Raw genomic sequence first — 72,089 nt, 5'->3', positions numbered from 1 at the left:
TAGACTAGTCAAAAGTTGTGGACAAGAATACGGGGCCTTCAGAAAATATTCATACCCTGTGATTTATTTCATATTTTGTCATGTTATAGTCTGAATTCAAACTGGATTAAATATTTTTTTTTTCTCACCCATCAACACACAGTACATCATAATGACAAAGTGAAAACATGTTTTAGAAATTCTTACAGATTTATTGTAAATGAAATACAGAAATATCTAATTCACACCCCTGAGTCAATACTTTGTAGAAGCACCTTTGGTGGCGATTACAGCTGTGAGTCTTTTTGGGTAAGTCTGTAAGAGCTCTGCACACCGGGATGGTACAATATTTCAGCTTGGTCTCATAGACTAGATGTAACATAGTAAATGTAAATCCGGGACACTCAAACTAATATGATATGTTACATTTAGTATGGTTACATTAGACAGATGGTTACTTAAGGTGAACGTCTAGCAACCCAAAGATTGCGACCTTTAGCATATTTGCTAATTAGCAACTTTTCAGCTACTTACTAATTTTTGGCTACTTTGCAACTACTTAGCATGTTAGCTAACCCTAACCCTAACCCTATCCTTAACCCTTTTAGCTAACCCTTCCCCAAACCCTAACCTTAACCCTTTTAGCTAACCCTTCCCCTAATCATAAAACTTCTTAGGGCTAGGCCCCTTTTCTCTCAATTTCCGCCTGAATGACATGCCCAAAGTAAACTGCCTGTTTCTCAGGCCCTGAAGCCAGGGTATGCATATAATTTGTACCATTGGAAAGAAAACTCTTTGAAGTTTGTAGAAATGTAAAAATAATGTAGGAGAATATAACACAATAGATATTGTAGGAGAAATCCATAGAAAAACCAACCAGAACTTGTTTTTGAGAGAGACCATGCTCTTACAATGGCAAGTATAAGGGCATACTCAATCCTAGCTCATAGGATGCAATTATTATGGCTTCCACAGGGTGTCAGCAGTCTATGTTCAAGGTTTCAGGCTTGTAACTTCCAAAACAAATAATAAATATCCGTTTTGGTACAGGAACACAGTCTTGGAAATTCGTGTTTGGGCGTGCCATGAAGACAAGACGCACCTGCTAAAATCGGTTTCTTATTGAACATACTTCTTTCTGTAAGAAATATTATAGTTTGATTGCATTTTAGGGTATCTGAGGAGTAAATAGAAATGTATTTTGATTGTTGAAACAAAGTTTAGGGGTAGATTTTCGGGTTCCTTTCTCTGCATGTTGAACGAGTGGTTTACTCAAATCGATGGCGCCAACTAAACAGACTTTTTGGGATATAAAGAAGGATTTTGTCTAACAAAACGACACTACATGTTATAGCTGGGACCCTTTGGATGACAAATCAGAAGAAGATTTTCAAAAAGTAAGTGAATATTGTTTTTATTTATTTATTTATTTTTAAATAAATTTTACCCCCTTTTCTCCCCAATTTTCATGGTATCCAATCGCTATCTTGTCTCATCGCTGCAACTCCCGTACGGGCTCGGGATAGGCGAAGGTCGAAAGCCATGCGTCCTCCGAAACACAACCCAACCAAGCCACACTGCTTCTTAACACAGCGTGCCTCCAACCCGGGAGCCAGCCGCACCAATATGTCGGAGGAAACACCGTGCACCTGGCCCCCTTGGTTAGCGCGGACTGCGCCCGGCCCGCCCCCTTGGAGCGCGATGAGACAAGGATATCCCTACCGGCCAAACCCTCCCTAACCCGGACGACGCTAGGCCAATTGTGCGTCGCCCCACGGACCTCCCGGTCACGGCCGGCTGCGACAGAGCCTGGGCGCGAACCCAGAGACTCTGGTGGCGCAGCTAGCGCTGCAATGCAGTGCCCTAGACCACTGCGTCACCCGGGAGGCCAAGTAAGTGAATATTTATTCGCTATTTGTGAATTTATGAAACCTGTGCCGGTGGAAAAATATTTTGATGTGGGGCACCATCCACAAACAATCGCATGGCATGCTTTCGATGCAATAGCTACTGTAAATTGGACACTGCAGTTTGATTAACAAGAATTTAAGCTTTCAACCGATATAAGACACTTGTATGTACCTAAATGTTTAATTTCCATAATTCTTATGATTATTTATTTGAATTGTGCGCCCTCCAGTTTCACCGGAAGTGGAAATCTCTTCGATAGTTTGTTTTGTTTCGATATGTTGCATTGAAAGTGGCTAATATAACTTTGATTAGATCACAATTACTACAGTAAAGGGAAATGCTGATAGTGTTCAACTCTAGCACAGTGGTCACCAAAGATCACTTTCTGACTCAAAATGCAAGCCGTGATCTACTTCTCAGATAATCTTTTTACATAAAAAAAGTTAAAAAAGGTAAGCCAATACAACTTTAACCAATTAAAAACAGTACCGTAACAATGGGGTTGTGCAGTAAGCTATAGGCTCAACACATTATCACCGCATATTGGCTTTGCTTGAATTGCCCTGCCAATGCATTGTCGTTCGGGCCATTTTTTTTAATTTTCTTACCCTTTGATTGGGTGGACATGTCAGTTCATGCTGCAAGAGCTCTGATAGGTTTGAGGACATCCTCCGAAAGTTGTTATAATTACTGTGTAAGTTTACGGAAGGGGGTGAGAACCATGAGCCTCAGAACCATGAGCCTCCTAGGTCTTGTATTGAAGTCAATGTACCCAGAGGAGGACGGAAGCTAGCTGTCCTCCGGCTACACCATGGTGCTACCCTACAGAGTGCTGTTGAGGCTACTGTAGACCTTTATTGCAAAACAATATATTTTCATCAATTATTTGGTGACGTGAATATATTTAGTATAGGTTTATTTAAAAACCTTTACAATTTAGATTTTTATTAAATTCACTGAGGTGGATGTTCATCCCCTTCCTCCTCTGAGGAGGCGTTACGGCTTATAAAAGTGTTGAATACAAAATGTTGACAGTGCTGAGTGAGAACTTAAACATGAACTCACTCATATAAAAAGCAGCTCTTTGCTGTATTCATTGACAGTCTCTCTCTAGTCATGATTTTAAACGTTTTGAAATCTCACAGTATCGACTTTGCTGTAGCTTTCTTTTATGCCTGCTAAATTACTGCAGACACGGTAATCTGAGCCATCCAATCGGCCAGCCGTAGGCTTATAGTATACTTGATTTGCTCTTCAGTCCTGCCAAGAAGCCAGAGTTTGGACGCCATGTACAGTATTATAATAGCCCATTATAGCAGGATAATATACCTTTACCAACACCTCTCTGTATTTTGATACTTTGTGCTTCAAATCCTATTGCTTCTAACTTCAATATGCTCTTTAAATAAATAAGACCTACACCACTTTTAACAGCACATTACTCCCCCCCGCCAATAATTACATGTAGAGGTTTGGAGGATTCTAATTTAAAACCAAAAGCCACCTAGTGGGTCTCCCGGTGGCAGCCGGCACGGGTATCGAACCTGCATCTGTAGGTTACGTAGCGTTGCTACAGATGCAGGTTCAATACGCATGCCGGCCGCCACCGGGAGACCCATGAGGCAGCTTTTGGTTTTAATTTAGAATCCTCCAATCCTCTATACGTAATTATCGGCAGAGAGTCACGTCATATTTTTCGATATACCGTAGGCCTACCGTAGGCGACATGAGTCTCACTAGTGTTGAGCAATGTGCTGTGGTGTAAGTCTTATTTATTTAAAGAGAATATTGAAGTTAGAAGCAATATGGTTTGAAGCCATAGCCTACAACTATTTCAGCATCGTTTCGCGCTGCTCTGGGACAAGCATTGTTGCTCTGGGACTGGTCTTGATAAATCAATGAGATTGTTATTTTCACTGAATCTCCATTTGGGTATTGGTTAGACTACAATTAGGGTGTAGAAATGTTATGCTCTTAGTGTAACCTTTATTTAACTGGGCAAGGCAGTTAAGAACAAATTCTTATTTACAAGAACATCCTCGGGGAATTGAACCCCGGTCTCCCGCGTGCCCGCACAACACGGGATTCTTTAGCAAAACAGCCCAGTACTGTAGCCTACTCCCGACCATCACGTTGTACAGCACCATATTTTTCATTCCATCCTAACGTTGTATTAATATTCATCTAATTAAGCAACATTTCTTAAAATCAGTCCCATATACTATGTTCTTACAAAAAGGTTTTAAATTCTCTAGTACAGCCATTATTGAAGGCTATTAAATGCTTCTCAAATATGCCCCTGGTGGTCAAACTAGCACTAACTAGCATTAATGGTACCAGTGGTTTGCACTTAAATAACGTGCCATAGAATTCTGCGGCACCATGCAAGCTGCACCGCAGTACACTGCAACTTTTAAAGGACGAACCATTGTACCTTCAGACACATTAAATGGTTCAAAATGGCAACAGTTCCTTATCCGGTGTGCTGGGAAGCTGAATAGGGTGCACCTGTTTGGCGATCGACAAGGAATGCCTTGGAGATCGACCAGTCAATTGCTATCGACTGGTTGGTGACCACTGCTCTAGAAAGTTGAGTGAAGTTCAATCTCGTGCTTCTCTCTGTGGGCTAATATTTCTTCTGCATGGCAGTCCCGGGGGAGTCCGCACGCACAGAGGGAATATTGTTCACTACTGTATGTCGCTCTGGATAAGAGCTTTTGCTAAATTAGTAAAATGTAAATGTAAGTGAATGAATAAGATATTTGGCTACAGAAGTGCCATTTCCTACCGAACTATACAGCTTTCTTCCAAAAACAAATCCTGAAAGAGTTACTGGCTAGCTACAAGTGGCTAGCTTAGCTAACGAACTAGCTACGACAGGCACGACTCGTCGAATGACACAGATGAACCACCAAAGCCACACCCCATTTCTGTTGGAAAATTGAGAAAGGAGGAGGAGTTGAACCGTTTTTCGTGCCCAAAGTCAACCGTTAAACTTAATTTCCTGCAATTTGACACATTTTGTTATCGCTTATGACATGTTCATATGCTATCTGGGGGGGCCCCTGGAGGTCAGAAATGATTGGGGAGGAAGGACGACGACAAATCGACCTGTTCTGAATATTTGGGGGACATGTCCCCTCCTCCCCCCTGGCAATTTCGCCTAGTTGTGTAGCCTGTCTGCAAGGAGCTATTGTGACATTTCATTGTGACATTTAATTTCATCATTATGCCAGTCCTATGTTCTCCAATTTGAGAGATACCATATTTATAGCTTCAAACCATTCAATTAGGCCAGGCAGTGATGCGGATGGAACAGTTTTATTTGCGTATTTAGTGTGTGTGTGTTGTTGAGACGTCTATGGGATAATTAGAAGATCAATATCTTTGTGTTTAATAAATAATATATACATTTTATCAGGAACCAGTCTAGACTGGGTGAGTCAGAAAGTAGGCGTGACAGGACATGGTGAAGAATTAAGAGATCTCTCTCATATATAACCTTAAGAGTTGGCTGGCAGGTGATGATGTGCTTGATAATGATGATTTTGTATCACTTTGCAAAGTTTCAGAAATAAACAAGAACTATTGATTGATGACTCCGCCTCTGCCCCTTGTTCCACAGACAAAACAGTAAACAGAACACGATTAATGTCATCACAACAAGACAAGCTTCTCAAAATGTATACTTTTATACAAGGCCGGTAGTTTACTTTGTCATATGCCCATTACATAGTTAATATGCATATCTTCATTATTCTGTTTTTACTAAACCAGCCTGTGGCTACATGATGTTTGGGCACCCCTTTAATCTTTAACGGAGCCCGTTTACCCCTCTAAGTCAACCCTTCTGTTAACCCCTCTAGGGCCAGAAATGAAGCAGACAGCCAGATGGCATCAGTACCAAATGGTGTCCTGCCCAGAAGGCAGCTTGGCAAACCAGGAGATTTGCCACGGTTAACCCTTTGGTTATATCCATGCCACCAGGGTATGAAGCCTATTCTTGGAGGTTCTACACACAGACATACTCTCACTAATATATATATATATATAAGAAAGAAAGAAAGAAAGAAAGAAAGAAAGAAAGAAAGGAGAGAGATGCTCCATTCTGTGAATGTGTGTATTTCTTGCTTGTAGTTGTGTTCTTGATTGCCTGAGATTAATCTGACCATTGATGTGTCATCTGCAAATTTGATGGTGTGACAGTCCAATGCATGGCTTGTACAGTCATTTGTGTACTGTATGTCATATGTCTGTACTGTATGTCTGTACTGCATGCAAAACTTACTCATATTGAGGTGGACATCTACTGGTGCAAGTCTTCCCTCAAGAAGAAAACAAACAAAGGAGCAAACAAAGGAGCAAACGCCAGCTAGCTCCAACATTGTTGCCTTGAGTGGCATCCGCCAGACAGACAGACGGGCAGACAGACGAATGTGCTGCAGAGATATACACATACAGTCTAACTCTGCCAGAGGCCACCTCCATCACCCACAATGACTAGCTCAAAAAGCCCAGTGGAGCTGCTGACAGATTGGGCCTGTTGAGAAATGTAAGCCAAAGTGTTGTCTTCGTCCCAAATGGCACACTATTCCCTATTTAGTTTACTAATTTTGACCAGGGACTATAGCGTTCTGGTCAAAAGTAGTGCACTGAATATAGAACAGGGTGCTATTTGTGATCGTAATGAAAGCAAATTTCTCATATTTGTTACATGAGGGGGCTCATCTCCTCTCTTCTATCTATGGTGGTTATTAGTAGTTAATGGGGTCAGCTTCCAAGACTTCAGAGTAACACATGAACACACTGTTACGTACGTCTCTTGGAGGAGGGAACGCAACTGCTACATCTCAACTCCCCGTGGAGTGAGAAAGTATGTGATCATAGGTGCGGGGAAGGACAGAGGCAGAGAAAAATACTGTTTACAGGGAATTTATTATTCCTTAACATGGTAATGTGGGGAAAAGGGGCTGGAGGGAACCAAAGAAAAGAAAGTCAAAATTAAAGACTCCCCTCTCCTACCTTACCTGCCTTCCCACTACTTACCTAACTTTTAGCACCACCTGGCGCGCTAACCAAAATACAGGGGGTGGTTCGCCCAGGTCTTAGCTAGTGTGCATAGACAGATTAAATACTACGAGTTACGCATTCCCGTAGGCCTCTTACCTCAACACTCCCAAGGTGCGTTCCCCTTCCCCCCCTGGGAACAAATGAAACAGAATAATTTACATGAACAATTTCAATTAACCAAAAACACTAAGTTCCATTGGCATACACATATCTCTGAAGGAGCGGCTACAAAATAACATTAACAAAACTTTCACTGACCAACAACCAACACAGGACATACAAAGTGCTCCTGGGGGAGGAACACTGGGTTTTATCAAGCTGGAGAAGGAGTTGGTAATTGAAGAGACAACCGTTTCCCCTGACGAGGGGGAGGGGTCAAAGCTCCAATCAGCGATGGGGCTGACCAATCAGCTGCTTTAGGATTCCTGGAAGCCATTTCCTGAAATACACACACATACAAACCCACAACAACACAGTAACTGGGGAACGTAACACAAACCCACACACAGACACAGGCACACATGCAGAAACATAGACACCCACACCCACACCAACAGACACACATGCACACACGCACACATATCCTTTTCAAAATATGACTCAATCCATCTTTGAAATGAAAAGAATCTCAGAAAGTCAGAACTTCAATTTTCCTATCACACTTTGTGCTATTTCAAATTATTCGGCTGACAGGCAGCATTCGATCTCCCTCTATCTAGTGCTGACTTGATATGCCTCTTGACATTATAAAGTATATCAAGTTTCTATAGAAGGAGGGCAACAGCCTTCGAAGTCAAAGTGTTGGCAGTGCTGTTAATTGGACTTCCAGACAGAGGGATAGAGGATAGGCGAAGGATATAAATAACTCCCACATCATTCAGTGGCAGTCGATGCCGTTTAAAATGAGGGAGGATGTTTTATTTTTTTTATGAACATGGCTTCATTTCTATTATAGCATATTTAATGCTTGTCATTCATATTCCATTCACCCAGTTCAATGTAACATCAATAGGTTAAGGCTACTATATGATACTCTAATTTTCCCTATACCCATCATGAGGTTGCTGCAACCTAGCCTATGAATGAAAGTTTGCAATGCGCACACAGGTAGAGAGAAAAATTTGAGGTGACAGACAGTGACACATGGACAGACAGTTACACATTCAATACCGCCTTGTACATTCGTCTCTGCATCTAGCTAATGTAGGGTGTAATCATTAGTCCAACAGTTGCAAACAAAAGTTTCTATTGGACAAATTCAGGTATTTTTATCCCTGTTTTGTTCCGTTTGCTTTCATTTAAGAAACGTTTAACAACAAAAATGGCAGAATGAATGCACCCCTGATCGCGTGTATACACCGTTCCTTCTTGCATCTATGCGCTCTCCTCCTCTCAACTTTTCCCTTTGTTTGTGGACTTCAATGCACAACATATCAGCTGTATGTTCCCCTGCTCGCCCAGTGTAGTAGTGAATACCGTACAGCACCCTGTCTCACCTATTACTCTTTTAACCCTATGATCACTCGGCTACACAGCTGATGCCCACTGGACTGTTTCAATAACACGGTACCTCATTTTGTTTACCTGTCGGCCCCAGCCTCGAACTCAGGTCCTGTATGTATCTAACCGACCCGCTCTGCCCTTTCTTCGCCATTTACCCGTTGTTGTCTTAGCTCCCCTGATCAATACCTGTGATTGCTTTATGCCTCACTCTAATGTCAATATGACTTGTTTCCTACTGTCTTGGCTAGTTTTTATTGCTTTATTTCACTGTAGAGCCCTCAGTCCCGCTCAAATTACTTAGATAGCTCTTTCGTCCCACCCCACACACATGCGTAGACCTCACCTACGTTAATTGATGCCTCCAGAGACGAAACCTCTCTCATCATCACGCAACGCGTAGGTTTACCTCCACTGTACTCACATCTTACCATACCCTTGTCTGTACATTATGCCTTGAATTTATTCTCCCACACCCAGAAATCTGCTCCTTTTATTCTCTGTCCCCAACGCACTAGACGACCAGTTCTTATAGCCTTTAGTCGTACCCTTATCCTACTCCTCTGTTCCTCTGGTGATGTAGAGGTTAACCCAGGCCTTGTAGCCCCCAGTTCCACACCTATTCCCCAGGCGCTATCATTTGTTGACTTCTGTAACCGTAAAAGCCTTGGTTTCATGCATGTTAACATCAGAAGCCTCCTTCATTTCTTTCCCCAACTATAACATTTTCCGCCAAGATAGAACTGCCAAAGGGGGTGGAGTTGCAATCTACTGCAGAGACAGCCTGCAGACTTGTCATGATATCCAGGTCTGTGCCCAAACAGTTCGAGCTTCTACTTTTAAAAATCCACCTTTCCAGAAATAATTCTCTCACTGTTGCCGCTTGTTTCAGATCCCCCTAAGACCCCAGCTGTGCCCTGGACACCATATGTGAATTAATTAACCCCATTTATCTTCAGAGTTTATACTGTTAGGTGACCTAAACTGGGATATGCTTAACACACCGGCCGTCCTACAATCTCAGCTAGATGCCCTCAATCTCACCCAAATGATCATGGAACCTACCAGGTACAACTCCAAATCCGTAAACTCAGGCACCTTCATAGATGTCATCCTAACTAACCTGCCCTCTAAATACACCTCTGCTGACTTCAACCAGGATCTCAGCAATCACTGCCTCATTGCCTGCGTCAATAATGGGTCCGCGGTCAAACGACCACCCCTCATCACAGTCAAACGCTCCCTAAAACACTTCAGAGAGCAGGCCTTTCTAATCGGCCTGGCCCGGGTATCCTGGAAGATATTGACCTCATTCCGTCAGTAGAGGATGCCTGGTTATTCTTACAAGTGCTTTCCTCACCATCTTAAATAAGCATGCCCCATTCATAAAATGTAGAACCAGGAACAGATGTAGCCCTTTGTTCACTCCAGACTTGGCTGCCCTTGACCAGCACAAAAACATCCTGTGGCGCACTGCAGTAGCATCAAATAGCCCCCGCGGTATGCAACTTTTCAGGGAAGTTAGGAAGGGCAAAGGCTAGCTTTTTCAAACAGAAATTTGCATCCTGTTGTACAAAATCCCCAAAGTTCTGTGACACTCTAAAGTCCATGGAGAATAAGAGCACCTCCTCCCAAATGCCCACTGCACTGAGGCTAAGAAACACTGTCACCACCGATAAATATACGATAATTGAGAATTTCAATAAGCATTTTTCTACGGCTGGCCATGCTTTCCACCTGGCTACCCCTAGCCCGGTCAACAGCTCTGCACCCCCCCACAGCAATTTGCCTAAGCCTCCCCCATTTCTCCTTCACCCAAATCCAGAAAGATGATGTTCTGAAAGAGCTGCAAAATTTGGACCCCTACAAATCATCTGGGCTAGACAATCTATACCCTCTCTTTCTAATATGATCCACCGCAATTGTGGCAACCCCTATTACTAGCCTGTTCAACCTCTCTTTCGTATCGTCTGAGATCCCCAAAGATTGGAAAGGTGCCGCGGTCATCCCCCTCTTCAAAGGGGGAGACACTCTAGACCCAAACTGTTACAGACCTATATCTATCCTACCCTGTCTTTCTAAGGTCTTCAGAAGCCAAGTTAACAAACAGATGACCGACCATTTTGAATCCCACCGTACCTTCTGCGCTATGCAATCTGGTTTCCGAGCTGGTCATGGGTGCACCTCAGCCATGCTCAAGGTCCTAAATGATATCATAACCGCCATCGACAAAAGCCAATGCTGTGCAGCCGTATTCATCAACCTGACCCAGGCTTTCAACTTTGTCAATCACTGCATTCTTATCGACAGACTCAACAGCCTTGGTTTCTCAAATGACTGCCTCGCCTGGTTCACCAACTACTTCTCAGACAGAGTTCAGTGTGTCAAATCAGAGGGCGTGTTGTCTGGACCACTGGCAGTCTCTATGGGGGTGCCACAAGGTTCAATTCTCGGGCCGACTCTCTTCTCTGTATACATCAATGATGTCGCTCTTGCGGCTGGTGATTCTCTGATCCACCTCTACGCAGACGACACCATTCTGTATACTTTTGGCCCTTCTTTGGAGACTGTGTTAACTAACCTCCAGATGAGCTTCAATGCCATTCAACTCTCCTTCCGGGGCTTCCAATTGCTCTTAAATGCAAGTAAAACTAAATGCATGCTCTTCAACTGATCGTTGCCCGCACCTGCCTGCCCATTTAGCATCACTACTTTGAACGGTTCTGACTTAGAATATGTGGACAACTACAAATACCTAGATGTCTGGTTAGACTGTAAACTCTCCTTCCAGACTCATATTAAGCATCTCCAATCCAAAATTAAATCTAGAATCTGCTTCCTATTTCGCAACAAAGCATCCTTTACTCATACTACCAAACATACCCTCGTAAAACTGACTATCCTACTAATCCTTGACTTCGGCAATGTCATTTACAAAATAGCCTCCAACACTCTACTCAGCAAATTGGTGCAGTCTATCACAGTGCCATCTGTTTCGTCACCAAAGCCCCATATACTACTCACCACTGCGACCTGTATGCTCTCGTTGGCTGGGCTTTGCTTCATATTCGTCGCCAAACCCACTGGCTCCAGGTGATCTATAAGTCTTTGCTAGGTAAATTCCAGTCTTATCTCAGCTCCCTGGTCACCATAGCAGCACCCACCTGTAGCACGCGCTACAGCAGGTATATCTCACTGGTCACCCCCAAAGCCAATTCCTGCTTTGGCCGCCTTTCCTTCCAGTTCTCTGTTGCCAATGACTGGAACGAACTGCCAAAATCACTGAAGCTGGAGACTCATATCTCCCTCACTAACTTTAAGCATCAACTATCAGAGCAGCTTACTGATCATTGCACCTGTACATAGACCATCTGTAAATAGCCCATCCAACTACCTCATCCCCATATTGTTATTTATTTTATGTATATATTTGTTTTGCTCCTTTGCACCCCAGTATCTCTACTTGCACATTCATATTCTGCACATCTATCACTCCAGTGTTTATTTCCTAAATTGTAATTATTTCACCACTACGGCCTATTTATTGCCTTACCTCCCTAATCTTACTTCATTTGCACACAGTGTATATAGACTTTTCTATTGTTTTATTGACTGTACGTTTGTTTATTCCATGGGTAACTCTGTGTGGTTTATCTTGGCCAGGTTGCAGTTGTAAATGAGAACTTGTTCTCAACTGGCTTACCTGGTTAAATACAATAAAGGTGAAATAAAAAATAAAATAAAAATGTGATCAGGCGAAAAAACCTTTCCAAGCCAAACCATATCATAACCGCTACACACAGTCTACATCATTATCCCCATATTAGGTAAAGTAAATTCCTAGTCAACATAGCTAATATAACTAATGCGTTAGTAAACCTGCTACAATCATGCAGTAACGTTACAGTGTATAGTCAGTAAGCAGTCCATACCTACACGTACGCTATCGTCAAAAGACGCAAGCCTCCTTACTGTCCCTAGAATTTCTAAGCAAACAGTTGGAGGCAGGGCTTTCTCCTATAGAGCTCAATTTTTATGGAGTGGTCTGCCTATTCATGTGAGAGACGCAGACTCGGTCTCGACCTTGAAGTCTTTATTGAAGACTCATCTCTTCAGTAGGTCCTATGATTGAATGTAGTCCGGCACAGGAGTGTGAAGGTGAACGAAAAGGCACTGGAGCAACGAAAAGCCAACTGACATTTACTCCTGAGGTGCTGACTTGTTGCACCCTCAACAACTACTGTGATTATTATTATTTGACCATGCTGGTCATTTATGAACATTTGAACATCTTGGCCATGTTCTGTTATAATCTCCACCCGGCACAGCCAGAAGAGGACTGGCCACCCCTCATAGCCTGTTTCCTCTCTAGGTTTCTTCCTAGGTTCCGACCTTTCTACAGAGTTTTTCCAAGCCACCCTGCTTCTACACCTGCATTGCTTGCTGTTTGGGGTTTTAGGCTGGGTTCATGTACAGCACTTTGTGACATCAGCTGATGTAATAAGGGCTATATAAATACAATTGATTGATTGATTTAGCAGTTACACCGGTGGGCCCCGGTGGCAATAAATTACCTTGACTTGGAAGAGTTCCAGTGTTGTTTTAGATCATCATAGCCAGCTAGCTAATATAGCATCCCTCTCTTTGAGAAGGGTGTTTGAGTAGGCTAAACTAGCTAGCTGCATTTTCTAGCTAAGTAAGTGAAACTAAAAGTGAAAATAAGTACAAAATCTCTCTCCTGCTTCTCCTTCCTTTTTGAAGAAATGAATTTGTTGAAAACTGTTCAACTATTGTCTTTCTCTCTTTTTAAGTCAACTACTAACCACATTTTATGCACTATAGTGCTAGCTAGCTGTAGCTTATGCTTTTGGTACTAGATTCATTCTCTGACCCTTTGATTGGGTGAACATGTCAATTCATGCTGCATCAGCTCTGATAGGTTAGAAGACATCCTCCGAAGTTGTCATGATTACTGTGTAAGTCTATGGAAGGGGGTGAGAACCATGAGACTCCTAGGTTTTGTATCGAACTCAATGTACCCAGAGGAGGACGGAAGCTAGCTGGTGCTACCCTACAGAGTGTTGTTGAGGCTACTGCAGATCTTTATTGCAAAACAATCCATTTTAATCAATTATTAGGTAACGTGAAAATATTTAGTAGAGTTGTATCTAAAAAGGATAACTTTTTAAATGTTTGACAATATAGATTTTTATGAAATTCACTGAGGAGTATGGACTTCCCCTTCCTCCTCTAAGGAGCCTCCACTGATAACATCACAGATATTTTCATCAACAGCAAGATCAGAAACTGACCATGCCTCTAGGAGAAGCACACGTCTGTGGTAATAGTGGGGTGTCATTTCGAATCTTCTTTACCTTTTTCCCCCAATAAAGTGATATGTTGTATGATGTGAGGATCTCTACAGTATATCATTCTGTCAAACAATCCATGATTTTGTTAGCCTGGTCCCAGATCTGTTTGTGCTGTCTTGCCAACTCCTGTGGTCACTGTCACATTAATGTCATGTCAATGACCACAGAAGTTGGCAAGAAAGCACAAACTGATATTGGACCAGTCCATAGGCTAGCCTTGTATCTTTGTGCTTTCTTCTTTCCTGTTGGACTTCCCCTTCCCCTCCCCCTGTCTTCTGCCAGGCATCAGGAGAGCAGCATGGAGGGAGAGGGAGAGTATAGTGAACGCTTGGCTAGTAACAAGCTGAGGTGGAACCATATGCAGTTTTTTTCCTTCAGTTCTCGCCTCCCTTCTGTTCACAACCTTTTGGGTCCTCATGCCTTAAACACACGAGCGAGCACACACATGCACAAACAGATGCACAGACTCACATGGACACACGCACACACACACAGACACAATCACGAACAGCACGTGCATGCTCACAATATCAATCATGATCACACACACACAGCACTACATACACACACACACAAACTGCAGCCCCTCCTGCCTCACAACACTGTCTCCATCCCTAACCACAAATACTGTACGTCACATCAATTTGTGCTTCTTTCACCTCCTTCCCCCCCAAAAAATGGTCCGTCTGTAACGGCTGATTTCCTCCTCTTCGTCTGCAGGGATCGGACCAAGACGCAGAGTGGTAAGTGTCCATGTTTTAATATAATCCACTGAACACGACAAAAAATACAAAATAACAAAGTAACCTAACCGAAACAGTCCCGTGTGGCATGAACACAGACACAGGAAACAAACACCCACCAACCAACAGTGAAAACAGGCAACCTAAATATGGTTCCCAATCAGAGACAATGCAAAACACCTGTCTCTGATTGAGAACTATATCAGGCCAATTGACAAACCTAAACATAGAAACACAGAACATAGACTGCCCACCCCAACTCACGCCCTGACCATACTAAATAAAGACAAAACAAAGGAAATAAAGGTCAGAACGTGACACCGTCAACTGATTTTTCTTCCTGGTTTGGCAGAACTACTCCGCCATTCCTTTTTCTGGCAATCATCTCTCATCTTTACACCGTTCTCATATAAATATAGACAACCATTATTTGTGAGCAGCTGTAGGGTGATATATAGTACAAACAGTTATGGTGCAACAACAACATGTATTAGTCTTTCACACTGAAGTGTGTTTGAAAGAACTTTGCCATTTTCCTGAGTTTATTACTGCAGAGTCTGCCGTTGCCACAGTTACTACCATTTGATGGATGTTCCTTAACGAGCATGCAAAGCAATCGCTACGGTGTTCACACACACACACACACACACACACACACACACACACACACACACACACACACACACACACACACACACACACACACACACACACACACACACACACACACACACACACACACACACACACACACACACACACACACACACACACACAGACACTTACACACAATCGTTAGTCTTTGCTGCTGTTCATATCATATACCACCATAACTCTAGCAGTCATTTAATCCTGTTTAGTCCCTTACATCAAGGAATGAATGCCATTCTTGTCAGCCACAGTCATAGTAGAATGACGGCCAAGTAGAGAAGAGAAAGAGAGGTTAGGCAGGGAGAACGTTTTCTAAATTTAGGAAGAAAAACCAAGGTGGAAAAAGGATACAGTATATCACTGATTCAACAGAAAAGGTGCAATGTTAGATAACGGGCAGAAGAGAAGAATGAGGAGGACGGACAAAAGGTAGAAAAAACGCCAAGTAGAGAAGAGGCAGGGAGGAAAGAGAGAAAGGTAGAAAAGGAAGTATGACTGATTCTATTGAGCATCAGTGGAGTAGAACGGCTGTGATCACACAAGAGAGGGAAAGGTGAGTTAACGTCTTTCTGTAAATGCTGCTGTGTTCTGCCAGTCAGCCTGAGCCTGGTGCTATTTAACATCTTCTGATATGACACCGAACATGTTCTGCAGATTCACTGACCGTGCTGTGAAATGTACATTTAAAAAAAAAAAAAAAGACCTCAAGAATAAACATGCTAATTTCTAGCATCTAACGAGAGGAAATGGAGGGAGACAGAAAGAAAGAGAATAACTTCATTATGTTGCCAGCAGCAGCATTTCTCCTGGTTTTTGAAGCAGGGAAAATACCAAACCAAGGTCAGGGAAACCATATGGTTGGAGCTGATAGGGAACTATAGGAAAAGGAAGGCCGAACAGGCCCCCATTAACATCGACGAAGGCTGAAGTGGAGCGGGTCGAGAGTTTCAAGTTCCTTGGTGTCCACATCATCAACAAACTATCATGGTCCAAACACACAAAGACAGTTGTAGAGAGGGCATGACAACACATTTTCCCCCTCAGGAGACTGAAAAGATTTGGCATGGGTCCCCAGATCCTCAAAAAGTTCTACAGCTGCACCATCGAGAGCATCCTGACTGGTTGCATCACTGCCTGGCATAGCAACTGCTCGGCATCTGACCATAAGGCACGACAGAGCGTAGTGTGTACGACCCAGTACATCACTGGGGCCAAGCTTCCTGACATCCAGGACCTATATACTAGGTGTTATGTTTGTTCCTTAAATAATAACAAACCAGGGTGTAGGTTTAACTATTTTTAATGAACATATACTTCAGCTAGAAAACTCCCTGTTTAGCCATGCAAGGCATTCTTCAACCACCTGCACCGCCTAGCCTACTCGGTAACGTAGTCTAAATGTTATTAACACATAACAACACATCTTCCTTCCTTTAAAAGAAAACTACTTTTGTAACTACATGTCACATCACATTTGTTTACTCAAACTGCATAACGTGCAATTTTCAATAACACACATTTCTTTCCCCCCAATTTTTTTTTTTACATTTCTCTCATCACTTAAGAGGCAATACACATATTCTGATGTTTTTTCATTTATTTTTTTAACTAAATATAGTCTGTCCACAATACTCTATTGTGTCTCTATTTCTTTTCACATAAACAAAACATTCAGTCCAGGTGCCCCTTTTTTGTATATTTATTTTTTTAGCAATTCTCAATAAGCCTTTCAGGGGCTCTGACAGTCCGTTTTGGTCGTTCTGCTGAAGTGCTTCCTGAAACAGTTGGACAGTGTTCGTTGTCAGTCAGGGTGTTCTGACTGAATTGTCCATTTCTAAAGGCATTTGACGCTTCAGCAGTATCCTCCTGATGATCCTCAGTCCCTTGAGTGAATGGCTTCAGCCTTAGATCCACTCTGTTTCGTCTCAGTTGTGATCCATGCTCTGTTAGGATCTCATAGGATCGCGGTGCAACTTCTCTCTGCACACACCCTTGCTGTATCCAGGTTCCTGTAGTGATGTCTCGGAGTCGTACATGATCTCCAGGTTTCAGTTCAGGTAACTGTCTTGCACTTTTGTCGTGTCGCTGTTTTTTTTTGTCTTTCTGTTTTTCCTTCGCAAGTTTGACTTTGTGAGCACCTCTGGGTGTTAGCAAGTCCTCATGGATGGGTAGGTTGGTTCTGATGCGACGTCCCATCAACATTTGTGCAGGTGACAGTCCGTTCTGCAGCGGTGCACTGCGGTAGATCATCAGACATTTTAGGAAATCCTCCTTTCCATCGTGTGTCTTTTTCATCAGACCTTTGACAATTTTGACTGAACTCTCTGCTAAGCCGTTGGACCTTGGGTAGTTGGGGCTGGAGGTGTTGTGTCGGAATCGCCAGTCGTTAGCAAACGATCGGAATTCGGAACTTGAGAACTGCGGGCCATTGTCCGAGTACAGTTCAGGCGCAACCCCATGTCTTGCAAAGACTGATTTCAGGTAGGTGATTACAGCTTTGCAGGAGGTAGTTGGCAGTGTGGCTACTTCAGGGTAGTTTGAGTAGTAGTCGGTAACAACAATGTGACTTTTGCCATTCCAGTCAAAAATGTCAACTCCAACTTTGTAGTAGGGTCTGTTGGGTACTGAATGAGGCATTAGCGGCTCTGCTTGCTGCTTTGGCCCGTAGGTCAAACACAATTCACATGAAGCAGTGGTCTGGCTGATTTCCTGGTTCATTCTTGGCCAGTACATTACTTCACGTGCTCGTCGTTTGCATTTTTCCTCACCCAAGTGGCCCTTGTGTATTTTCTGTAGAATTTCTTTGAGTAGTGTCATGGGAATGTTAATCTTGTTGCCTTTGAACACTATGTCATCCACAACGGTGAGCTCTGATCTGCACATCCAGTAATCCTGTATTCTCTTTGGACAGTTGTTTTTCTGTGTGGGCCATCCAATCAGTGATGTTTCTTTCAACTGTCATTGTTTGGTCAGCTGCGGTCTCTCTTTTGATCTGCTCTATTCTCTCAGAAGACACAGGAAGTGATGCTACGATCATGTCGACGTAGCCTGAATCTCAGTGTTTTTCTGTGTGTCGAAGCTCTCTTTCTTGTCGACTGCTCGAGAAAGAGTGTCGGCGGCGAACATGAACTTTCCCTGGGTATAGATCATCTTCACATCATACTTTTGCAGTCTGATCAACATTCTCTGGATTCTCATTGGACAATCATTCAGTGGCTTAGACATGATTAACACCAATGGTTTGTGGTTGGTTTCTACTTTGAAGTCTCACCAATAGACGTATTGGTGAAACCTTTCGCATGCGTATGTGTACTTCTTCAGTAGTTCTTTCTCTATTTGTGCATACCTTGTCTCTGCGCCTGTCAAGGCTCTGGATGCATATGCGACGGGTTGCCATGTGTCGTCATGCTGTTGCAGAAGAACTGCTCCCAGGCCAAACTGTGACACGTCTGCAGAAATCCGTGTGCTTTCCTCTGGATCATAGAACCTGAGCACTGGCGCTTCTGTGATTGTCTTTAGGTTTTTGAAGCAGTTTTTCTGTTCATGGGACCATTCCCATTCATTTTTCTGTTCCAGAAGACATCTGAGTGGAGCGGACTGTGCTGACAGTTGAGGTATGAACTTTGCAAGGTAGGTGATCATGCCCATAAAGCGTCTCACATCGTTCTTGTTCTTCGGGCGCTCCATGTTGTTGGTGGCTGATGTTTTCCTCGGGTCTGGTTTGACTTCGTCCTCTGAAAGTACATTTCCCACGAAGGTAAGTGTTTTCACACCAAACTCGCATTTGTCCTTGTTTAGTTTTAGGTTGACTTTCCATGTCAGGTCCAGCACTTGTCTCACTCTCGCGTCGTGTTCTTCTTTTGTGGACCTCCAGATGATGATGTCATCCATCATGGTCTCCACTCCAGTAATGTGCTCGAAGATCATGTGGATTGTCTTGTGGTAGACCTCTGCCGCTGAGAGAATCCCATATGGTAGATAAAGAAATCTGTACCTGCCCTCAGGTGTGTTGAATGCGCATATCCTTGAGCTTGCATCGTCTAGCTTCATTTACCAGAATCCTGATGAGGCATCAAGCTTACTGAACCACTTTGCTCCAGCAAACTGCCACATTATCTCTTCTCTGGTTGGCAACTTGAAATGCTCTCTCTTGATTGCTTTGTTGAGATCTCTCGGGTCTAGACATATCCTGAGATCGCCGTTCTTTTTCACCACAATAACCAGTGAGCTTACCCAGTCTGTAGGTTCATCCATTTTTGTGATGACGTCCATCTTTTCCATGCGTCCGAGTTCCTCCTTGAGCTTTTTCCTCAGTGCAAATGGAACTTTTCTGCCTGCATGCACAACTGGAGTAATTTTGTCATCAGTAGATATTTTGTGTTCTTCTGGTAAACATCCAGACCCTCAAACATGTCCTCATACTCAGGAAGTAGCGATTCTTGGTCATTTTCAGTCTGTGATGTCACTACTTTTCCACAAATTGAGCTTTTCACATGCATTGATTCCTAGAATAGGCTGTACACTCTTTTCCACGATCAGCAGTTGTGCTCTGAACTGTTTTCCTTTGTGCTGTAAAGTTACTATGCAGCTTCCTTTGACTGGCACGTTCTCCCCTGTATAACCAGTAACCTTAATTTTCACCGGGTTTATTTTGCTCTTCGCCTTTGTTTTGTGTTTTGTAGTCATCCAGTGACAACGGTTTTACCTGTGCTCCAGTATCAAGCTTGAATGGTATTATAGTTTAATTCACAGTCAATGGCACAATCCATTCAGCATTACTGCATTGCATATTTCTACAGAATCAACAAAGAATTCTTCAATCTCCTCCTTGACTGTGTGAACCTTTTTCTTTGTAGCCTCAGCTTTGCAGTATTTTGAGAAATTATTATTTTCCCCACAGTTGTTACATGATTTGCCATATGCAGGGCAATTTTTGGGCTTGTGAATGAATCCACATCCATATGTAATGTTTTGATTTCTCTCTTTTGTTTGTTTTTGTTTTGTAAGGAATTGTGTGTGTTGCTCCTCTCTTTTTATTGCATACACTGACGTCTCATCCCTGCACAGCTCTTTAGCTTGTGCTCTGGTGGTTTCAGCTGCTCGACACATATTCACTGCTTTATCCAAAGTTAAATCTTGCTCACGCAGCAATCTCTCCTTGAGTCCATTATCAAGTTTGCCACAGACTATCCTGTCTTTCACTAGTGAGTCTTTCAGATTTTCAAATTCACACGTTTTGCTCAGTGTGTTCTGCTCAGCCAAATACTGGTCAAAACTGACTCCCTGTTGCTGATCATGAGAGAAAAACGTGTATCTCTCAAACGTGACATTCTGGCTTGGTACAAAGTACTCCTCAAATTTAGCCATTAGCACAGTCAATGTCAAGTTTGTCTCGTCTTGCTGAAAGCTATTGTAAATGTCCAATGCATCCTCTCCAATAACATGCAGAAAAATGGAAGCTTTCAATTTGTCATCATCTCCTCCTGCTCCACTGGCTGCTAGGTAGATATTGAATCTCTGCTTGAAACTTTTTCAATTGTCAGCTAAATAGCCTGTTAACTGCATAGGAGTAGGAGGACTAAGCTGCATAGGAGTAGGAGGACTAAGCTGCATAGGAGTAGGAGGACTAAGCCTATCCATCAATTTCTCTTACTTCAGTATGTTGCTCATCAACTTGCTCGTCAACAGTTTCCAATGCAGCCTCGCTCTCGCTGCTGTCACTCTCGTTGCTGCGGCTCGTTGCCCTCACTCTTGCAAGCTAGCATCTTCGACTACTCACGTCACTTGACTTGTGGTAGAATGTTCAATATTCGTCGCGGAAATTTGCAGTTACTCCTTTCTTTTCTCTGTCTCGTCATAGTGACTACCAATCTGACACCATTGTATGTTTGTTCCTTAAATAATGACAAGCCAGGTCGTAGGTTTAACTACTTTTAATGAACTTACACTTCCACTAGAAAACTCCTTGTTTAGCCATGCAAGGCATTCTTCAACCACCTGCCCCGCCTAGCCTGCTGGGTAACGTAGTCTAAATGTTATTAACATATAACAACACACTAGGCGGTGTCAGAGGAAGGCCCAAAGAATTGTCAAAGACTCCAGCCACCCAAGTCATAGACTGTTCTCTCTGTTACCGCACGGCAAGCGGTACAGGAGCGCCAAGTCTAGGACCAAAAGGTTCCTTAACAGCTTCTACCACCAAGCCATAAGACTAATGAACAATTAATCAAATGGCCACCCGGACTATTTACATTGATCGCTGTTTATTATCTATACATAGTCACTTTTCAAATGACCTCGACTAACCTGTACCCCAACACATTGACTCGTACCGGTACCCACTGTATATAGCCTCGTTATTGTTATGCAATTTTCTTGTTACATCGTTTTATTTTTTTACTTTAGTTTATTTAGTAAAGATTTTCGTAACTCTATTTCTTGAACTGCATTGTTGGGCTTTTAAGTAAGCCTTTCACGGTAAGGTTGTATTCGGCGCATGTGACAAATAGCATTTGTATCCAGGAGAGTGTGAGGAATCACGGGTCTAGATAATGTGTCTGGACAAGATATCTCGCCCGTCTCTACCACCATCTGCTCTGGCCATGATGAAGAGGCTGTGTGGTACAAACCGTCCCATTTGGCTGTTTGAGAGGGAGATTTAATAGATTTCAAATAAGCCACTTGCCAGTCGCCTGTTACCAACTGGGCGAAGGGGGGAAGCCATTGGCATTGTCACGTTTTACCAACTGGGCAACTGCGCATAGGGGGAACACGATTGGCACATCACCTGTTACCAACTGAGCAAAGAAGAAAGCAACTGTTATGAATTTGGTGAAGGGGGTAAGTCATTGGCACAGGAACAATATGAACCATAGGAACACTTATACAGTACGTGCCAACCATCAATAATTGCCATGTGTCTCCTAAAAGTGCCACTATCAACATGATCAGACTGGGATATAAGATTATCAAAATAAAGACAAACATCTATTCAATCTGTATTGCTGAAGTGTCAGAGATTGTGCCACATACATTTTAAGGTAATTTCCCAATGAGCAGACATATGCAGTGTTTACCGTGAATGCAGTCTCTGCTTACGCGGGAACATTGCCTTTCAATTCTAATCATGCTGTAACGCTGAACGACACGGATTGAATAGAGCCCGCGGGTGGCCAAACAAAACCATCCGCAGGCCAAATTCAGTTGGGGAACCCTGCCCTACACAAACAAAGACTGAACAACACTTAGGCCTACAGTTACATCAATCTAGAAGCAAAGAGCATTGGTGATCAATTCTAAATGGAATTCTCGCTCTACATGTCTGCAACGGTAAAGTGATGAAAGGCAGTCAGAATAATACCAAAGTGAAAGAGATATTTTGTTCCATTCCAAAGTGGGGCTGGCTCAATGATTTTGTCGCTGCCATGAAATTGCTTCTTTGCAGCTTGATCTTTTGAGCTGCAGAACATGTTCGTCCTCAGTGAAACGAACAAAGATGATAAAAAATGTCAAGATTACTTATTCAAATGAAAAATCTAGATTTTATTTCAAATGATCTTTTGAGCTCGGGTGTACGACAACAATATTTTCTCATCCAAACTATGATGATAAAAAAAATGTAAGATGACTTTTAGGACTTAACTGTGTAAGTTAATGTTTCACTTAATGTTTTGCTCTAATCAGACACTGGTATTTTAATCATGAGATCTTCTATTTCTCTGACACTAATGTTACAATTCATAGATTAAGTCTCACACCAACTCCTCCATTCATGTATGAAGTCATGTTCAAGCATACATTACTGTGTCACTTGGTGCTCGCTGACAGTCAGTGACAGAACAGCTCATGCCTCAATAATGCTGTCCACCAACCAACGCTTCAGCACCATTTATGATGTGTCAGCAACCTGTAGTCATCCCCAAGTCATTACAAAGGGAAACCAGGGAGTTGTATAAAGGGGAGATGAGAAAAAAAGGAGGGAGGGAGGAGGAAAAGGAAAGGGTGTCACCAGCGATCTAGGCTGTCCTGATAAATTATGGTGAGGAGGAGGCTTACTTTTTTGACTGTGGCATGAATCACCCATTCTCTCTCTCTCTCTAATTGGTAGAATGATGTCATTAAAACCAATTTACATCAAGAAATGCTGCTGGGCTTGCTGTGGCCAGACTGTCTCTACCTAACTCAAGGATTGGCCTGCCTAGTCGTGATCTCTCAACCTGTTGTGGGACCGTGTCCCTTTCTCTTTAATGGGAAAGCATTTCCCCTCCTCTCAGCCAGGCCCAGATGGAAAGCTGCTCTGGAGGAGGCCTCCGAAGTTCAGCGAGATGTGTCTGTCTGTTTGTCTCTCTGTCACCATGAGAGGTAGAGGAACAAACCCTTCTAACATGCCCTGTTCTCCTCTGTGTTTTAATGAGAATCCATTTCTATTTGGCTCGATGGAGGTGGAGGTGGTTGTCAGACAGACACTGGGAGATTGTAACCTATATGCAGGGAATTAGGAAGCAGGTGATTAATAATAATAATAGTAATAATAATAAACATTATGAAAATACAAAACAGGAGCCGCGTACTGAATGTAACCAAATCCAATACTTCCTGATGACTAAGGCTACAGAGGGCTATATGGAGGGACAGTAATCGGGGTGGTGATGAAGTCCAGGTGTGCGTAATGATGGGGAGCAGATGTGTGCAATGTTGGATGCTAGCTGTGCACAATGTGGCATCCAGGACCGGTGGTTAGTAGACTAGTGACATTGAGTGCCCGAGGGAGGGAGCAGGAGTAGGCATGACAGAGATAGAGAAGAGATAGGAGATGGAAATTGTGTCTGGGCTGTTTTGATGTAATGTTCTACGTTAAGGATTTCTCTCTGCCCCATTAATAAATATGGTTGTGACGCATAAGATCAGAGATGATTAAGGGGATATCTGTTTTGTTGGTCAAGCCTAACAGTGGTTTTCCCCTTGCTCTTGTCTTTTTCTAGTTACTGTTTTCTAGCTTTCCCGGTTTTAACCATTCTGCCTGCCCTGACTGGAACGAGCTCCAATGAACACTCAAACTGGACAGTTTGATCTCAATCTCTTCATTCAAAGACTCATCATAGACACTCTTACTGACAGTTGTGGCTGCTTTGCGTGATGTATTATTGTCTCTACCGCCTTGCCCTTTGTGCTGTTGTCTGTGCCCAATAATGTTTGTACCATGTTTTGTGCTGATACCATGTTGTGTTGCTACCATGTTGTTGTCATGTTGTGTTGCTACCATGCTGTGTTGTCATGTGTTACTGCCTTGCTATGTTGTTGTCTTATATCTCTCTGATGGCAACACCTCCATCCTGACAGGACCAGTTTTCCAAAGCCGCCCGAGATCTGCCCCTCCGGGTGGAGTCCCGCAATCTCCAAGATACTTAGCCCCTCTGCTGTTCGTCTTCTGTTGCCCTGTACCCTCCGTATATATCCCACTTTTCATGTATATAGGATCAAACCCATGTCTCACAGCCCTTTGTCTCCTGTTTCCAGAATACTTTAGTGCACTACCCATAGGGCTCTGGTCAAAAGTAGGGCCCTATATAGGGAATTGGTTGCCATGTGGGATGCAACCTGTGTGAACTCCAGAGGTACATGAGGCTTATATTATTAATAATGAACTGGTCCTCTAAGCCCTGTGGGCGGAAGAGTGTTGTATATTTCCTGAAGGGGTTAGTGGTGTGTGAACAAGAGCTAGTATAGCCACTTTAAATAGCAGGAAACTAATGGCCATTATGGAGCCTGGTAAAGTGGAGAGTAATGAGGAGAGGGATTCAGAGAATAGTCATCAACACAGTAGGAGAGGAATCAATGAAATGATGAAATGAAGAAAGCAAGAGGGAGAGAGAGGGGGAGGAGGGAAGAAGTGAGTGAGAGAGTGAGAGGGAGGGAGAAAGAGAGAAACTATAGACAGAGAGAAATTAAAATCTGCCTCTTTCTGACAATCTGATACAGTCTGATACTGTATAAGATCTAAAGCTTTGAATCATTTCAATCGATCTACACTAAACACAACGTTTTTTTTGGCTGTCCGCGTAAGAGAACCCTTTGAAGAAACGTTTTTGGTTCCTGGAACCAAAACGAAGGTTATATAGCTCACAGTTATATCACTCCAATATATTGGTATCACTCCGCGGCGGAGGGATACATCTGAGGTGAGGATTTACAGATTTACTCTCATGAACAACTGTGTCACAGGAGAACGAGCTCCCCTGCCATAAGATGGAGGCGGTGGGACCTCAATCCATCCTGATGGTTGATGTAAGCCACCACTGTGGTGTTGTCCGTTCTCACCAGGACATGTTTCCCCTACAGATGTGGAAGGAAAGACCACAGGGCCAACAGTACAGCTCGGAGCTCTAGTGTAATGAAGTGCCTGCCGCTCCAAGGAGAGCTGGCCGACCTGCCCTTGGTCACACCCCCCCAGCCGATCTGGGAGAAGTCTGTGCTGACCAGCTCCCGGCGGGACATTCTCAGCATCTCCACCCGACCAGAGAGAAAGGAGGGACTGCGCCGCCTCACCAATGCCCTGAGCCACTGTGCGGTCACCCGCAGCTGGCAGTGATGGTGGAGCTTAGGGTGCAGCCGGTGGGAGTTGAACCATCGTTGAAGATGCTGGAGATGGAGAAGGCGCAGGAGCAGGGGAATCAGCAACGAGGCCGCCGTCAGCAAGCCCAACAGGCGCTGGCAGGTCAGGGCGGATACCACCCGCCCCTGCTGAAAGCGGTCGAGGCAAGAAAAGAACGCCTGAACCCTTCTGGTGGGCAGGCATGCTCTCATGAGGACTGAGTCCAGTTCCATGCCAATTAAGGCCCCCCTCTGGGTGGGCGTTGGATGACTCTTCTTGTCATTTACAGTAATGCCCAGTCCACCGATGTGGGTCAGAAGCATGTCTCTGTCTGACAGGACCTGGGTCCTGGTCGGGGCACAAATCAGCCAATTGTCCAGTTAATTGAGGATCAACAATCCTCGGTACGTGAGAGGTGACAGGACAGTGTCCATGCACTTTGTGAAAGTGGGGTGCCAAGGAGAGGCCGAAGGGAAGAACCATCAATTCGTAAGACGCCCTTCGAAAGCGAATCGGAGGTACTGCCAATGAGCTGGGTGAACAGGAACATGGAAGTATGCATCCTCAGGTCCAGCATAACAAACCACTGGTCCCTGGACACGGCCTGCAACATGCGGGCTGGGGACAGCATGTGGAACCTCAGTACCTTCAAAACTCATTGAGGTTGCGGAGGTCCAGAATCGTTCGAAAACCTCTGTATCTTTTTGGGAACACAAAATAAGTAGAGTAGAAACCACCTAGCCGTTCTGATGTCTCGATCCTGCGGATGACACCCTAGTCCAGGAGTGAGGGGATCTCTAACCGCAGGGTTTTCTTCTTCAGGGGGGCGGCCACCATTGTGACATGAAGGCCCCTGAAGGGCGGGGGCCGGCACCAGAATTGGAGTTGGTACACCTCGAGTATTGTGGACAACACCCAGGGGGACTCCACACCCTCCTGCCACTTTGCCCTTTGAGGCCCGGGAGAAGCGGCTGAGGCCGAGGAAGGGTGTTGTCAGGGGTCCTGCTGGGGCCCGCCTCTCCTCTGGCACCCCGAACTCCTGGGTCCCCCAGGCACGTCCCTATGGTGGTTACGGTTGACAGGTTGTTGTTCCCAACGCATGCTGTGCCCCTCCCTGCCGTCGTCCCTCAACAGGGACCACACTGTTGTTCGGGTGCAGGTGGGTCAGTCTACTTTGGACCCGGACCCGGGGCTAAGGAGGCGGCATGAACCGTCTCAGGGTCTCCTGGTCCATACGAACCTCATCGGTCTGCTCCAGAATGTCATTAACCCCTGGGTCAAACGTCAGCCCTGGGGTGATGGTGAGAGTGGCAAATGTGCTCTGGAGAGCAGCTGGAAGGTGGGATTGGGCCAGCCAGAGATGGCGCCGGGAGGTAACCACCTGCACCATGGCCCGTCCTTTGGCACGGGTCACATCCCTCTGGAGCAGGGAAAGCAGGTGAGACATCTCCATCGCTTCCCGGAGGAGCTCCTCTGTGCTCTCCTGCAGCTGGGGCAACAGAGTCTGCAGGTAGGCCTGCCACAGCATGGCCACATTGGTAAGGCGGTCAAGAGATCAAAGGGACCCATATGTGGCTTTCAAGTCCACATCAAAGACTCTGGGGGGTCCCGGCTTCAGTCATGGGTTCTGCCCTATAATCTCCCGGTCCGGGAAGACCATGGCAGCTACCATGGTGTCCATGGTCGGGTACTCCCAGAGGCTGAGTGACTCTGCGCCCGCAACATAACTCCATGGTCCAGTCTCTGCTGTGAGTCGGAAGCACCCCCTGGCAGAGGCCCAGCTCTCCAGCAAGGTCTTGCGGAACTCAGCTAAGATGGGGACAGATGGAGTCACCACTGTCCACCAGTTTGATGTCCAGTGCAGTGGCTACCCGAGTAGGCTCCTCATAGCCTCTCAACCCGCTGCCGGCTTCTGATGGTCTGTCAGCCTGGTAGCCCCGCTCACGATGGTGAACAGTGCCAGCATGGTCCCCCAGGAACAGCCTATCACTGGCCAATAGCTGTCGTCACCATCGAAGCTATCAACCTCTTGACGCAGGGCATGCGCCCTCCGTTCAAGGTGGTCCCAGCGGTCCGACTCCTGCCCCCGTCCAGGACTGGCAGCAGAGGGGCTCTGCCTGCGTTGGCTCTGGCCATGCATCCTGGGAGGGGTACTGGGCCCGGTAGAGGGACTAGTAGCTCGCTGACGCACCATTCCTGAGGGAGGGAGCTCGTCCCCAGCCCGAGCCCGAGCCTGGCCGACCCACTCATGCATGGCCTCCAATTGCGCCAGGCGCAGGCATTCTGAGAACACCACACAAATTACCCAGTACCTCTGCAAAAAAAACGGGGAAGACCCGTGTGGGAAAAGCAGGCAGACAAAAAAACAGCAACCAGGTAATGGATTTGATTTATTCATTTTTTTTGTTTTTTAATTTACAACTGCTATATTACCTAGCCAGTTTAATATCAAACCAGTAAAACAGCACCATATGATGGAGTAACTCCATTAAGGAACTCCAAAGATAGTGTCTCAATGTAGTGGAAAGCCCACCACAATACTCGTACACTCTGCAATGGAAAGAACAAGAAAAGAACCTGCAGGGTAATTAGCAGAGAACCTGTGCCGTAGCGCGGTTATAGCAATTCACAACACACAAATAGAATAAGCCAGTTGGCAAGTTGTGTAAGGTAAATTACAGTTTGTGGCAGCAAGAGCCACCATACTAATGGATGCACACAGAGTCATAGTGTAAAGATAACAAGTACAACAAACTAAGGGCGAAGATACAGCTCAACTGCTCGCAGTGATTGGGGCACTCAAGAGGAGGGGCTGGCTATGTGGCCAGCTGCTCCAGGCTGCAAACAACCAGTGAGTATACTTCCATGCATGATATCACACTGACTTACCAAGTGAACTTCAGAAAGTTTGTACCTCAAACCATAAGGACGTCCGCCGAGAAAATGAAAGAGAACGTGTGTCGCGGCCATGGGGTCTGTATATAGGGGCGGACCCCCGCCGTGACACAGGTGTACACGGGAGTAAATCTGTAAATCCTCACCTTGGATGTATCCCTCCACCGCAGAGTGATACCAATATATTGGAGTGATCCAATATAGTGAAACATAGAGGGTTATTCTATGGGGACAGCCAAAACTCTTTTGGAACCCATTTTTGTAAGTGTAGCGTCCAAACACAGGTACAGTAGCATATATATCTTCTAGATCTGCTAGCTCAATAGATTTAAAGCTTGAAAACACAGGTAGGGGGCTTTTTTTTAATGTATTTTTTATCTGTGTGTCTTTAGTTTAGTTTATTGAAGCAACAAGGCATGACATATATGGCCAAGGGCTGTTCTTACGCACGATGCCTGGATACAGCCCTTAGCCGTGGTATATTGGCCATATATCACAAACTCTCGAGGTGCCTTATTGCTATTATAAACTGGTTACCAATGTAATTAGAGCAGTAAAAATAAATGTTTTGTCATACCCGTGGTATACAGTCTGATACACCATGGCTATCAGACATTACAGACATATATATATATATATATATATATATATATATATATATATATATATATATATATATATATATATATATATATATATATATATATATATATATATAAATGTCTGTAATGTCTATGTTAATGTTTTAAATGTATGTAAATTGTTCAGTCTTTTGTCTGATAAATCATAGAAACAAGAAAATGTTGGCTAACATTCTGAGGGCCCTAGTGAATCCTGTAGCTGGATATTCCGGATAGAGTGTGTAGGAATCAGGGTTGAAGTCAATTTCGAATTGAAGGCAGTGAATGTTTTATTCTAAAATTGAAAAACTTAAATAATAAATAGCTTCAGCTGATTGTGAAGTCATTGAAAATAGATGCAATTTTTTTAAATTATTCATTTGGAATTTTTGTTTACTTCGTTAATTGACTGCCTTCAATTTGAGGCAGGAAATAAACATTAGCTCCACATTCTGTTGGAACCTACGCCATGCATCGAGTAAGTGTGAAGACACACAGTCCATCCGAAGTGAAGAAACTCCAGCGATATCAATCTTCTAATCCCACTTCTGACACTATGTCTTGTTATGCACGCTTTGTACAAAAATACTAAATGCAGAATGACAGGTTCTTTATTAGCTAGTAACTGGCATGTTCGTGTCTCCCGCCATGATGAAATTGAATAACCTCACCTGGGTAGTCTAACCAATCATACCATAGTATGATATGACAGTAGTCTGTGACCAATGATAATTCAGTATTGTTGAGATCAACGCAATATTAGGAAGGTGTTCCTAATGTTTGGTATGCTCAGTGTGTGAGCCATGTTACAATTCCCACCAAGAGGGTTAACACTATTGACGCGATAGGTAGGGTGTTTGCTTCCCGCTCCCTCTATTTGCTCCACTGGTGACAGAAGTGGGATGGGGGCTGTGGGGCCAAAGGAATGCAAGGGCGGATGTGTCATGGGGCTTGAAAGAAAATCAAAGGGCGGGGATGTGACTTCTCATTCTGAGGGGGCGATGTAGCGACACTCGTTATATGAGCCACGTTACAATTCCCACCAAAAGGGTTAACCCTATTTGCACGATACGTAGGGTGTTGCTGTACTATTCCACAGGTGATCTGAGAAATATCAATGATTATAAAGAACGGATAGAGAGGGGTGATTTGAGAGCAAAACATCCACAAATGTAGGCTTTCTAATGGGGAGCAGTTTATCCACATTTTCCACATTTTCAATTAAATCATTAATATTGCCAAATCAAAACCATCTGAGGCAGCGTTCAATTCCTTGTTAGAATGTTTTATCTTTGCCTTGCTAAGCACTATGCCTAGAACTACCTACGTCGACATAATTGTATCACTAATAAGCCTAGGCCCAGTAAATATTAATTATTTCCTTTCATTCCAAGTCCTGCATTTGGTTATTTATGAAAATAAAATTGCATCATCATGTTCTTCTACACCAACAATGTTTTTATCATACACTACATGAACAAAAGTATGTGGACACCTGCTCATCAAACATCGCATTGCAAAATCATGGGCATTAATTTTTTTTCATCACTCCAGAAAACTAATTTTTACTGCTCCAGAGTCCAATGGTGGCAAGCTTTACACCACTCCAGCCAACGCTTGGCATTGCGCATGCTGATCTTAGGCTTGTGTGCGGCTGCTCGGCCATGGAAACCCATTTCATGAAGCTCCAGACGAACAGTTCTTGTGCTGATGTTGCTTGCAGAGGCCGTTTGGAACTCGGTAGTGAGTGTTTCAACCGAGGACAGATTCTTTTTTACCTGCTATGCGCTTCAGCACTTGGTGGTGCCGTTCTGTGAGCTTGTGTGGCCTGTCACTTCACTACCGAGTTCCAAACGGCTCCTAGACGTTTCCACTTCACAATAACAGCACTTACAGTTGACTGGGGAAAATCTAGCAGGGCAGAAATTTGACAAACTGACTTGTTGGAAAGGTGGCATCCTATGATACTGTCATGTTGAAAGTCACTGAGTTCTTCAGTGAGGTCATCCTACTGCCAATGTGTGTCTATGGAGATTGCATGGCGGTGTGCTCAATTCTATACACCTGTCAGCAAAGGGTGTGGCTGAAATAGCCGAATCCACTAATTTGAAGGGGTGCCCACATACTTTTGTATACATAGTGTATGTTCTGTCACATAGCCTACAATACGTGTAGAGATTAATCTATAGCTCAGCGGAATAGGCTAAAACAATTATCAGCCTACTATGCACAGCTTTGATGTCGTTAACCTATAAAAAAAAAACACTTGCAGCGCGCGAGTGTTTACATTATTAGACGTTTGGAAAGCGAGAACAAATCACTGCATGCACCTTTCCCACTAAAGGCTACCGTCAACATTACACAGGCCGATCCTCCTGAGAACAGGACTCCTCTCTTTCAACCAGAAACAAGACTGAACAGTTCTTGAATCATCCTAATGTTCTGTGAACTCTAAACAGAAGTGAAATCATTTTTGCTTTTCCATTCTTATTTTTGGGGTTGGGAAGTCTGTCATCGTTCTGTTTTTCATGTTCGACCCCTTGGTGAGACAGACCAACAGTAAACTGTCCACCTCGCCCGTTGGCGCGTGAGGATCAGTACACACCTTCTAGCCAATAAAACGCCGAGTAGGCGAAACAAAAGCGCGAGCCGTGTCCGAATATCCGACCAGTAGTGCTTGGATAAGTTTTCAGCACCACAGACCAGAGAACAGTAACAGTCACAGGCGCGCGACAGTCCTAGAGCCATGGAGCCGTCCACTGCCCCTGGTGCTGAACCGGCTGATTTCGACATGTACTCGGTGATTCCGTTCAATGTCACCTACCCGGACGACGAGATGGGGTTCGTGCCCAACGGGGAAAACTACACCCAGCAGCTCCCGGTTCAGAGCGCCTCCAATATTATAGTAGCCATCTCCATCACCGCGCTCTACTCGGTTATCTGCGTGGTGGGATTGCTCGGGAATGTCCTTGTGATGTACGGGGTGGTGAGGTAAGGCTTTTCTACTGGAACCACCGGTGGCATATTCTATTTAGTTTACTATCATTGGTGGGAACTTGCTTTTGAGATTATATGCCTATTATTGTCTGTAAGAAAGCATGTGAATACATTTATTTGTGGAGATATGCGTGACTGAAAATGTACTTTTCTCAAGAAGGTTTTAGGCTATAGGGGAATCGTGTATTTCGTATAGAAATCATCAATTTTTTTATAGACCAATATCTAATGTGTGCCTCTCTTCGTGTTAGCTAAGCAAACCGTATATTTGTAAAAAGCAAGCACAGGACGCAAATCAATTATAAAATGAATGATTTCCTGTGATTTGAAGTTGATACACTCTATAACACATATATTTTTTTGTTGCTTTTGTTCAACAAGGATACATTTTTGCTGGCGAAACGGTAAATCAATGTTTACTCGCGCGTGAGGACCAAAGGAAAGAGAGAGTCTGGTGGAGAGTGTGTGTGCGTCGCGCGCGTGTGTGCCTACTAGACAGCACTCAAAAGAGTACTCAAATTGGGCTATCTTTAAAAAATATATATATTATCAAATGCTCCCATTTTACAGACATTAATTAAGATCAACAGGATTAAATTATTGGCTATTCCCAATCTGCACCCTCCCCTAATTGAAATAATACTGATGTCAGTGGTGGGTTTATTGTTTATGATGACATTACCATGCTGAGTGTATTGTTAAGGATAATAATTTTGCCCACATCACAAAAATGCTCTAGCAACCCCCCTCTGACATGTTCAAAGACATGGCAGGCCATGGCCAAACTTTAAGGACTGAACCCACACAGTGTGTACTAAACTGAACCCTAGCAGTGTACTAAACTGAGCCCTTGACAGTACTAAACTGTCTGGCATTATAAGACAGTAAGCATCCAGTCTAGTAAACTGGATGTCCAGTCTAGTGCACTTACTTCTGTTATTGCCCACTGCTGTCAGACGACATAAAACCGTATCCAGTCTAGTAGCTCTGAATCCACTAATAGCTTTAGGGTTGGAATTTCTAAATTATAATTCAATTCACACAATGAATTATAATTTAATTTGAATTGGCCTCACCCCACAGGAAGCAGAATTTGAATTTCATTTAAGGAAGAAGAATTGAATTAAAACCAATTGAAATCAATTAAATTTAGGAGTGAAACATGAAAGTCTCATTCATTTCACAAATATTTTATCAATGCCACTTATTAATGCAAAGAATATACACACCATTTCAAATATTAATTTGATTATAACTCAGATGTGAAGCAGTATTTCGCTTTGGCATGTCTCCATAAGGAAGTGTTTGATCTAATGCACTCTGGGATTTTTATATTTCTGATATTTAGAACATTAAGGGAATTATGGATTATTATTATAGACAACCCACAACATGGTCTTAGAATATTTCCAGAACACTATAATTATTTTTAATGGTTTCAAGAGAATTAAATGTTTCAACCTTCTGCTATTGTAACCAAAATTATGGGGATGTGTAGAATAAATAAGTCATTTGAATTTAATTACATTTATTTTAATTCAATTCCACTTCCTTTCATTCAAATTCTGCTTCCTGTGGGGTATGTCCAATTGAAATACAATTAAAATTCATGAATTGAACAGAATTAAAGAGCAATTCTCGTCTCAATTCATAATTGACCCCAATCCTGTTATATACAGTGCCTTCGGAAATAATTCAGACCCCTTGACTTTTTCCACATTTTGTTACATTACAGCCTTATTCTAAAATGTATTAAGTTGTTTTTTCCCTGTCATCAATCTACACACAATACCCCATAATAACAAAGCAAAAACAGGTTTAGACATTTTTGCTGATTTATTAAAAATATACTGAAACATAAGTATTCAGACGATTTACTCAGTAATTTCTTGAAACATACTTTCTTGAAAAAGTTGCTGAACAGCTATTTTCTGGTACTTCAGAGATGTTGGATCGTGTTCAAGTCCGGGTTCTGGCTGAGCCACTCAAGGTCATTCCGTTCATCTTTGCCTCGATTCTGACTAGTCTCCCAGTCCTTTCCGCTGAAAAACCTTCCCACAGAATGATGCTGCCACCACCATGCTTCATTGTAGGGATGGTGCCAGGTTCCCTCCAGACGTAACGCTTGGCATTCAGGCCAAAGAGTTCAATCTTGGTTTCATCTGACCAGAAAATCTTGTTTTTCATGGTCTGAGAATCTTTAGGTGCGTTTTGACAAAGTCCAAGTGGGCTGTCATGTGCCTTTTACTGAGGAGTGGCTTCCGTATGGCCACTCTACCATAAAGGCCTGCTTGTTGAAGTGCTGCAGAGATGGTTGTCCTTCTGGAAGGTTCTCCCATCTCCACAGAGGAACTCTGGAATGCTGTCAGAGTGACCATCGGGTTCTTGGTCACCTCGCTGAACAAGGCCTTTATCCCCCGATTGCTCAGTTTTGCCAAGCGGCCAGCTTGAGGAAGAGTCTTGGTGGTTCCAAACTTCTTCCATTTAACAATGATGGAGACCACTGTGTTCTTGGAGACATTCAATGCTGAAAAAAAATATGGTACCCTTCCCCAGATCTGTGCCTCGACACAATCCTGTCTCAGAGCTCTACGTACAATTCCTTCAACCTCATGGCTTGGTTTTTGCTCTGACATATATAGACAGGTGTGTGCCTTTCCAAATCATGTCCAATCAATTGAATTTACCACAGGTGGACTCCAATCAAGTTGTAGAAACATCTCAAGGATGATCAATGGAAACAGGATGCACCTGAGCTCAATTTCGAATCTCATAGCAAAGGGTCTGAATATTTATGTAAAATAGTAAAAATTAATTTTTTAAATATATATTTTTTGTTTTGTTATTATGGGGTATTGTGTGTAGATTGCCAAGGAATTGTATTTACTTAATCAAATTTAGAATAAGGCTGTGACTCTTGACAGTAAGAGCATGAGTATGAACTCAGAGTATGAAGAGTATGAACTCTCCTCTCTGGTTTTCAGGGAAAAGATACATATAGTGGCCTCTTCTGCTGTCTCCTGTCAGATAATGAAAGGGGTTGTCATGACAATGGACATTAGTTGGTTTTCCGAGAGCCATATATTTAAGAGAGTTCGTCCAGGTATTAGAACGGATGCCATGTTAGCTCCTTTATTCTCAAAATGTTGGTGATGTACAATACGAGAGCGCCTCCGACAATTCCCTATCAAATGACTCGCTGTAAACAAGCAAAACAGAGCAGTGAATTTGACAGACATTTTTATTGATTAGCATTCGGGATAATGTGTATCCAAGTCGGTACTGTGTTATGGTCTCAACAAATTACATATCTGCTTTCACTTGACATCTTCATAGGTTTTGAAAACTATCAGAAATAAACAGCACAATGCGGAAGTGTCAATTATCACTTAGCAACAGCTGTGGAGGAGAAAGTGGTGCTCTCAGAACATTCAGTCAGAAACCGTTTTGGCCAAACTCTCAAATGTAGGACTCTGGCTTCTCCCTGTTGAGGTGCTTTAAAGGGGTTTTACTAGATGGTAGGCCTATACAGCTACGGACGGAAGTTACTTTAACGTAACAGGTTAGGAGAGTTAGATTAAGGTTACGAAAAGGGTTAAGGTTAGGTTAGCTAAAATGCTCTCCTAACCTGCTGATACAGTATGAAATGTGTTCTCTTAAGTGTAAACAGCAAAAAGAAACATGGAATCTGATCTTTTGACTTCAGATTTATTCCACCTCCATATGTGGATCTGAATTCTGATACAAACTGAATCCTCATTATGCGACCTCTGGACAGCACAGATCAGATTTTTTTGCTCTGAAGTGGGGTTTTCTTTGCACATGACCTGCCATTACCATGACTACCACCCCAAAATTTAAGGAGAGAGAGTGAGAAAAAAGACAGTAAGAGAGAGAGAGAGGAGAGAGTGTGAGGCAGTGACAGAAACAGAGACAGACAGAGAGAGAGTGGGTGTGTGAGAGGGAGAGAAACAGAGAGAGACAGGCAGAGAAAGCGGAGAGAAACAGACAGATTTAGTATTTTAGTATTTTATTAGGATTCCCATTAGCTGTTGCTGAAGCAGCAGATCCTCTTCCTGGGGTCCACACAAAACATGAAACATGACATAATACAGAACATCAAAAGACAAGAACAGCTCAAGGACTGAATTACACACATTTATTGGAAGAGACAGGAAGATATGAAGTGTGGAGAAAGTGGTGGCGTTGAGTTGGGTTCGATGCTTTCTGATTCTCTGAAACTGTGTGCTAGGCATAGAGTGATCAGCCTTACACAGGAAAGAAGCAGGAAAGAAAACATTGACTAGTGGAGTAAAATGAGTGTTTTAGCATCCACAGTCAGTCGCTATTGTTCATTCACTGTGAATAGTGATCGGCATTGGATATTCATGTTGAAAACACAGCACAGTGAGTAATTAAGCTATTTAGGAGCCATCTACAGTATCTCCCCTCCCTCTGTTCCAGAGAGCTGTTGACTGTATCCATCTGGCATTCCAGGCAGGCTAAATCAAACACTCAATGTATTTGAAAGAAAATGGATACTATTTGAACCCAGGTGTAGGCTGCTCCAGAGGGAGAGCTGCCTGGGTAGATATGAAGGCTATGTTTTAGTATCCACACTAGCATCACTTATAATACGTGCCCAATACATTGCTTCATTCTGAGGGGTATGCTAGTGTGGATATTGGAACAGAGCCGAAGAAGACTCTTCTGTGATTACTGACTGAGGGGACTGAGGGGAGAGCTGGGGCTGACACCACCAATATTGTGGTTCATCCTTCTGTAACACAGCCCAGGTCAGAAGCATTCGCTCTGCTAGACAGGCACGCACGCACGCACGCACGCACGCACGCACGCACGCACACACACACGCACACACACACACACACACACACACACACACACACACACACACACACACACACACACACACACACACACACACACACACAGAGAATCAGTAATAGTGTGGAGATGATTGTACCCAATGTACTGTGCTATGACCTACATTTAAATGGCTAATGTTATGAATTAGAGTGTGCAGTTGATAAAAGGACTTCTTTGAGTGGTGTAGCTGATGTACTAGGTGGTGTACTTGGTTTATTCATAGGCCATAAGCAGAGCTGTCTTAGGAGGAAAACTCCCAAACAGGGGAGAATCATCCAATGAGCTTGAATAAGATGAACTCTGGTATACACCATAAGCTGACATCGTATAACTCTGATTAGGTCGAAATCCTTTCTTTGGGGAAATACATCAGGGTTTACCCAAACAAACAAAGAGCAGCAATTCCTGCCTGAAATATTGTACCCAGTGGAGTGGAAGCTTTAGTTGGGTGTTTTTTAGGATGGGTGTGAGTCAACACCGGCTCCCGTGTCTCGCTGCATGTCTACTCTCTTACTCAGCAGTGTGTGTGTGTGTGAGAGAGAGCTCTGGAAGGAGTAGTGTGTGTTTGGACAGGGAAGTGGTGGGAAGCGAAGAGGGGTAGAGGGCACTTCCGCGGAGTATGGAGGAAACAGTGGGGCAGAAATTATGACAGATCAGAGCTCCAAATACACATTTTTACATCTTTCCCATATTCAAGTCATTTTAAACATAATCAAAGTTATTAGCCTTATGAACATAGAAACTTGGTTGCTGTTTCTGTGCCACAACTGTTCAAAAATGTATACATCATTACTGGTAATCAGAATGTGTTCTTAAGTGTGAGTTTGGTGTGAAGTGTGATTTTATGATTGCTTACTAAAATGCTGTTGTTTAATGACCCTAAAAAGCTATTGTTTACCTTTCCTATTTCTAAATACATCATGTCTAGTTGGGCACCACTCAGATTATATTTTGGCCCACCAAGCCCAAAAGTCTGAGCACTGCTGGTCTAAATGGTCTAAACAAATGTTCTAAACAGTAAACTTATTGAATGAAGGACCCTCATAAAAGAGTGAGTACTCTTTTGACTATCTCCAAGGAGTGTGACAAACGACGGTTTGAGTCTGCGTCTCCCATGCGCCACATGACTGTGTCAGCCCTCTGAGCTAAAGCCTAGGTAATAACTCATAGAGCAAACACAACTTTTCAGGTCTGAGGCAAGGTTAGCTTTCAAGCAAGCATGGTTTACCAAGCCACCTCCGTTACAGCAGCAAGACACAAAGTATGTGGACACCTGCTCATCGAACAACTCATTCCAAAATCATGGGCATTAATATGGAGTTTGTCCCCCTTTTGCTGCAATAACAGCCTCCACTCTTCTGGGAAGGCTTGCCACTAGAAGTTGGAACATTGCTGCGAGGACTTGCTTCCATTCAGCAACAAGAGCATTAGTGAGGTCAGGGACTGATGTTGGGCGATTAGGCCTGGCTCGCAGTCGGCGTTCAAACCATATCTGTATGGACTTCACTTTATACACGGTGGCATTGTCATGCTGAAACAGGAACGGGCCTTCCCTAAACTGTTGCCACAAGGTTTGAAGCACATAATCATCTATAATGTTAAAGTTAATGTTTAAGCGTTAAGATTTTCCTTTACTGTAACTAAGGGGCCTAGCCCGAACCATGAAAAACAGCCCCAGACCATTATTCCTCCTCCAAGTATGATTCATCAATCCGGAGAACGCGTTTCCAATGCTCCAGAGTCCAATGGTGGCAAGCTTTATTTATTTTTTTATTTCACCTTTATTTAACCAGGTAGGCTAGTTGAGAACAAGTTCTCATTTGCAACTGCGACCTGGCCAAGATAAAGCATAGCAGTGTGAACAGACAACAACACAGAGTTACACATGGAGTAAACAATAAACAAGTCAATAACATGGTAGGAAAAAGAGAATCTATATACAATGTGTGCAAAAGGCATGAGGTAGGCAATAAATCGAATAATTACAATTTAGCAGATTAACACTGGAGTGATAAATCATCAGATGATCATGTGCAAGAAGAGATACTGGTGTGCAAAAGAGCAGAAAAGTAAATAAATAAAAGCAGTATGGGGGTGAGGTAGGTAAATTGGGTGGGTAGTTTACAGATGGACTATGTACAGCTGCAGCGATCGGTTAGCTGCTCGGATAGCAGATTTTTAAAGTTGTTGAGGGAGATAAAGGTCTCCAACTTCAGAGATTTTTGCAATTCGTTCCAGTCGCAGGCAGCAGAGAACTGGAAGGAAAGGCGTCCAAATGAGGTTTTGGCTTTAGCCATCGTGACCAGTGAACTGAGATAAGGCGGCACTTTACCTAGCATAGCCTTGTAGATGACCTGGAGCCAGTGGGTCTGACGACGAACATGTAGCGAGGGCCAGCCGACTAGGGCATACAGGTCGCAGTGGTGGGTCGTATAAGGTGCTTTAGTAACAAAACGGATGGCACTGTGATAAACTGCATCCAGTTTGCTAAGTAGAGTATTGGAAGCTATTTTGTAGATGACATCGCCGAAGTCGAGGATCGGTAGGATAGTCAGTTTTACTAGGGTAAGTTTGGCGGTGTGAGTGAAGGAGGCTTTGTTCCGGAATAGAAAGCCGACTCTAGATTTGATTTTGGATTGGAGATGTTTGATATGAGTCTGGAAGGAGAGTTTGCAGTCTAGCCAGACACCTACTTACTACGTACTTATAGATGTCCACATATTCTAGGTCGGAACCGTCCAGGGTGGTGATGCTAGTCGGGCGTGCGGGTGCAGGCAGCGAACGGTTGAAAAGCATGCATTTGGTTTTACTAGCATTTAAGAGCAGTTGGAGGCCACGGAAGGAGTGTTGTATGGCATTGAAGCTCATTTGGAGGTTAGATAGCACAGTGTCCAGGGAAGGGCCGGAAGTATACAGAATGGTGTCGTCTGCGTAGAGGTGGATCAGGGAATCGCCCGCAGCAAGAGCAACATCATTGATGTATACAGAGAAAAGAGTCGGCCCGAGAATTGAACCCTGTGGTACCCCCATAGAGACTGCCAGAGGACCGGACAACATGCCCTCCGATTTGACACACTGAACTCTGTCTGCAAAGTAGTTGGTGAACCAGGCAAGGCAGTCATTAGAAAAACCGAGGCTATTGAGTCTGCCGATAAGAATATGGTGATTGACAGAGTCGAAAGCCTTGGCCAGGTCGATGAAGACGGTTGCACAGTAATGTCTTTTATCGATGGCGGTTATGATATCGTTTAGTACCTTGAGCGTGGCTGAGGTGCACCCGTGACCGGCTCGGAAACCGGATTGCACAGCGGAGAAGGTACGGTGGGATTCGAGATGGTCAGTGATCTGTTTGTTGACTTGGCTTTCGAAGACCTTAGCTAGGCAGGGCAGGATGGATATAGGTCTGTAACAGTTTGGGTCCAGGGTGTCTCCCCCTTTGAAGAGGGGAATGACAGCGGCAGCTTTCCAATCCTTGGGGATCTCAGATGATACGAAGGAGAGGTTGAACAGGCTGGTAATAGGGGGTGCGACAATGGCGGCGGACAGTTTCAGAAATAGGGGGTCCAGATTGTCAAGCCCAGCTGATTTGTATGGGTCCAGGTTTTCCAGCTCTTTCAGAACATCTGCTATCTGGATATGGGTAAAGGAGAAGCTGGGGACGCTTGGGCGAGTAGCAGCGGGCCGGGCGGGGCTGCTGGCCAAGGTTGGAGTCGCCAGGTGGAAGGCATGGCCAGCCATTGAGAAATGTTTGTTGAAGTTTTCGATTATCACTGACTTATCAGTGGTGACCGTGTTATCTAGCCTCAGTGCAGTGGGCAGCTGGGAGGAGGTGCTCTTGTTTTCCATGGACTTTACAGTATCCCAGAACTTTTTGGAGTTAGAGCTACAGGATGCAAATTTCTGCTTGAAAAAGCTGGCCTTTGCTTTCCTGACTGACTGCGTGTATTGGTTCCTGACTTCCCTGAACAGTTGCATATCACGGGGGCTCTTCGATGCTATCGCAGTTCGCCACAGGATGTTTTTGTGCTGGTCGAGGGCAGTCAGGTCTGGAGTGAACCAAGGGCTATATCTGTTCTTGGTTCTGCATTTTTTGAACGGAGCATGCTTGTCTAATATGGTGAGGAAGTAACTTTTAAAGAATGACCAGGCATCCTCAACTGACGGGATGAGGTCAATATCCTTCCAGGGTACCCGGGCCAGGTCGATTAGAAATACCACTCCAGCCGACACTTGGCATTGCACATGGTGATCTTAGGCTCCCGATGAACAGTTTTTGTGCTGATGTTGGTTCCAGAGGCAGTTTGGAACTCAGTAGTGAGTGTTGGAACCGAGAACAGACCATTTTTACACACTACGCGCTTCAGCACCCGGTGGTCCCGTTCTGTGAACTGGTATGGCCTACCACTTTGCGGCTGAGCCGTTGTTGCTCCTAGACGTATCTAGTTCACAATAACAGCACTAACAGTTGACCAGGGAAGCTCTTGCAGGGCAGAAATTTGATGAACTGACTTGTTGAATGTCACTGAGTTCTTCATTAAGGCCATTCTACTGCCAATGTTTGTCTATGGTGATTGCATGGCTGTGTGCTCGATTTTTATACACCTGTCAGCAACGGGTGTGGCTGAAATAGCCGAATCCACTAATTAGAAAGCGTGTCGACATACTTTTGTATATATAGTTAATATTTTCATGGTGTGCTGCCTTTGGCTGAAATGGACACACATCGGACTGGAGCCCAGTGAACATGGTTAATACTGGACCGAGTGATTAACTTGTGGTGACAGACATTGATCAATGGCTCTGGGTGTACGTACCCAATATACAAATATTGCCTGTGGTCGGATGAAGCTGTGATCAATAAGACAATAATCAATATTCACCAGCGTCAGGAGAAGGAAATATTCAATGTCCATCCTGTTTGTCCTGGAACCAAGGCAACTGACTGACGTTTTTAAAATGACCCTCTGTTCCCTGCTGCTGTGAATTTAACAAACGCACACACATGCACGAATGTGCATGCGCACACACAAATACACATACAGACACGACCCTCTGTAGCCTGCAGCAGTGATTCTAACAAGGATCTGCCTCCTCCATATGTTGATTAACCTCTAAGGCAGTAGTTTTCACCCCGTGGTCCGTGGTACTTTTTTTTGTGCAATTTATTTTCCTTCAAAAATAAAAACAGTTGGGGGTATTAATTATATTATAAGAAATGTTCATTTATAATTGTTCATAATAATAATAATAATAGGCCTTTTAACTGATTCATTCACGGATAAAACGGACTCCAAATTTGTCCGGCAAGATATTTCATGTTAAAACATTTAGTGACTCCACAAATAATGGTCCTCAAGAGGTTTTGACGGTGATTTGGTGGTCCACTGAATGGAAATGGTTGTGAACCACTGCTCTAGGCACACGAGATGACAGGGCAGGACATCAATGACAGCTCCACAGCTACCATCCCCAACTAGACTGACATCTGTGATACTATCACAGTTACACTTCATGTTTCTCATTTTGAACAGCATGATTTAACATGACATTGGAAGAAAATATCCCATTGTTTTCAAGATTTTCAGGCTTCCAACAAGGAGAATGGACCACCCCTATGAATTTGTGACATTAGCTAACTACTACAGGTCCGGAACCAGTTAAACGGATGGCATGAACAGATTGGGCACCGTGGGAAAATATCAAAAACTCATCTTCTCCATCCTCTTCTATGATTTATGCATGCACAGCTGTCATCCTCAAAGGGAAATGGAACGTAGCATGTGGTGAAACCTGCCTTGGTGCTGTAACCTGATGAGAAGATGCTTCAGGTTGTCAGCTACACCCCCTTTAAAGATAGCAGGGAGGGACCGCTTATCTTAGCCAGTTCCTTGAAACGACTGTACCGTACAGTGCTGTACAGAACACCGTATCCTTTCATCAACTTGCCAGTATCTGGCCACTTGTGTATTCTCAGCTCCTGTATGTGTGCCCCGACCACGCCAGCTCAGATCAGAGCTAGCGATAATCATTCTACATACGCAGAGAGCAAACCCATCCAAGGGGTATAACGACTGCCTGTGATTCACCGTCATTTTATAAATACGAAAAATATAAGAATGAACATGTAATATCTAATTCTCTCCTGCTGACAGTGGCGCTAGGGAGCACAGACGGATTCATAGATGAAGTTATGCTGAATCAAAGGGTTCTAACAGACAGAGAAAGAAATCTCCCATCAAGAACAATCTTCTTCCCTAGCGGTAAAAGAGTCTGTAACCTGCTGTAGTCTGACTCAGAACAGTTCTGAGCACCGGAAACTTCAGACAATATATTTACTCTGTCTCTGGCATGCCTGTACATGACTCAAAGCAATATTTCCTAAAACATATCTTAATAGCCCCAGTGAGATATAGTTGTGATACACTATGAGCAGGTTCACAGCAATGGAATAGTGATGTGTTTGTACAACAGAGACCCATTTAGAAACTACAGTGCTACTGACCACAGATGGGATGCATTATAGATGTAGGATCTTCATTTGAGCCAGTTTGAGCCAGGAAAAGAATCCTGCAGCAACAGGAAATGTGAATGGTTGTGTGAATTATAATTAATGGACATTTATGTAGGGGTTGATACGTTTTTCCACAAGGAAGTGGAAATGACAAACTTCAGAAGCCTTTTTACACCTCAAATAAACAACACGTTTTAAATGTCCTGCATTGTAGGAAAGTTATCCCGTAACAGGGTGATCAAATTAAGATCCTACATCTGTATACAGTACTGATATTATTACATTTGACAATACAATTGAATGTATAACTTTACAGCATAGGAATGGAGCTACAAAGCTGGAAACGCATATTGTATAAGTCAGGTAGAGGATGCTGTTCGTTGGAGTGATTCTGGACAGATTTCTTTGTGTTCCTCAATCCCTCCACCTAGCCTGTCTCTACTTTTAACAGTGGGATTGTGTAATTGCCAGGGCTGCGTTTATGGTGTAGAGAGTGACTGATACCCTGGAGAGGCAGAGCCAGTAGATCAATGACCATCTTACTGACTGACACCAAGATCCAATACAGACAGAGATGGCGAGAGAGGTAGATAACCAACAATGAATTTAGTTAACCTTTTGTTTGAATAGAGACAGGTGCAATTAAAACAGAAATACATTGAATAGACAAGATTTAGATCCACTGACCTCACCTCGTTTTAATTTTTAAGCGTTTGTCCCTGAGTAGGCCAAAATTACAATGCCTGTCACTGCTCTTCACACACACACACGCACACACGCGCACGTCCACGCACACACACGCAGTTTTGTTGTAAAGTCTGTTCAATGTCGGCCAGTTGACTTGACCTGACAGGGATCACAACACATCTGTCAGATGAACAATTAAGAAGGTCGCTTTCATGGACTATTTCAGTCGGAAGATTCTAACCCTCCTGTGGGAGCCGTTAAAGCAGAAGATTCTAACCCTCCTGTGGGAGCCGTTAAAGCAGAAGATTCTAACCCTCCTGTGGGAGCCGTTAAAGCAGAAGATTCTAACCCTCCTGTGGGAGCCGTTAAAGCAGAAGATTCTAACCCTCCTGTGGGAGCCGTTAAAGCAGAAGATTCTAACCCTCCTGTGGGAGCCGTTAAAGCAGAAGATTCTAACCCTCCTGTGGGAGCCGTTAAAGCAGAAGATTCTAACCCTCCTGTGGGAGCCGTTAAAGCAGAAGATTCTAACCCTCCTGTGGGAGCCGTTAAAGCAGAAGATTCTAACCCTCCTGTGGGAGCCGTTAAAGCAGAAGATTCTAACCCTCCTGTGGGAGCCGTTAAAGCAGAAGATTCTAACCCTCCTGTGGGAGCCGTTAAAGCAGAAGATTCTAACCCTCCTGTGGGAGCCGTTAAAGCAGAAGATTCTAACCCTCCTGTGGGAGCCGTTAAAGCAGAAGAGAAATCAGCAAATCACCAGCAGCTCTCAGTCCACATACTCGACAGTCCTGTCCCCTCTCACCCCTAACCCACCATCAGTCTCATAAGCAAATGGGATGTCTTAACATGGGATGGTCATCACAGTCCTGGCCCCTCTCACCCCTAACCCACCATCAGTCTCATAAGCAAATGGGATGTCTTAACATGGGATGGTCATCACAGTCCTGGCTCAAGGCCTCTTGGGTGATCCTTTGTAGCTCATTTTGTAGAGTATTCCCAAACTACCCATAGGTAAAATGTATGCACGCATGACTTTAAGTGTAACGATTGTCGTCTGGAGAAAGAGAGGAGGACCAAGGTGCAGCGTGGTAAGTGTTCATTATTTTAATAAACAACTGCACACTGAACACAACAACAAAAACGACAAACGAACAGTCCTGTAAGGTGACGAAAAACACTAAACAGAAAATAACCACACACAAACAAAAGTGGGAAAACAGGCTACCTAAGTATGGCTCGCCTCTGGAGCGGGGACCCTTACCGCCGACCCTGGGCCGGGGACTCTCGCAGCGGGCCCCGGAAAGGAGGGAGACTCTGGCTGCTCCGGACAGGAGGGAGACTCTGGCTGCTCCGGACAGGAGGGAGACTCTGGCTGCTCCGGACAGGAGGGAGACTCTGGCTGCTCCGGACAGGAGGAAGACTCTGGCTGCTCCGGACAGGAGGAAGACTCTGGCTGCTCCGGACAGGAGGAAGACTCTGGCTGCGCCGGACAGGAGGGAGACGCTGGCTGCTCCGCTTTAGCTGCCTCTTCTGGCGCTCCGCTTTAGCTGCCTCCAGCTCCTTTTTCGGACGGCGATACTCTCCCGGCTGTGCCCATGGTCCTTTGCCGTCCAAAATTTCCTCCCATGACCAGGAGTCCATTTTCCCACGCTGCTTGGTCCTTTGTTGGTGGGTTTGTTCTGTAACGATTGTTGTCTGGAGAAAGAGAGGAGGACCAAGGTGCAGCGTGGTAAGTGTTCATTATTTTAATAAACAACTGAACACTGAACAAAACAACAAAAACGACAAACGAACAGTCCTGTAAGGTGACGAAAAACACTAAACAGAAAATAACCACCCACAAACAAAAGTGGGAAAACAGGCTACCTAAGTATGGCTCTCAATCAGAGACAACGATAGACAGCTGCCTCTGATTGAGAACCATACCAGGCCAAACACATAGAAATAGAAAACCTAGACCTACAACATAGAACACCCACCCACATCACACCCTGACCAAACTAAAAATAGAAACATACAATGCAATCTACGGTCAGGGCGTGACATTAAGTCGCTTCAGATAAAAGTGTCTGCTAAATGGCATATATATATATTATATTACATTATAGCACACACATGCATGCACACAAACACAGACACAGACATACATACACATACACTGCACAGACCTAGATTATAGCCCCAGTCTCCAGAATGATTTGGCTTGTAGTGTTTATGCACTAAGAGCTGTAAGTTAATAAATATTATCGACCATATCTTAAAGAGGGAGAAAAGGAATGGGAAATCAATAGGTTACAATGTATTTATCACTGAGCAACAGGGTTCAGGGTCATTCCACCTCAAAAAGTACAAGAAGGAGGATTTTGACACCCACCATGTCAGATTGTTCTGAAATCATTTCTGTTGTTAGAAACAGACAAGATAAGCATTCCTGCAACATTCCTAATTTCTTACTCAGTCACCAGCTTCATCAAAAAGTGCATCGTCGACGTCGTCCCCACTGTGACCGTACGTACATATCCAAACCAGAAGCCATGGATTACAGGCCATGTCTGCACCAAGCTAAAGGAAAGGGCTTCCGCTTTCAAGTGGCGGGACACTAATCCGGACACTTATAAGAAATCCCGCTATGCCCTCAGACGAACAAGCAAAGCGTCAATACAGGACTAAGATTGAATCCTACTACACCGGCTCTGACGCTCGTCTGATGTGGCAGGGCTTGTAAACTATTAAGGACAACAAAGGGAAACGCAGCGAGCTGCCCAGTGACACAAGTCTACCAGACGAGCTACATGCCTTTTATGCTCACTTCGAGGGAAGCACCACTGAAGCATGCATGACAGCACCAGCTGTTCCGGATGACTGTATCATCACGCTCTCCGTAGCCGATATGAGCAAGACCTTTAAACATTCAACAGTCACAAGGCCACGTGGCCAGATGGACTACCAGGACATATTGAATATTATATGAATTTGGGTGTAACGGCTTGCTGAAATGACATGGAACGACCCAACAGGGAGTTAGGATTTGGAGCTTACAGTCACTGTCCAAGACTGACCAACGCCCAAAGCCGATTTCCATTTTCCAGTAAATGTTGTTTACTTCATTCTGAGTGTTGTTTGGTTTGATTTTGTTGTCATTTTGGCCTTTGAACATCAATAGCGTTTATGGTGAACACACACATCTGGACCATTAACTAAATGGACTGTACAAAATATTCACTTAATGTATCCACAGAGCCATGCCGCACAGTGCAAAAATCTATTGACGAGTACCGTTCTCACTTAGGCACACCAATTTCAACACAGCATATTCTGTAACTCTTACAGCATTTTACATACAGAGCAATGGGCTATGACTAATAGAATACTGTTTTGAAGGCAAAGTAGGATAATATATAATATATCTCTATGAACACATTTATATTGTGCCGTCAGGGAGATTCTGACCCCATTAGGCCAATATCTCTAACTACTCTAGTGGCTCAGCCAACATGCTCCCCACTGGGCAAAAACTGGTTGAATCAACATTGTTGCCACGTCATTTAAATCCCACAAATCTACGTGATGACGTTGAATCAATGTTTTGGGGCAGCGGGTCACCTAGGGGCGAAAGGTAGCCTAGTGATTAGAGCATTGGACTAGTAACCAAAAGGTTGCTGGATTGAATCCCTGAGCTGACAAGGTAAAAATCTGTTGTTCTGCCCTGTACAAAGCAGTTAAGCCACTGCTCCTACGCTGTCATTGTAAATAAGAATTTGTTCTTAACTAACTTGACTGGTTAAACAAATGTGGAAAACTAATTGGATTTAGAAAAAGACATCAATGTAATGGATTTGTTTTCATGATAAATTCATGTTATTTGACAACTCAACCAAATGTAATTTTAAAAAAAACTGGGCGTTGAACTGATGTCTGTGCCCAGTGGGTCTCGGGTCTAATTACAAAAAGGTAAAGAAAATCTTCTTTGCAGGAGTTTTTTTAGAGGAATAGAACATATCTGAACGCATTAAAATAATCCTAAGCGTTCCTCAAAGTGCTTGATCAGACACTAACAAGCCTGAAGTATATCAATTAACTTTAATCATTCAGATAGAAATAGAACCGCGCATGAAGAGAATTAGAATAGCGTGTTTTGCTGTTCCACGCATGTTCAAGAGATCAATTAAGTGATAATGCCCGAGAAGCCGGTGTTTGGAGGATATTGGTATGGGGTGTTGTTAGGCCCCAAACACCGGCTTTGAAGGCATTATCACTTTTATATAACGGGTTACCAACTAATTCAAATAATGATGACATATTTTCATTAAATGTTATTTTGATTATTTTATTCATACCATTTCCACCTTCCACAAGATATAGTCCCAACACAAATGTAGGGTTACTACCCAAGCCGGCTGGTCGTTCTATTGGTTTGGTTGCCAGAGACGCGACACATACGTTCAGTCTTTTTGTTCTGTTTCTATGGACGCAACCAAGTCGTTCATTCTAAATGGTCCTTTGCATACTGGCTGGCAATGTTCTTATCCCTTGCTAACTTACAGTCACATCAAACAGTGCAGACAGAAAAACAACAGTAGCTGCATTTGCTTAAGCTGTTTTCTTGTGACATTTATTTGGATACATCCATAACAATGAGCTAATGAGGCACGATTTTACCTGGCATAGAAAATGTGCTCTGTTGTTAGGACACTGTTGTTCAGAGTAGAAAGCCAATACATTTTTTACATATTATATACATATTTAACTAGGCAGGTCAGTTGAGAACAAATACTTATTTTCAATGACGGCCTAGGAACAGTGGGTTACCTGCCTTGTTCAGGGGAAGAACGACAGATTTGTACCTTGTCTGCTCAGGGATTCAATCTTGCAACCTTCCGGTTACTAGTCCAACGCTCTAACCACTAGGCTACGCTGTCGCCCCAACAACACAAGTAACACAAATCACTTCAAACTGAAGCTGGAAAGACAACAAACTAGCTGCACTTCGTTACGCTTTAGTTTTTTTCAATTGCCATTTCTTTGTATATATCCATAAAAATGATGACAACTGAAACGCTGCCTTTCTCTTTCTCTCTCTCCTGTCCCGACTCCCGACCCCGACACGTTCATTACTATGGGACAGCTGGAGATTGAATTTGAAAATTGAAACAATGTTGCAAAATTCGGAGGGAAAGACAGCAAGTTTTATACAAATCTCCATTGTTGAAAACTAAATATTAGTCTAAAAGAAATGTGAGACAATGTCTAGATGCTTTTTATAGTGGAGATGAAGTTAATAACTTCCCTGCCTGATGAGACAGTGGATTGGGTTGATGAGACAGTGGATTGGGTTGATGAGACAGTGGATTGGGTTGATGAGACAGTGGATTGGGTTGATGAGACAGTGGATTGGGTTGATGAGACAGTGGATTGGGTTGATGAGACAGTGGATTGGGTTGATGAGACAGTGGATTGGGTTGATGAGACAGTGGATTGGGTTGATGAGACAGTGGATTGGGTTGATGAGACAGTGGATTGCACAGTCAGATGGAACAGAGTAAATAGGCATTTTAACATCATAGATTTAGCCGGTTGGAACTTGTGGAATAGACACCAACCGGTTGGAATGTGCTTTTAACCAATTAGCATTCAGGTATAGACCCAACCGTTGTATAATTATCTTTAATCACATGTTCAGAGAGAAATAGAACCATGTGCAATGAGAATTGGAATGACATGTTCCAAATGTTTCTCTGCTCAACATGTACATCAAGAGGCAATTAGTTCGAGCATCTGGGAAGTTAATGTAAACACAGGGACAAAATTCTGATCTACAGAATATACAGTTGAAGTCGGAAATTTACATACACCTTAGCCAAATACATTTAAACTCAGTTTTTCACAATTCCTGACATTTAATCCAAGTAAAAATTCCGTGTCTTAGTTCAGTTAGGATCACCACTTTATTTTAAGAATGTGAAATGTCCGAATAATAGTAGAGAGAATGATTTACTTCAGCTTTTATTTCTTTCATCACATTCCCAGTGGGTCAGAAGTTTACATACACTTAATTAGTATTTGGTAGCATTGCCTTTAAATTGTTTAACTTGGGTCAAACGTTTCGGGTAGCCTTCTACAAGCTTCCCATAATAAATTGGGTGAATTTTGGCCCATTCCTCCTGACAGAGCTGGTGTAACTGAGTCAGGTGTGTAGGCCTCCTTGCTCGCACAAGCTTTTTCAGTTCTGCCCACAAATGTTCTATAGGATTGAGGTCAGGGCTTTGTGCTGGCCACTCTAATACCTTGACTTTGTTGTCCTTAAGCCATTTTGCCACAAATTTGGAAGTATGCTTGGAGTCATTGTCCATTTGGAAGACCCATTTGCTACCAAGCTTTAACTTCCTGATTGATATCTTGAGATGTTGCTTCAATATATCCACATAATTTTCGCTCCTTCATGATGCCATCTGTTTTGTGAAGTGCACCAGTACCTCCTGCAGCAAAGCACCCCCACAACATGATGCTGACACCCCCGTGCTTCACGGTTGGGATGGTGTTCTTCGGCTTACAGGCCTCCCCCCTTTTTCCTCCAAACATAAGGATGGTCATTATGGCCAAACAGTTCTATTTATGTTTCATCAGACCAGAGGACATTTCTCCAAAAAGTACGATCTATGTCCCCAAGTGCAGTTGCAAATCCTAGTTTGGCTTTTTTATGGTGGTTTTGGAGCAGGGGCTTCTTCCTTGCTGAGCGGCCTTTCAGGTTATGTTGATATAGGACTCGTTTATCTGTGGATATAGATACTTTTGTACCTGTTTCCTCCAGCATCTCCACAAGGTCCTTTGCTGTTGTTCTGGGATTGATTTGCACTTTTCGTACCAAAGTACGTTCATCTCTAGGAGACAGAACGCGTCTCCTTTCTGAGTGGTTTGGCGGCTGCGTGGTCCCATGTTTATACTTGTGTACTATTGTTTGTACAGATGAACGTGGTACCTTCAGGCTTTTGGAAATTGCTCCCAATGATGAACCAGACTTGTGGAGGTCTACAATGTTTTTCTGAGGTCTTGGCTGATTTCTTTTGATTTTCCCATGGTGTCAAGCAAAGAGGCACTGAGTTTGAAGGTAGGCCTTGAAATACATCCACAGGTACATCTCCAATTGACTCAAATTATGTTAATTAGCCTTTCAGAAGATTCTAAAGCCATGAAATAATTTCCTGGAATTTTCCAAGCTGTTTAAAGGCACAGTCAACTTATTGCATGTAAACTTCTGACCCACAGGAATTGTGATACAGTGAATTATAAGTGAAATAATCTGTCTGTTAACAATTGTTGGAAAAATGTATTGTGTCATGCACAAAGTATATGTCCTAATCGACTTGCCCAAACTATTTTTTGTTTTCTAGAAATTTGTGGAGTGGTTGATAAACGAGTTTTAATGACTCCAACCTAAGTGCATGTTAACTTCCGACTTCAACTGTAGCTCTATCAACCCAAAGTGTATAACAGAAAATTCTACCATCCGCACCAACCTCTGTCATTAATGACTGCAAAATCATTTTAACTGAATTATCTTTCACCAAGGTTGAGATAAAATCAAAAGTAAATTTGGTAGGTGAATGGAAATTAAACTAATTCATGTCAAAATCCTCAAAGAAAACAACATACAACATCTATTTAACAAATGTCTCTGTCCACAGATACACCAAGATGAAGACATCCACCAACATCTACATCTTTAACCTGGCTCTAGCGGATGCCCTAGCCACCAGCACACTGCCCTTCCAGAGCGCCAAGTACCTGATGGGGACCTGGGCCTTCGGAGAGGTCCTCTGTAAGGTGGTCATCGCCATCGACTACTACAACATGTTCACCAGCATCTTCACCCTGACCATGATGTCTGTGGACCGCTACATTGCTGTGTGCCACCCAGGTAAAGGGAGAGAAGCATTCCACATGGCACCCTATTCACTTTATAGTGCACTAGTTTTAACCAGAGCGTATCCTCTCGCAAATAGAAATGAAAGGGTGCTTAGAGCCAATAACACTCATAAGTTGCAATTGAAATGTAATTTTCTGTGTGTCACCCAGTGAGAGCCCTGGAGTTCAGGACGCCTGCCAATGGTAAGATCATCAACGTTCTGATCTGGGTTCTGTCCTCTGCCATCGGAGTGCCCATCATGGTCATGGCGGTGACCAAAACAACAGACAGTGGTGAGAAAATAACGTTAAACTAGCTAGCACGTTTTTGACACTTCTTTCAACGGTTTTCTTGTATATTATCCCATTAACCTTTCACGAGCCTCAACCCCGGATCCGGGAGCACCCCCCCCCCCCGCCCCCACCCCCCACTGATTAGCATCGCTAGCATAGCGTCACAATTAAATAGTAGCATCTAAATATCATTAAATCACAAGTCCAAGACACCTAATGAAAGATACAGATCTTGTGAATAAAGCCACCATTTCAGATTTTTAAAATGTTTTACAGGGAAGACACAATATGTAAATCTATTAGCTAAACACGTTAGCAAAAGACACCATTTTTCTTTGTCCACCATTTTTTCTCAACACCAGTAGCTATCACCAATTCGGCTAAACTAAGATATTGATAGCCACTAACCAAGAAAAAACCTCATCAGATGACAGTCTGATAACATATTTATGGTATAGGATAGGTTTTGTTAGAAAAATGTGCATATTTCAGGTATAAATCATAGTTTGCCATTGCAGCCACCATCACAAATCTCACCAAAGCGACTAGAATTACTACAGAGAGCAACTTGTATTACCAATTTACTCATCATAAAACATTTCTTAAAAATACACAGCACATAGCAATGGAAAGACACAGATCTTGTGAATTCAGACAACATTTAAGATTTTCTAAGTGTTTTACGGCGAAAACACAATAAATCGTTATATTAGCATACCACATATGCAAACGTTACCCGAGCACTGATTCAAGCCAAAGAGAGCGATAACGTAAATATCGCCAAAATATATTAATTTTTTCACTAACCTTCTCAGAATTCTTCCGATGACACTCCTGTAACATCATTTTACAACATACATATAGAGTTTGTTCGAAAATGTGCATATTTAGCCACCAAAATCATGGTTAGACAATGACAAAAGTAGCCCAGCTGGTCAGAAAATGTCGTGCACCATATTAGACAGTGATCTAGTCTTATACATAAATACTCATAAACTTGACTAAAAAATATAGGGTGGACAGCGATTGATAGACAATTTAATTCTTAATACAATCGCGGAATTACATTTTTTAAATTATCCTTACTTTTCAATACAGGTTGCGCCAAGCAAAGCTATACCTAACAAAATGGCGGAACGTGCGTTTAACATTTTTCTACAGAACAACGATTTATCATCTTAAATATTTCTTACTATGAGGCGATCTTCCATCAGAATCTTGGGCAATGAATCCTTTCTTGGGTCTAATCTTCTTTTGGTCGAAAGATGTCCTCTTGTCTGTCGAAATGCCCACTAACGTTCGACCGGGACCCCGAAACGTGCCCAGCACTTCAAAGTGCACAACAAAGCAATGCCTCAAAATCGCACTAAACGGATATAAATTGCTATAAAACCGTTCAAATTAACTACCTTATGATGCTGTTAACACCTATAATGAGTAAAAATATGACCGGAGAAATATTACTGGCTAAACTAAAGCTTGGAAGGAGGCGAGTCGGATGTCCTTCGCGCGCCACGCGCAGGCAGCCAAAGGAAGTTACTTCTGGTATTTGGTGATTTATGGAGGCACTGATTGCGCAATCGACTCCATTCAAAGCGTCATCACGTACTGACACCCAGGGGAAGACGTAAGCAGTGTCTGTTTCTCCATAGCATTTACAGTGACCTTTAAACTGACTCCAGATCAGTGGCCAAGATGTTTGAAATCTGACTCCCTATCATGAAAAGTGCTGTAGATTGAGTTCTGTTTCACTCAGAGACCAAATTCCAACGGCTATAGAAACTAGAGAGTGTTTTCTATCCAATAATAACAATAATATGCATATTGTACGAGCAAGAATTGAGTACTAGGCAGTTTAATCTGTAGAGCAAATTATGCTAATGCGAAACAGCACCCCCTATAGTTGCAAGAAGTTAAATAAGAGAATAAGTCACTATTCCTGCAAATTTACAGTACAGTTTATTACATCTTTGGTCAAATATCAATTATCTCTATTACATAAACTTCCTACAGTCTCTCTCTCGAGCTGTCTCACCCCCCCCTCTCTTTAAACGTGTCTGACTTCTTTCCTTCTCTCCTCCACCCATCTCTTCTCTCCTCCCCCCTCTCTTCTCTCCTCCCCCCTCTCTTCTCTCCTCCACCCATCTCTTCTCTCCTCCCCCTCTCTTCTCTCCTCCCCCCTCTCTTCTCTCCTCCACCCATCTCTTCTCTCCTCCACCCATCTCTTCTCTCCTCCACCCATCTCTTCTCTCCTCCCCCTCTCTTCTCTCCTCCACCCATCTCTTCTCTCCTCCCCCTCTCTTCTCTCCTCCCCCCTCTCTTCTCTCCTCCACCCATCTCTTCTCTCCTCCACCCATCTCTTCTCTCCTCCACCCATCTCTTCTCTCCTCCACCCATCTCTTCTCTCCTCCCCCTCTTCTCTCCTCCACCCATCTCTTCTCTCCTCCCCCTCTCTTCTCTCCTCCACCCATCTCTTCTCTCCTCCCCCTCTCTTCTCTCCTCCCCCCGTCTCTTCTCTCCTCCCCCTCTCTTCTCTCCTCCACCCGTCTCTTCTCTCCTCCCCATCTCTTCTCTCCTCCCCCTCTCTTCTCTCCTCCCCCCTCTCTTCTTTCCTCCACCCATCTCTTCTCTCCTCCCCCCTCTCTTCTCTCCTCCACCCGTCTCTTCTCTCCTCCCCATCTCTTCTCTCCTCCCCCTCTCTTCTCTCCTCCCCCCTCTCTTCTTTCCTCCACCCATCTCTTCTCTCCTCCCCCCTCTCTTCTCTCCTCCACCCGTCTCTTCTCTCCTCCCCATCTCTTCTCTCCTCCCCCTCTCTTCTCTCCTCCACCCGTCTCTTCTCTCCTCCACCCCTCTCTACTCCTAGGTCAGACTATGTGTACACTGAAGTTCCCCGACCCTGACTGGTACTGGGACACAGTCACTAAGATCTGCGTTTTCATCTTTGCCTTCATCATCCCTGTCATGGTCATCACCATCTGCTATGGTCTGATGATACTGCGTCTGCGCAGTGTCCGCCTGCTCTCCGGCTCTAAGGAGAAGGACCGCAACATGCGCCGCATCACCCGCATGGTCCTCGTGATTGTCGCGGCCTTCATTATCTGCTGGACGCCCATCCACATCTTCATCATCATCAAGACTCTGATGGAGATTGACTCTGGGTTAGTCGTTATGTTTCGTGTACTTTCATTTTCTTGTACATTTTTTTAGGTCAAATTCCTTTGGGTATGTTGAAAAAGGGCATCAAATAAAATGATACATAACTTATTATGATTCATTATTAACAGGAACGCCTACGTGAAAGCCAGCTGGCACCTCTGCATTGCGCTGGGCTACATGAACAGTAGTCTCAACCCTGTTCTCTACGCTTTCCTGGACGAGAACTTCAAGAGGTGCTTCCGGGACTTCTGCCTGCCCTGCCGGACCCGCGTGGAACGCAACTCCCTCAACAGGGGTCGGAACGCCAACCGGGAACCCGTGTCCATCTGCGCTCCGACTGAAGCTGGGACGGAAAAGAAGCCTGTATGACTAGGCATGGACCAGATCCCTCGTGGTTCTCGATCCAGGAGGGTCCAGCAAGAACTGCAGTCTGAGATCACCCAGATCTCCACAACAGAGTTCTGACAGGACAAACAATGATTTAGTCAGACTCACACAGAGGTGTTAGTAAAGGAGGTTCCAAAACACACCATAGTTTTTTTTAGACCTCATTGACATTCCTACCAGTGAAATTTAGGAACTTTCTTTATTGTAGCTCAGAAGTAGAGAGATTAAATTCTTCATCATAAATCCTTTTCAATAAAACTCAACACACATCTCTGTGAAGGTTCTATCTAGAGACAATCTGCGAAGGTGCCAGGCCTTTTTGAGTAGTGAATTTCTGGTTTATGACAAATGGATGTCTGGCTGCAGAGTGAATACACAGGATGTTGTCAAGGACAGTGGTCCAAAGTATACGGCATGGTTTTGTCAACAAGTCATCGCTGTTTGTGACTGATGACAAGCTGCACACATATAGGACGGGGGTTGTTTTTAAAACAAAACAACAGGGTAAGGGAAACCACTGAATGAGTAGATATGTAGACATCTGAAATGGGGACGTTTGACCCAGGAGGGGGTGGAGAAAACACCAAACACTGTTCAGTGAAAATGACAGTTGTTACAGCTGACGGACTTGGCAAAGATTCCAAATGCTAAGCAGTGGTCTATTTTTATCTCATGTACCAGAGACTGCATCATCCATCTTGAAGTAGTGTGAATAGAAAAGACAGACTGTAGCATGGGTACAGTACACTGTGAGTGTGATGTCAATGCTTCTCCAGGCCACAGTAGCCTTGTGCTTTGACAAACTGAGAAAGTGCAGAAGCATGGATGTCCAACCTTTGTTAATCAGACCTTCTTTCTATTCTCTGGGAAGCAAGCACCTGTAAACTAACATCGATGATGAATTTTCAAAGACTGCTGACGCATATTCCATCACACTTGACTAAGATATAATGGAGAAAAAAGTCGTTTTCCACTTTCCATCTACAAAAGGCAAAACAAATACATTTCATGCGCCACAGAGGAAGAAGTAACTACAGATCTGTTTTGACAGGTTGGATGATGGATGAAAACATACTTTAGTGTAAAGCACTGGGGCACGAGACACTGAAACAAAATGGGAGAATGGGGCTGATAGCTACATGAATCTGCAAACAATGGAAATATACAACAGAGCTCTGTGCCTGCCTGTGCTCCACTGCTGTACCATAGCATTTCCTCACAGACACCTCGGCTCTCAGCTCCAAACCTACTAGACTTTCATAGATCGGAGCAGAGAGGTAGAAGGGACCACTGAGAGGAATAACTAAACAATCATAGACCACTGAGGGTGGAGGAGCAGACAGCCTAATCTAGATCTACACTCTGTGTGAATGCATTACTACTTTGATGAATGTAAAAATGAAACAACAACAGCAAAACAACTTTAAAACTGACAAGCCTGAAGAGTATGGCGGCTTGTGAGACCAAGACCACAAACCTCTTGAGAATCACTGAGCATGTACATAGCTGAACCAAGTGAGATTTGGAAAGGACTCACTATCTGTGTTACTGTGTAATTGGAGAAAAACATTGTGTCATCTGTCAAATTAAATCGATGGCAGATTAGAGAGACTTAACTATGGCATTAAGTCATGATAAGATTCCTAAGAAATATGATGACAGCGCTCAATTTTACCTTGAGGGCATCAACTAATTATAGTGATTAAGATTAAAATTGCCCGTCATATTTCATAGGCTGTAGGCTATAATTTATGACTTTATTATAGGGTATAAATTCTCCCGGTAACCTTGCAAAACATCAATACTGATGAAAGATCAAGCCTGTAAATCGTTCCATAGATTGCAACCCACATGGCACCCTATTCCCTATATAGTGCACTACATTTGACCAAGTAGTGCACTATGTGTAGATATAGATATTCTCAGAACTCCTACGTATTATTTACGTAGTTGGCTAACTTTTTCAGTGACAGGTGAAACTACCTGGCTTCCATTTGTGTATGTGATTCTGTATGCTGTTTTGATGATGCCTACCTCTCTATTTTCACAGTGATATTTGATCACATAGCTGTATGCTCTATTAGCTACTGTACTGCTTAACTGCTGAGGCTAGTCTTACATTAAAAAAGAAAAGAAGAGAGAAACAGATTAAGTCCCATTTATAAAATGCGATTATTTTCGTCCCGGTCTTATTTGCAGTATATGTCCTGGCAGTGAGTGAAAATGCTTCAGGACTAATAACACAGACTGCTGAATTATTTACAGCCGAATCCGTTTCTGGTTTATGTTCTCTTTGCTTTTGTCAGTATTCCTGACAGACACACTTTATATTATTATGTGGATCTAAAACTATGTATTTACATGGCTTCTACAAAGAGAGATAGTGTATTAAAATGTGGAACAGGCTACACATCATTATGTATAACAGATATGATATTGATTACATGCATTAGCTTTGCAAACAAGCTCACATCGACAGGGTAGAGATATTTAAGTACTGTACTCCAGTGTAACAATGTTCACAACTTCTGTTCACATCTAAATATGGTTTAAACACCCTTTAATACACAGTGGGACCATAATGGTAAAAGGTACAGTACAGTACATCAAACTGACAAATGCGTGCAAATGTCACAAAATAGAAAATGACCACTTAGCCACCCATTTTATTAGAGCAACAGTTGCTAATAGCCTACTATAACCGTTTTGCCTCTGAGTGTCTGTTATAGAACGATGGATTTTATATTGGTCAAGGCTAACTCCCATATAGTATTTCTCGGAACCGCTGTCAATAGCTACATTACTACAATACAATTGTAACTTTCCTTTCTCTTGTCATGTGAGTCACTCTTTGTGTTGAAAATCTAATTTCATTATTTCACAATCTATCATTCATGTTTTTTATACTTATACACCGAGTGTACAAAACATTAAGGACAAGGCCCGTGCTGGCCCGTGTTGACTCCAATGCTTCCCACAGTTGTGTCAAGTTGGCTTGATGTTCTTTGGGTGGTGGACCATTATTAATACACACAGGAAACTGTTGAGGATGGAAAACCCAGCAGGATTGCAGTTCTTGACACAAACCAGTGTGTCTGGCACTTACTACCATTCCCCATTCAAAGGCACTTAAATATTTTGTCTTGCACATTCACCATCTGAATGGCACACATACACCATGCATGTCTTAATTGTCTGAAGGCTAGAAAATCATTCTTTAACCTGTCTCCTCCATTCATCTACATTGATTGAATTGGATTTAACAAGTGATATCAATAAGGGATCATAGCTTTCAACTGGTGTCACCTGGTCAGTCTACAATATGTCATGGAAAGGGCAGGTGTCCTTAATGGTTTGTATACTCAGTGTATTTTGGTAAAACTTTATTTAAATAGTCAATGTGCAGATGTTCAACAAACTAGCTGTAGACTATCAGCAGGATATCAACAGTATTTTTTTTAGCCTACAGATTCACTATTTAATCCAAATAAAGCTTTACCTCTGTTTTTTCTAGCACTGTTCTTCTGCCCTGCTTTGGATATTGCAGTTAGGGCCTTTTGTCATTTTTATGAATTAATATACATGTATGTGTAACTCCTTTAAAAACTATTGAATACTGGAACATTTCTGTAAAATGTATACAAAAAGCTGTATGTTTGCTTATATTCAATGTATTGCCAGAGACTGTAAGGTATTTGTGCTAGTCACACTTGAACCCATCATGATTAACTTTGCAGTGCTCATGCAGTAATCCTTATAGTTTATAGTTTATAACTTACGCTAGATGAGTATCTATTGTAAAATGCATTGATGAATTAACAGCAAGCCAAGATGTTTTACAAGAAGCTTCTCAGATTGTTGATTAAAACAACAACACAAATCAATAAAATGAACACGGTAGCAAATTATGTTTCCCAATTTGTAAAATCCATGGAATGATTTGTAGAACCAACACTGTTCTCACACCCATTCACATTATGTTGTGGTGTTTTTGTGTCCCTCCATTTCGTATGATATGTTACGTCCTCCATTTTGTATGATATGTTACGTCTTCCATTTCATATGATATGTACGTCCTCCATTTCGTATGATATGTACGTCTTCCATTTTATATGATATGTTAGGTCTTCCATTTTGTATGATATGTACGTCCTCCATTTTGTATGATATGTACGTCCTCCATTTTGCATGATATGTACGTCCTCCATTTTGTATGATATGTTACGTCCTCCATTTCGTATGATATATTACGTCCTCCATTTCGTATGATATGTACGTTCTCCATTTCGTATGAAATGTTACGTCCTCCAATTTGTATGATATGTACGTTCTCCATTTCATATGAAATGTTACGTCCTCCAATTTGTATGATATGTTACAAATGGTCTGGTGGCGGAATATCGGTTGTATAGTATCATACGTTTTAGCGGTCTTACATTATCATGTGTCTTGTTGCGTTAGCATTTGTGGCTAACGATAGCTGGGCTAGTGGTTAGGTGTGTTCTATGTCTAGTCGAGGAAATGTGGATGGATAGCTAAACTATTAGTTATTGTCTTCACAGTACATTAAAACATTAAAAAACAGACAACAGAAAAACAAAGACCAGTAGCACTTTACTTGGATAATCAAACGGTAGATGCTCTACAGACTATCTACCAGTGGAGGCTGCTGAGGGGAGGACGGATCACAGTAATGGCTGAAATGGAGTGTATGGAATGGTGAAACCACGTGTTTGATACCATTTCATTCACTCCATTTCGGCCATTATTATGAGCCGTCTTCCCTTCAGCAGCCTCCACTGCTACCTACAGACTATCAGTAACATTTCAACCAATTATCTACTAATCTTAACCCTAGCTCTTGCTCTAACACTAACCTTAACCCTTGTCTTAACCCTTACCTTAATCCTTATTGTAACCCTAACCCTAATCTTAGCAGTTGCTTATCAACAGATAGTTTGTTGGTAGTATGGAAATCAGGACTATCCAAATAAAGTGTGACCTTCCCTACAGAATCAATTTTGAACCAATAAGTTTATGAAATTATCTTAAAGGGGAAGTGTAGTCAAAAACATGATTTCCTGTTTTTCAAATGATATTTCCATACTATGAGGTCAAAATAACACTCTGAAATTAGGAAAATCCTGATAATGCCCTTTTAGTGTAACAGTTTTTTGGGGGGAAAAAGCACCTGGAATTTCAGCCTGTTCAGATGGGATGAATTTTGTGACCCACAGCATGACATCACAATCTGATCTGATTATTCTGACCAATGACCAGTCATATTTTATTTGCATATGTATCCTCCTACTTTGAAGGGGTAAGCGGGGTAGGCTCTCTAGAGTCTAGACCGCGTAATCAAATTCATTCCATGAAAGGCCGAGTGTCTGTAGGTTTTCACTCTACCTCACCTGGTGGTCTAGGTCTTAATTGAAAGGAAAAAAACTAAACCGGCTGACACTCGGCCCCCCATGGCATGAGTTTGACACCCCTGGTCTAGACGATTCTATTCGCCAATCAGGGTTGTGTATGTAAATATATTTACATTTATATCAAAATGCCCACACAACCAGACTGAACATTTTAATGACAAAAGGAGGCTCAGGGAAATAAATTATACTTTACTTTTTTAAATGTAAAAATGTTCATGAAATTAAAAGCCACGGTGATTTATTGGACAACACAGTGATCATTTTAAAAATAAATGAAAAAGACAGCATGGGGGCTTTAATGTAAGCAAGCTTAATGGAGGCTTTCTTCAACTTCAAAAACTAAAACAACATCTGAGAAACGATCTACTGGCATTTTCCATGTCACAGAAATCATTGCCCCTTTAAAATAACCCATCAATTCATCCATGACCAGAAATCCATTTTAAAGTTCTGCCGAAGTAAAAAAAAAAAAAAAAAAAGTCACTCATGAAATTGAACAGATCCCTTCAATATGAATGCGTCACAAAAATGGCCCCAAGGCCTCCGTCAGTGAGCTCTAGCGTGCAAGTCCCATCGCATCGAGCCGCTCACTATCAGAAAATGAAAGTTCCCACTCTGTTTGCCTTCTCTGCAGATCCAGCCAGCGACATCATCCACTGCAGTCACCATGGAAACCGGGGTACCAACCACATTACCCACAGAGACACAGTGCTCGCTTCACTGAAGCATCTGAAGTGTTTCTGTTTAATTCATGGGAGTTTTCTTTCTACCAGCGTCAAATTAATTACCCTTAGTGAAGTGTTGGATTGAAACAAAGTGAAGAGAGATATTTACATGAACTTAACTACAATGGAGGGCAGGCCATATTTAAGGACACTGTAGCTCTGCAGGGGGTATGTTGGTTCAGATGTACATATTTTCGACAATTCTCAGCGATAATACGAAAATGTAGTCCATGTTATAGTCACATAGTGATGTGCCCCCTTTCAGAGGGCAATACAGAATTGTTGTTTCTCACTTCGAACTAGTGAATTGAATCCGTAGTAATCAGGGCACTGGTTAAACAAGAGCAGACTATGGCCGTGTTTGAGATGATCAATTTTGCTCTGTCGCTAATCACAGAGAAAAAGGACTGATCTACAAAAAATAATGAATAGTTATTTAGGATGCAAGGTGATTTGTAAATCAGTTTGTCTGTAGTTTCCAAACGCAACAGTCAATCTGGAACACATACAACCTCTCAGAAAGAATACTTAGTTCTGTTAACCTACTTAGTTCTGTTAACCTGTTGCCTCTGATGTGCGTCGCTCTTTGACCAGAAGAGTGTGGCATTAATGTTGTGGAACAGAAGTCGTGAACAAGAGGCTATTGCAATGAAATAGACAATACTTCGATCTTAATCTTTTAAGTTTATACTTGAAAAAGAAGAAGAGGATGGGAGAGAAATGGAACTAGGGTTGTGGGCGGGATGAAAGACTAAAAGAAAGAGAATGATTCATATGAAGAATACTAAGGGGTTCAACAACTCCAACTCCATACCCTTATAGCTTTATAGCTCACCATTTCTCATGGCTAAAGGACCAGTGGGGACATACCCCTGGCTATAGAATCTTACAACATGCTATAGATTCTATAGGATCGTATAATATTTTATTAGATGGAAGAAGGCCTAGAATGCCTATCATTGGCTAATTGGCATGCTCCATTAGGCATTGTTCGTCCCGAGAGCTGCACTCCCGAGGTTATCATTCCCCTCGCAGACTTTTGTTATCAGATACAATAGTCTTCACTGTAGTAGGCTCTCTGAATGCTAAAGCATCCCTCAAAAGGATGTTGTTTGTCTCAACGTAAAATGAAAAATCCAATTTGTTATGCTTGTAAAACATTGTCTAAAGGCTATCTTAACTCCGTATAATGATCATACTAGGGAAAATATAGTGTTAGATACGGTAGGAAAGGCTACAGGTTTTTAACAAGAACTAGGGTTGTAAAATTAAGGCAACTTTGTCAAAACGCCCAGGTTTTCCAGAAATCCTGGTTGGAAGATTCCTGTAATTAGGAGGGAATAATAAGGAAATCCGGAATCTTCCAACCAGGATTTCTGGAAAACCAGTGAGTTTTCGGAAAGGACACATTTTTCCTCCAAGTACCAATCTGATTAGTGTGACTGATCTCTCTGAATAGGATTCTATTTCAGACGCAACCCCAGTCTCATCCGATTACCATGACTGACACTGGTTCTAGTGATGAATATCTTCAGTAACACGATCTTATGCAAAATGGTTGGATGAGAAAGATATTTAGATCACAAACTCTCCAATGACAATAATGGATGATCATATTGATCTTCAGACTGGAGCTGAGTTGACAGAGAGGAACGAGTGATGTTATCATTATACTGAAGCATGGGGAGTCACAGTGAGGTCAGGGATAAGACTATGGCTGAAATGACACCCCATTCACTCAACTAGCTCTCACAGTCTCACGTCAAATTTCAAAGTTTTCCTGAAATCTTAAAAAAATCTCAAAAACAACTTTCTATCACTGGATTTGAACTTGCAACCTTCCTTCGTCTGGCTCCTTCGCTTTGGCAGTTTTGGAATCGGAGGCAGATGCTTACGCCCATCCGCCATCCGTGTCCACAACACCCTACAAAAACTAAACCTATTTGAAGGAAACAGCACTCACTATTGCCCCTATAGGCTAGTTTCCATGTCATCACCCGGCATCCTCAGACATGGATGGATGTCGAACAGACATGGATGGACATGGATGGATGTCGAATACTGACTTGTACTCACTTGTATTACAGGTGACCTGGCTGATTCACTATATAGTGCACTACTTTTGACCAGGGCAAAATAATCCTGCATCGACAGCAATTGAACGTTTAGTCCATGATGTTGCTTGATCAGTGGTTAGGCTGTTAGCTGGTCAAAAGTAGGCTCCATGAAAAGTACAATACTGTTAATATAACTCTGTGTTAGTGTGGTTTTTCAGTGAATTTGTAAATCACAAAGCTCATCTGCAGTGCTGCGGTGCAGGAAAATTCTCAGCAACAAAAAAAGTAATCAAATTAAGATCCGACATCAGTACATAAGCATTAGGGTGCCATTTTGATTGTACACTGTGTGACTATAACAATTGTACAGAAAGGAAAGCATGGGGTGTCACATTGAGGCTAGGCATAAAGCTGTCTGCATGAGGATTTGGGATGAAGATATTGGTCTTAATCTGTTTTAACTGGCAGGCAGACTGCCTGTGTTGTTATCAGCCTCAGACAGTGTGTGTGTGTATGTGTGTGTATGTGTGTGTGTGCATGGTTAGGATTCATAGACCTGAGTGTCTGGTGGTACTGATAGAAGGGGAAGGCCAGGTGAGACGGTGTGAGTAACCCAGTGGGCATGGAGAGACAATGAATGCCTCCCTGCATCCCCACACGCACACATGCACGCACGCACACACACACACACACACACACACACACACACACACACACACACACACACACACACACACACACACACACACACACACGCAGCGCTCACCCCATCTGCCAGTGGGAATACTATGAGCAACACTATGGTTTGGGAACTGTCAGAGAGGACACAATGTGTGCTTTCTTATGGTGTCAAGTCAAGTTAACTCAATATTACTAAAGGTGTCCTGCGGGGATTGATTTTGGAACATGTCCTCTTTACTATTTGTATAAATAATATTGGTCTATGTGCAACCTGTAACATTGTAGATGACACTGTTATGTATACTATGGCTGACCAGGCTATGATGGAATTGCAATCTGATTTTGTCACATTGCAGAAAGTTCTTGTTACTTTAAAACTGGTACTTAATGAGGGAAAAACTAAATGTATACTGTTTTCTAATTCTCTTAGAAATATTGCAGATGGCTTACACATTTATGCGTTTGGATGGTTCTTTCATTGAGCAGGTTTCCATCTATAAATATCTGGGCTTTTGGATGACAATAATTTGACATTTAAAAAACATACGGATTAGCTTGTTAGGAAGCTGAGATTTAAAGTTGTCTTCTTTAATAGAAACTCGCCCTGAGGTGCGTGTCATCAGCCCGGTGACACCTGTACCGGCCCCACGCATCAGGTCTCCAGTGCGCCTCCACAGTACAGAGCATCCGGCGACAGTTCCCAGTCCAGAGCATCAGGCGACAGTTCCCAGTCCAGAGCTTCCGGCGACAGTTCCCAGTCCAGAGCTTCCGGCGACAGTTCCCAGTCCAGAGCTTCCGGCGACAGTTCCCAGTCCAGAGCATCCGGCGACAGTTCCCAGTCCAGAGCTTCCGGCGACAGTTCCCAGTCCAGAGCATCCGGCGACAGTTCCCAGTCCAGAGCTTCCGGCGACAGTTCCAAGTCCAGAGCTTCCGGCGACTGTTCCCAGTCCGGAGCCTCCGGCGACGGTCCCCAGTCCGGGGCCTCTAGCGACGAGCTGCAGTCCAGAGCCTCCGGCGATGATCCACGGTCCGGTTCCACATAAGTGGAGGGATCAGTGTAAGGAGGGGGGGCTGCGTCCAGAACCGGAGCCGCCACCAAGGTTAGAGGACCACCCGGAGCCTCCCCTATAGGTTCAGGTTTGCGGCCAGGAGTTGTCACGCCCTGACCTTAGATATCGCTGTTTTTCTATATATTTTGGTTTGGTCAGGGTGTGACTAGGGTGGGTACGCTAGTTCTTGTATGTCTAGGGTTTTTGTATGTCTAGGGTTTTTGTATGTCTAGGGGTTTTTGTATGTCTATTTTGGCCTGATATGGTCCCCAATCAGAGACAGCTGTTTATCGTTGTCTCTGATTGGGGATAATATTTAGGTAGCCATTTTCCTCATTTGTGTTCTGGGATCTTGCTTTTGTATAGTTGCCTTGTGTTAGATTCTTTGTTGTTTTGTTGTAAGTTTCACTATTAAAGAATGTGGAACTCTACGCATGCTGCGCCTTGGTCTGATCCTTTCGATGAACGTGACAATTTAATTATCATTTGACAATGGACAGAACAAGAACAGCATCTGGACAGAGGAAAAACAATGACATCAATGCTGACATAAGGAACAAAGTGAGGAGCAGACAGATATAGAAGGGGTAATCAACAAAGTAACGGAGTCCAGGTGAGTCCAATATTGCGCTGATGTGCGTAATGATGGTCACAGGTGTGCGTAATGAAGGGCAGTCTGGCGTCCTCATGGCCCAGAGAGGGAGAGCGGGAGCAGGCGTGACATAAACAGCAGGAAGCAGATTGTACAGTCAACTTCCCTGCCAGTTCTTTACCATGGTGACACCATTTATTGGAATGCATAAGCCTCTACATACAATTTAAGAAAATCATCAAGGATAACACAATACAGCTTAAAAGCTTATTTCCATTGTGGTTCTTTTGAAGAGGGAAGAAGGAGGGGGAGGGAAAATGCAACAAGGTTAAGCGGCAATAGTAGTGGCAACAGACAAAATTGTTGTTTGATTCATAACATGAGATAATTAGTACAATTCCCTTTCCTAATAAACAACTATGGACAGGTACATCTCCCTTGTCTCACATACCCTTAATATATAAAACAATGTTGAATGAATTTAATGAGATTTGCAACTGTTTGGAATGAATGTAAATAATTGTATTTGTATCGCTTGAAGCTGTAGTGTTGATTCTGTAATTTGTAGTTTATTTTATTTGTATTGATCATTTTGAATGTGTTGTATTGGATTGTTGTCCTCAGGGCACCATTACAAATGAGGCCCTGGTCTCAATGGGTTCTCCTGAATAAATAAAAGTTCAATAACATTCCTATTTTTCCTCACACCTGCAATGAATGTGAATAGTTTGATGTTGGAGGAGCTGCATAGTTGTTTGTGTTTAACTGGTGTGGACCAGAACCATGGAATGGGATTGTCAAGATGAGGAATGAGTCTGTGGGTATCCTAATCTGTCCTTTAATTACCATTTTAAGGTCATTCAAAAGAAATTCTACAGAAATAGTCATGCAGATTTTGATTCATTACAGCTACAGTAAAAGGATTTGGGAAAACACACAACAAGACCTTAGTTTTGTTTCTTTCTATCTCAATTCTTCTCAATGGTCTTGACAAGTGTATCTTTTTAGATTGTCAAGTTCATGTTGGTGTCATGTCAAGTTCACATGTCATGCAGCACCCTGTGTGTGTTCAACTGTTTGAATGCCCATCCTCCTCGTTCCTTTCCATCACAATCCTATTCTTGATGGTGCATTTCAAAGTTTCTCATGGTTGTGTATGTTCAAACATTTTCATGCAGTTTCTATTATGATATTGTATTACTATTCTATTAAACCTTTTGACCCACATCCGTCTTTTTAAGAGACATTTAAAGGATTGTGACCATGTCTATCTTGGTTGAAGAATTGTGACTCAGAGGTAGACAAAAAAAACAACAGCTACAAAACAGCCTCCAATGTCCAAACATGAAATACAAATGTCCCTATTTGCTATCCTGAATCACTTTTATGGCTATTTTATCTCAGTGCAGCCATGCATGCATGTTTGGTGTATTACTCATCCCACTTTCAGACTCCTTTCTCTGAGGGCATCGCTTTCTCTAATTGACAGCTGTCAACGTAGTGACAGTTTAGCGCAAAGCCAATATGTCTAAGTATCCAACAGAGCCTCAAAACATTGATATCATAAATGAAAGCTCAGAGATGATGATGATGATGGGGAGACAGTGAATAAAAGAGCTGAAATGCCAAAGCCCACACTTAGAACCCAAACTAGATTGTGGATGTTAGGAGTTTCAAAGCAGAACTTCCATTTGTCAGAAGTAAAGACATGAAAACTCCAACACAGACTAAAGGGTCTCTCTCTCTCTTTCTCTCACTCTCACAATCAGCATCCAACAGCCCCATCATGCAGCCTAGTCTGGTGAGACAAGGCTGCTCACGCTGAATACAAAGACACAATCAAGAGTTTATACCAAAGCAGGGACTTTTAGTTTGGTGAACATGTAACACGAATACAAAGAAAGTCCTTACTAGAGTTTAGCTGCCAGCTCAGAGTTGTAATACTTTGAACAGGAACTCAGAACGTAAAGTGAGCAGGGAAGACTAAACTTCACCAAACTGTATCTAAAATTGAGAGTAGGAACATTAGGAAGGCTTAAAAACCCTTCTTTAACCCGTCTCCTCCCTTTCATCTTCACTGATTGAAGTGGATTTAACAAGTGACATCAATAAGAGATCATAGCTTTCAGCTGGAGTCACCTGGTCAGTCTATGTCATGGAAAGAGTAGTTGTTCTTAATGTTTTGTACACTCAGTGTAAATAGCAGTTATTCTGAGAAGTTTGGTCGACATGAAGGTGTATTTATTCTAACTTTTTACCCTAAATTCAACTTCAGTCAAATTTTCACTTAGTCATGCTGCATTGATGTCAATGGGAGACTAAGTGAAAACTTGTTAGGATTTGCCCCTGAGAGAGTAATTATTGTTCAAGCACTATAGAACTGCATTTGATTTATGGTCTGTTAAGTCTCTTCTGTTCCTGGAACTTGATATTCCAGTGGGGTGCAGCCTGTTTATATTTTTCCTGACTAACCTTCTGCCCTACTGCGTATGTGACTGAATTGACACGGCTGCTTCTCCTCATCCTCACAGTTAATGGCTGTCAGCACTTGTTAAGGTGGCTGTCCAAACAAATAATGCAACTAATGAACTGAAAACACCAGCCTTCTGGGCTGAGAGCATTATGCTGACGTGTCTGTGTGTGTGTGTGTGTGTGTGTGTGTGTGTGTGTGTGTGTGTGTGCGTGCGTGCGTGCGTGCGTGCGTGCGTGCGTGCGTGCGTGCGTGCGTGCGTGCGTAAGCCTCATGGTTGACCTGTGGCAGGAGTGAGAGAGAGTGTGTATTATTAAGGTATATTATATTATAGATCATAGTGAAAGCACTCTATCCTCTCTGTCCTGGCTTTCAGTCCTGCTGAGCCTTCTCTTATGACCGATTGATGGCTATTTTCAAGAGGTCCTATTGTACAGGTAGGAGATAAGAAGACAGGGAGCAGTGTTGTATACCCACATCAGGTTCAAGGAAAATCCTAAAAATGGGATGATAGTTTTGAGCAGAATTTACATCTATGGGTTTGAAACGTTAAGCCATTTTCTGTGACATTTTGGATGAATACAAGAGTGAATTCAGAAGAAACAGAGATGGAAAAGAATGCTAGACAATCTGACCAAACAGAGAAAACTATTGTCCCCAAAACCCATTAGGCAAATAGATGCCTGGAAACTGCCAACAGATTAGATGTGGAGTACCTTAAATAGCCCATTCATTAAGAAGAAAATCACAGGGAACATACATAACAGTTGAGGCAGAACATGTTGCTGTCTTTACCTTTGTTATAGCATGTAAACAGGTTCAATGACTTAGTTATAGTGTCTCCAAAAGAGAGAATGCATAACAGTAGACTGAAATACAGTTTTGTGCTAACATTCCATTCCTTGTACACATCATGTTTGACACGCAAAGAACTGGAATCTTAGCCCAAGCAGAATGGTACCCAGGCTATACAGGAGGTTGGTGGCACCTTCATTGGGGAGGACGGGCTCCTGGTAAACACTATAACTACCGTCTAGCAGAAATATAAACAGATAAACATACAAATATAATCTCATTCTAGCTGTGTGGGTATAACAGGCATTACAATAGAGTAAGGGACATTGCAGTACATTATGTCGCTGCTTCTAGAGTGTTTAGGTGCAGAAAATACTGTGGTTGGGTCTCAAAATGGCAACTATTCCCTATATAAAACACTACTTTTGACCAGGGACCATCTAGGGATGCAGACTATGCCATGGTGACCACTTCCTACAGTACCTCAAAAGACTCTTGTAGGGAGACAACATCTTTCATCTATTCCAGGAACACAGAGTATACAGCATTTGTCCACTTTCAAATCCGCACATCTTCTCTGGCCTCAACCCCGAACATCTCTCAGCAAAGAGTTGGAAACAACAATCAAGATATACCGCAACAGCGATCGATGGTTGCTATCATTTACTGAAGGACAGCTTGCCTGTTGATGTCCTATAACTTTGCCATGGCAGAACGCTTTGCATTAACAGATGGGTCACCTAGATAATGAGGCTATGTGCAAACACATCAGGGACATCTGTCCCTCCCCTTCCCAGCACAGATGGAGCTGAAGGTGATCAACTCATCTCATTGACATCCACTTCCGGATGGGGCTTTAAAACAGGACATCTGAAATGGCATCCTATTCCCTATATAGTACACTACTTTTGAGCACGGGTCTGTTCAAAACCAGTGCAGTAGGTAATAGGGTGCCATTTCGGATGCAGCCAAAGACACTTAAACACAATTTGCAGTCTGGACCGGGCTATTTTATGCAGTGTAGGACCCATTTTATGACCCATTACATTCACTGACTCAACACTAAAAAGGAAAAGGCTGGTGCCGTAATTTCGAACGGACAATATAGTTGAGGGACACGCACGCACAGTTGAGGAAACTGAGACCTTGATTGCTCCTAGCTAACAGCCTGGGTTCGGTAATTGAAAGGTGTTGCTTGTGGTCCATTAGTTTCTAGGGAAAGTACAGCGCATTCGGAAAGTATTCCGGCCCCTTAACTTTTTCTATATTTTGTTACGTTACAGCCTTATTCTAAAATGGATTCAATAGATTTTTTTTTATCCCTCATCAATCTACACACAATACCCCATAATGACGAAGCAAAAACAGGTTGTTAGACATTTTTGCAAATGTAAGAAATATCAAATTTACATAAGTATTCAAACACTTTACTCAGTACTTTGTTGAAGAACCTTTGGCAGTAATTACAGCCTAGAGTCTTCTTGGGTATGACGCTACAAGCTTGGCACACCTGTATTTGGGGAGTTTCTCCCATTCTTCTCTGCAGATCCTCTCAAGTGCAGTCAGCTTGGATGGGGAGCATCGCTGCACAGCTATTTTCAGGTCTCTCCAGAGATGTTCGATCGGGTTCAAGTCCAGGCTCTGGCTGGGCCACTCAAGGACATTGAGACTTGATGAGAAGCCTTGACCCGAAGCCACTCCTGCGTCGTCTTGGCTGTGTGCTTAGGGTCGTTGTCCTGTTGGAAGGTGAACCTCCACCCCAGTCTGAGGTCCTGAGCACTCTGGAGCATCTTTCCTCAAGGACCTCTCTGTACTTGTCTCCGTTAATCTTTCCCTCGATCCTGACTAGTCTCCCAGTCCCTGCCACTGATAGAACATCCCCACAGCATGATGCTGCCACCACCATGCTTCACCGTAGGGATGGTGCCAGGTGTCCTCCAGACGTGATGCTTGGCATTCAATCTTGGTTTCATCAGACCAGAGAATCTTGTTTCTCTTGGTCGGAGAGTACTTTAGGTGCCTTTTGGGAAACTCCAAGTGGGTTGTCATGTGCCTTTTACTGAGAAGTGGCTTCCGTCTGGCCACTACCATAAAGGCCTGATTGGTGGAGTGCTGCAGAGATGGTTGTCCTTCTGGAA

At 43.1% G+C, this 72,089-nt stretch overlaps 1 protein-coding gene across 1 annotated transcript; it reads left to right on the top strand.

The window, feature by feature from the left end:
• Window positions 1–31,666: 31,666 nt before the first annotated feature.
• On the top strand, window positions 31,667–60,055 carry LOC129831059 (delta-type opioid receptor-like). Its single transcript, XM_055894073.1, has 5 exons — window positions 31,667–32,323; window positions 52,094–52,326; window positions 52,485–52,607; window positions 55,471–55,765; window positions 55,892–60,055. The coding sequence occupies exons 1-5, from the start codon at window positions 32,079–32,081 to the stop codon at window positions 56,130–56,132; spliced, it is 1,137 nt and encodes a 378-aa protein (XP_055750048.1). The 5' UTR covers window positions 31,667–32,078; the 3' UTR covers window positions 56,133–60,055.
• Window positions 60,056–72,089: the final 12,034 nt, after the last annotated feature.

This window comes from Salvelinus fontinalis, chromosome 32 (genome assembly GCF_029448725.1).
Source record: "Salvelinus fontinalis isolate EN_2023a chromosome 32, ASM2944872v1, whole genome shotgun sequence".
In the NCBI taxonomy this organism is placed as follows: Eukaryota; Metazoa; Chordata; class Actinopteri; order Salmoniformes; family Salmonidae; genus Salvelinus; species Salvelinus fontinalis.
Note: the sequence above shows the minus strand (reverse complement) of the source record. Positions and strands in the feature narration are given on the sequence as shown.

Bases quoted from the DNA above. Each gene is read 5' to 3' on its own strand.
- LOC129831059 (XM_055894073.1), top strand. From the start codon at position 32,079: ATGGAGCCGTCCACTGCCCCTGGTGCTGAACCGGCTGATTTCGACATG. The intron at 52,608-55,470 runs GTGAGAAAATAA...CTCTACTCCTAG, and splicing joins GACCAAAACAACAGACAGTG to GTCAGACTATGTGTACACTG. The intron at 55,766-55,891 runs GTTAGTCGTTAT...CATTATTAACAG, and splicing joins CTGATGGAGATTGACTCTGG to GAACGCCTACGTGAAAGCCA.